Source organism: Ornithorhynchus anatinus, chromosome 3 (genome assembly GCF_004115215.2).
Source record: "Ornithorhynchus anatinus isolate Pmale09 chromosome 3, mOrnAna1.pri.v4, whole genome shotgun sequence".
Taxonomy (NCBI): Eukaryota; Metazoa; Chordata; class Mammalia; order Monotremata; family Ornithorhynchidae; genus Ornithorhynchus; species Ornithorhynchus anatinus.
Window position 1 is genome coordinate 89,255,345 of NC_041730.1, and position 60,948 is coordinate 89,316,292.

At 46.0% G+C, this 60,948-nt stretch overlaps 2 protein-coding genes across 2 annotated transcripts; one reads left to right on the top strand and one right to left on the bottom strand.

Moving 5' to 3' along the window:
- The first annotated feature begins 15,729 nt into the window (after nucleotides 1-15,729).
- SELENOP (selenoprotein P) lies at nucleotides 15,730-29,205 on the top strand. Its single transcript, XM_029061674.1, has 5 exons — nucleotides 15,730-15,816; nucleotides 22,582-22,797; nucleotides 24,865-25,077; nucleotides 26,928-27,045; nucleotides 27,589-29,205. Exons 2-5 carry the CDS (start codon nucleotides 22,595-22,597, stop codon nucleotides 27,898-27,900), a joined length of 846 nt encoding a protein of 281 aa, XP_028917507.1. The 5' UTR covers nucleotides 15,730-15,816; nucleotides 22,582-22,594; the 3' UTR covers nucleotides 27,901-29,205.
- Nucleotides 28,536-60,560, bottom strand: CCDC152 (coiled-coil domain containing 152). The gene is made up of 9 exons (XM_039911527.1): nucleotides 60,495-60,560; nucleotides 58,591-58,681; nucleotides 54,885-54,990; nucleotides 51,619-51,687; nucleotides 48,118-48,182; nucleotides 40,094-40,196; nucleotides 37,907-38,034; nucleotides 34,621-34,707; nucleotides 28,536-29,413 (listed from the first exon to the last, which is right to left on the bottom strand). Exons 2-9 carry the CDS (start codon nucleotides 58,675-58,677, stop codon nucleotides 29,291-29,293), a joined length of 768 nt encoding a protein of 255 aa, XP_039767461.1. The 5' UTR covers nucleotides 58,678-58,681; nucleotides 60,495-60,560; the 3' UTR covers nucleotides 28,536-29,290.
- Nucleotides 60,561-60,948: the final 388 nt, after the last annotated feature.

Genomic DNA, 60,948 nt, shown 5'->3' on the forward strand with positions numbered 1-60,948 from the left:
ATAATTAGTAGTAGTAGTAGTACCAAGGCTACCCTGGTTTGCTACTCTCTGGCCAATGGGATGGGAGCAGTTGGAACTCACTAATCCTGCTGTTTTGGATGGATAACAGGGTTTTCTTTCCCATTCTGATTTCTTTTCTAGGTATTTCTCCCTTACCCTGTGATATGTCAGCTCTTTTCATATTCATTCATTCAGTGATATTTATTGAGCACTTACAGTGTGCAGAGCACTGTAATAAATGCTTGGGAGAGCATAATAAAACATTACAATCCCTTTCCCACATGTGGCTTTCAGTCTTATTCCCCACTTTACAGATGAGGTAACTGAGGTACAGAGAAGTGAAGTGATTTGCCCGAGGTCATGCAGCAGACAAGAGGAGGAGTCAGGATTAGAACCTAGGTTCTTCTGACTCCCAAGCCCCTGCTATATCCACTAAGCCATGTTGCTTCTCTGCTCTGATTTCAATGCTCTTCCTTCCCAACATCTGTCAAAACTGTCTGGTACCTTCACAACAATACAATAGTGAACATTCCCTGCCCACAACCAGTTTAGGGTCTAGAAGTGAGGAGACAGACATTAATATAAATGATAGGAAAAAACTATAAATTCTATTCCTATGGGCAATATTGCCATTTTTATCAGAGAAAATGCTGCACTCAGCTCATTTTGCTCTCTCTAACAGTTCTAGCTGGATAGGGGACTGAGAAAGAGACATACTGTTAAAAAGAAGACAAGCAGTGGGAGAAGCAGCATGGCCTGGTGGAAAAATCCCGGATCTGGGAGTCAGAGGACCTGGGTTCTAATCCTGATGCTGCCATTTGACTGCTGTATAATCTTGGGCAAATCACTTAACTTCCCTGTGCCACAGCTATGTCATCTGTAATAAAGAGATTAAGACTATGAGCCCCAAATGGAACATGGACGGTATTCAACAAGCTTGTATCTACCAGAGTGCTTAGTACAGTGTCTGGCACACAGTAAACATTTAACAAATACTATAAAAAGAATGAATAAATAAATGGCATTGTTGATAAAAAAAGAAGAATATCTTTTCTGTACTGGGTCAGAGCTACCACTCATCGAAAGGCAATTACGAAACATCTTTGATCAGCTGGGTTACTAAACACAGTGTACAAGATGGAGTCTCAGCTGGCAAGAAGAATTGGAGAAGCGGAGAAGAGAGATGCCAGATCATTTGGATTCCCCCCAAATCCTGGGTTTTGTTGAAATTAGATTAATTTGGATTAATACTATAATTCTCTGCTTTTTTATGTCATTTGTTAAGTGCTTACTATGTGCCAGTCTGTACTAAGTGCTGGGACAGATAAAGGTTATCAGGTTGGCACAGAACCTGTTCCACATGGGGCTCTTAGTTTTATTCCCCACTTTACAGATGAAGTAACTGAGGCACAGAGAAGTTAAGTGGTTTGCCCAAAATCACACAGCAGACAATTGGAAGAACCAGGATTAGAACCCAGGTTCTTCTGCCCCCAGGGCCCCTGCTCTGTCTACTAGGCCATGCTGCTTCTCTGCTCTAACTTCAAATTTCTTCCTTCCCAGTTGTGAATGAAGACATCTGTCCAAATGATCCAGTGTCTCCACAAACCAAATGATTTTTGGCAACTTCTGGAGATGAACTATACCATTTCCAGGAAATAAATCACCAATAAGGATGGCCTGTTCTCACTGCAAAACTGACTATAGTACTAGAAGTAACAGCAGAGGCATTTACTGAGTGCCTATTTGGTGCCTAATTTGCCTACTAAGGGCTTAGAAAAGGGCTTAACCCTACTAAGGGTTTACAGTTCTCTCTGCCCAGAAAGCACTCAGGACAGGGCTCCTCAACCAATAGGGTTGAGGAGCAAGAGAAGCAGTGTGGCCTAATGGATAGATGTCCAGCCTGGGAGTCAGAAAGACCTGGGTTCTAATCTTGACTCCACTTGTCTGCTGAGTGACCTTAGGCAAGTCACTTCACTTCTCTGGGACTCAGTTACCTCATCTGTAAATTGGGGATTAATACAGTGAGTCCCATGTGAGATATGGACTGTGTCCAACCTGATTAGCTTGTTTCTACCACATGGCTTATTACAGTGCCTGACATATAGTAAGCGCTTAACAAATACTATAGGAAAAACAGAAAAAAAAGGGTATTAATACCATTGAATGAATGAATGGAATAAACAATTTCAAATTGAGTTGAAGGATTTGAAGTAATTCAGTTGACACAGGACTAAGTGAACCATGTGGCAGTTCTTGGAGAAAGCCTTAGCAATTTATAATAATGATGGCATTTGTTAAGCACTTACTATGTGTCAAGCTCTGTTCTAAGCACTGGGATAGATGCAAGATTATCTGGTTGGCCACAGTCCCTGTCCCAAGTGGGGTTTACAGTCTTAATCCCCATTTTACAGATGAGGTAAGTGAGGCCCAGAGAAGTGAAGTGACTTGCCCAAAGTCACACAGCAGACAAGTTGGTGGAGTTGGGATTAGAACTCTTCCTTTCCAAAATCTTAGAACGAGTCGCCTACAATCGATGCCTAGAATTCCTTAACTCCCATTCTCTCCTAGACCCCCTCCGATCTGGCTTCCGTCCCCTCCACTCTACCGAGACTGCTCTCTCTAAGGTCACCCGTGACCTCCTTCTTGCCAAATCCAATGGCTCCTACTCCATTCTGATCCTCCTTGACCTCTCTGCTGCCTTTGACACTGTCGACCATCCCCTCCTCCTCCATACCTTATCTCACCTTGGCTTCACGGACTCTGTCCTCTCCTGGTTCTCCTCTTACCTCTCTGGCCGATCATTCTCGGTCTCCTACGCTGGAGCCTCCTCCCCCTCCCATCCTTTAACTGTTGGAGTTCCTCAAGGGTCAGTTCTTGGCCCTCTTCTGTTCTCCATTTACACTCACTCCCTCGGTGAACTCATCCGCTCTCACGGCTTTGACTACCATCTCTACGCAGATGACACGCAGATCTACATCTCTGCCCCTGTCCTCTCCTCCTCCCTTCGGGCTCGCATCTCCTCCTGCCTCCGGGACGTCTCCACCTGGATGTCGGCCCGCCACCTAAAACTCAACATGAGCAAGACTGAGCTCCTCATCTTCCCTCCCAAGCCCGGTCCGCTCCCAGACTTCTCCATCACCGTGGATGGCACGACCATCCTTCCCATCCCGCAGGCCCGCAATCTCGGTGTCATCCTTGACTCGTCCCTCTCGTTCACCCCACACATCCTATCCGTTACCAAGACCTGCCGGTTTCACCTCTACAATATCGCCAAGATCCGCCCTTTCCTCTCCACCCAAACGGCTACCTTACTATTACGGGCTCTCGTTATATCCCGGCTAGACTACTGTGTCAGCCTTCTCTCTGACCTCCCTTCCTCCTCTCTCGCCCCGCTCCGGTCTATTCTTCACTCCGCTGCCCGGCTCATCTTCCTGCAGAAACGATCTGGGCATGTCACTCACCTTCTTAAACAACTCCAGTGGTTGCCTATCGACCTCCGCTCCAAACAAAAACTCCTCACTCTAGGCTTCGAGGCTCTCCATCACCTTGCCCCTTCCTACCTCTCCTCCCTTCTCTCTTTCTACCGCCCACCCCGCACGCTCCGCTCCTCTGCCGCCCACCTCCTCGCCGTCCCTCGGTCTCGCCTATCCCGCCGTCGACCCCTGGGTCGCGTCCTCCCGCGGTCCTGGAACGCCCTCCCTCCTCACCTCCGCCAAACTGATTCTCTTTCCCTCTTCAAAACCTTACTTAAAAATCACCTCCTCCAAGAGGCCTTCCCAGACTGAGCTCCTCTTCCCCCTCTACTCCCTCTGCCATCCCCCCTTTACCTCTCCGCAGCTAAAGCCTCATTTTCGCCTTTTCCCTCTGCTCCTCCACCTCTCCCTTCCCATCCCCACAGCACCGTACTCGTCCGCTCAACTGTATATATTTTCGTTACCCTATTTATTTTGTTAATGAATTGTACATCGCCTTGATTCTATTTAGTTGCCATTGTTTTTACGAGATGTTCTTCCCCTTGACTCTGTTTATCGCCATCGTTCTCGTCTGTCCGTCTCCCCCGATTAGACCGTAAGCCCGTCAAACGGCAGGGACTGTCTCTATCTGTTGCCGACTTGTTCATCCCAAGCGCTTAGTACAGTGCTCTGCACATAGTAAGCGCTCAATAAATACTATTGAATGAATGAATGAATGAACTCAGGTCCTCCTCACTCCCAGGCCCCCACTAATCCATGCCGCTTCCCACTAGGACATCAATAGTATTTCTTGGGCTCATGCAGAGCACTGTACTAAGCACTCAGGGGAAGTTGATAGAATAGAATCAGTAGATGCAATCCCTGCCCTCAAGGAATTTGCAATCCCCTGAAATGCTTTTTCAGAAACCCCATCAGCAGTGTAGATTGAGAAGCACCAAGTCTCACAGTCCAGAAAACCAGAACCCACAAGCCCTTTTCAGGAAGAAGATCATACTGAATCTCTGGTTTTAGCAAGAGATACTATGAGACTGTTTCTAACCTACAGGGCAAAACTGTAGTGCAGTCAAAGAACTGCAGTCAGAAAGGTTTTCATTCCACATCTGTTCCTATGAAGATTCCATAAACAGTGAAGCACAGGGAGGATGAATCCATCAATTAATCAGTGGTATTTATTGGACTCTTACTGTGTACTAAGTGCCCGGGAGAGGACAATATGACAGAGTTGGCAGAGCCATTCTCTTCCCAGATGCAATTGCCAAATTCCGGCAGGCAGATGGAGAAAGCCTTGAAACTCTGTCAACTGTGGGGGTGAGGGTGGCACTTAGTCAATCATACTTATTTAGCATCTACTGTGTGCAGAGCACTGTACTAAGCGCTTGGGAGAGAATAATAGCACAATAGGCAGACACATTCCCTGCCCACAATGAGCTTACAGTCTAGGGGAGGAGCTACAGTTTAGGGGCAGTGCAGCTCCCTAAAGCCTCTCCAGGGTAATAATAATAATAATTATAATTATGGTATAAGCACTTACTATGTGCCAAGCACTGTTCTCAGCACTGGGGTAGATACAAGGTAATCAGGTCAGCCCACGTGGGGCTCACAGTCTTAATCCCTATTTTACAGATGAGGTAACTGTGGCACTCAGAAGTGAAGTGGCTTGCCCAAGGTCACACAGCAGACAAGAGGAGGAGCTGGGATTAGAACCACATCCTCTGACTCCCAAACCCGTGCTCTTTCCACTAAGCCATGCTGCTTCTCTTCATAATTATGGTATTTTTAAGGGCTTATTTTGTGCTAGGCACTGTACTAAGGAATGGGATGGATACAAGCAAATCGGGTTGGACACAGTCCCTGTCCCACCAAGCACTCACAGTCTCAATCCCCATTTTCCAGATGAGGTAACTGAGGCACAGATGAGGTAACTGAGGCACAGAGAAGTGAAGTGTCTTACCCAAGGTCACACAGCAGACAAGCGGCAGACTCGGAATTGGAACCCATCACCTTCTGACTCCTAGGTCTGTTTTCTCTCCACTAGGCGACACTGGTAGAATGTGTGGGATCCTGGCTTGGGAATCTATTTGCTGCTTAGAAGGAGAACACAGTGTTAATTTTTTTTTAATGGTTTTTGTTAAGCATTTACTATATTCTTGGCACTGTACTAATTGCTGGGGACACTAAGCCCCACTTTTCCTCATCTCCCATTCCCTTCTGCATTGCCCTCACCTGCTTCCTTTGCTCTTCCCCTCTCCAAGCCCCAAAGCACTTATGTAGATATCTCTAATTTTATTTGTGTATATTGATGTCTATCTCCCCCACTCTAGACTGTGAGCTTGTTGTGAACAGGGAATGTCACTGTTTATTGTTGCATTGTGCTTTCTCAAGTGCTTAGTACAGTGCTTTGCACACAGAAAGGGCTCAATAAATTGAATGAATGAATGGATAAAAGGTAATCAGGATGGACACAGTCCATGTCCCACCTGGGGCTCACGTGCTAATCCCCATTTTACAGAAGAGGGAACTGAGGCACAGAGAAGTTAAGTGACTTTGCCCAAAGTCACCCAGCAGACAAGGGTGAGAAGCAGCATGGCATAGAAAGAGCATGAGCCTGAGAATCATAGAAACTGGGTTCTAATTTCGGGTCTGCCGAGTGCTTGCTGTGTGACCTTGGGCACATCATTAAGTTCTCTGTGCCTCAGTTTCTTCAACTGTACAATGGGAATTCAATGCCTGTTTTTCCTCCTATTCAGACTGTGACCTTCTTGTGAGACAGGGACTGTATCCCACTAAATTAACTGGTACCTGCCTTAGGGCTTAGAACAGTGTTTGACACGTAGTAAGTGCTTAAAAAATACCATAAAAAATGGCAGAGCCACAATTAGAACCCAGGTCCTCTGGCTTCCAGGCCTGTGGTCTTTCTACTAGGCCACACTGCTTCTCGATGCCAACTGAGGCGCCTGGGAGAGGGTCAAAGAAATAGCAGGCCTCTTAAAGCAGAGCTTCAAGACAGAGGGAGACATGGGAAATGCATTGAATAAAGTTTCTTTCCCATGCCAAGTTTTCTCACTCTTGGAACAAAGACTCCCGGGAATGTGGCAATCCCAAACAGCTGGATTTCTTCCAGCTCTGAGGAAAGTATTTCAACATTCCCTTCAAACCAGATCCCAAGGGAAAAACTCCACCTGTTAATTAACTCTGTGCCTGGACCCTGGAGGCAGTTAACCATCAAACAGGTACAGTCACCCCCACCCTTGAATTATTCAGTCATATTTAATAATGTTGGTATTTATTAAGCGCTTACTATGTGCAGAGCACTGTTCTAAGCGCTGGGGTAGACACAGGGGAATCAGGTTGTCCCACGTGGGGCTCACAGTCTTAATCTCCATTTTACAGATGAGGTAACTGAGGCACAGTCACACAGCTGACAAGTGGCAGAGCCAGGATTCGAACCCATGACTTCTTACTCCAAAGCCCATGCTCTTTCCACTGAGCCACGCTGCTTCTCCAGTGTGCACTTTATTTATTTAGTGTGCACTTACTGTGTGCAGAGCACTGTACTGGATGCTTTGCTGAAAGGCGAGAACTGGAGCTCTTTCTCAGTTAAAAGAAGTCATCTGTGAATGAGTTTCAACATTTTCTCCAAAGCTGCTAACTGAATCAATCCATTCATCAATCAATCAGTAGTATTTATTGAGTGCCAAACACTGTACTAAGACCTTGGTAGAGTAATAATAATAATACTAAAAATAATAACGGTGGTATTTATTAATCACTTACTATGTGCCAAGCACTGCTCTAAGTCCTGGGGTAGATATAAGGCAATCAGGCCGGACACAGGCCACAGAGGCCCTGTCCTCACAGTCTTAATCTCCATTTTACAGATGCGATTACTGCTTCAGCACAGAGAAGGGAAGTGACTTGTCCAAGGTCACACAGCAGACATGCGGCAGAGCCAGCATTAGAACCCACACTGTCTGATTCCCAGGATTTTTCATTCATTCATTCAATTGTATTTATTAAGCAATTGATAAGTGTTTGGAAAGTACTATTCAGCAACAGAGACAATCCCTGCCTATAAGGGGCTCACTGTCTAGCAGGGGGCAGCCAAACATCAAAACAAGTAAACAGGCATCAATGGTATCAATATAAATAAAGAAAATTAGAGATATATATACACATCAGAACAAGTAAAATGAGCATCAATATGGGCCCAACCTGATTGGTTTGTTTCTACCACAGTGCTTAGTACAGGGCCCAGCACATAGTAAGTGCCTAATAAGTGCCATTAAAAAAAGGTGCTTATAATATAGAGGGGGTGACAGACATTAAAACAAATTACAGATAGGGGAAACAACAGCATAAAAGGATATATTCATGAGGGCCGTGGGCCAGGAGTGGGGTAAATATCAAATTGCTCAAAAGGTCCAGAGGTACAAGTGCAGAGGAAATGCAGAAGGGAAGGTGAATAGGATGGGGAAATGAAGTTAGTCAGGGAAGGCTTCTTGGAGGAGATTGACTCTTTGTAGGACTTTGAAGATGGAGAGAGTGGTGGTCTGATAGATATTAAGGGGGACAGAGTTCCATTCAAGAGCAGCATGGTTTAGTGGATAAAGCATGGGTCTTGAGGTCAGAGGGGTCATGGGTTCTAATTCCGGCTCCTCCACTTGTCTGATCTGTGACCTTGGGCAAGTCACTTCATTTCTCTGTGCCTCAATTCCCTCATCTGTAAAATGAATATCAAGACTGTGAGCCCCATGTGCGACAGGGACTTTGTCAAACCCGATTCTCTTTTTTCTACCTCAGCGCTTAGGACAGTGCCTGCCACATTGCCTGCCACATGAAGCAGCATGGTTCAGTGGAAAGAGCCCGGGCTTAGGAGTCAGAGGTCATGGGTTCTAATCCCGGCTCCACCACCTGTTAGCTGTGTGACTTTGGGCAAGTCACTTCACTTCTCGGTGCCTCAGTTACCTCATCTGTAAAATGGGGATTGAGACTGTGAGCCTCATGTGGAACAACCTGATTACCTTGTATGTACTCCAGTGCTTAGAACAGTGCTCGGCACATAGTAAGCACTTAACAAATACCAACAGTATTATTATAATTATTATTACATAGTAAGTGCTTAACAAATGCCACAGATAACAATAGTAATAATAATAATAACTGCTTCTGCTGTGGTTCATCCACTCTCTCCTGTTTTATTTATTTTTTACTGCTAGGGAAGAAAAGGAGCAGGTGTCAGTCCTGCCCTCACTCTGGCTAAGTTTTCTTATAACATCCTCTCCAAGATGCATCTGTTCCGTTGCCCTGTTATTTTCTAAGTGAGCTCAGCATCATGTGAAACTTAGTATTCTGGAAAAAAGTCCCCGGTTTATTCATTCATTCAATAGTATTTACTGAGCGCTTACTATGTGGAGAGCATTATACTAAGCACTTGGAATGTACAAATCAGTTTATCTTTTCGGTGTGACAAATCGACCAGCTTTCAGGTAACTGATTCAACAGAAAAAACCAAAAACCGTTCTTTTTTTTCCTAAGAACATTTGGATTTTATTTGCAGCTCAAAGGAAGTTTCCAGCATGCTCTAATCTTAAAGAAATTGTTGTGCCTATCCCCTTCCTCTGGTCATTGTTCTATCTTATCTTCTGCTCTTTTAAATAAATCTTGTTTTTTCCTTAAAGCGAGTGGCTGTAAACATTGATGCTGATTAGGCTGAAGAGAATGGGGACTTGGAAATCTAGCAAAAAATCCCAGTATCCTTAGTTCTCAGGGCTAGAATTCTAGAGGAACTCACCCTGTAGAGTTTATGTGCTGTTCACTTCCAAAGACAATGAGAGGCATTTCAGATACTCATCAATTTTTTATGGCATTTGTTAAGTGCGTTCTTTTAAACTAATTAGGGTTAGGGTTATATACTGTTTACTTCCCAAGCCAGAGGCATTTCAAATGCTCATCAATTTTTTTATGATATTTGTTAAGTGCGTGTTTGTTAACTAATCAGTGTTAGGGTTAGGGTTAGATACAAGCTAATCAGGTTGGACAAAGTCCATGTCCCACATGGGGCTCCCAGTCTTCATTCCCATTTTACAGATGAGGTAACTGAGGCCCAGAGAGGTGAAGTGACTTGCCGAAGGTCCCACAGCAGGTGGAGGTGGGATTAGAATCCAGGTCCTTTTGCCTCCCAGGCCCATACTCTATTTACTCGGCCAGGTCGCTAAAGTATCAAATTCATGACCTCCTCTAGGGAGATGTGCGTGTTATTACCCAGATGAGCAGATTTCCAGTGCTGCAGTGCACAGAATGTAGCAGCTCAACGCGTGACAAGGGCAGGGTCCCGGTCTTCACTAGGTTAATGTTCCTCTGGGAAAGAATTGTGGAAGTGTGTTTATTCTCCAACATCCGTTAGGGTGGGGCAGGGGGGCCAGGAAAGCTACAAAGGGTCCCACATCCTCTGCAGAATTTTTGAACTTCCAGAGGGCTTCACAAAAGGCTTGAAATGCCTAGGCTACTCTGGAAAAAGCAGACTCTCTGCAAAATCAAATTTATCTTTTACATTTTGGGTGGGCCGTAGGACGCTATATTCACAGATAGATTTATCATTGGCCAATTAGAGATACAAAGTCCATTGCAAACCCTTAGTTTTTTAATTTTATATGATTATTACGTAAAAGTATGTTTGCAGCCTGCTTTGAATGCCATCCATCACCAGAGCAGGGGACCTGGGAGTTACAGTAGAAACAGTGAGGCCTAGTGGAAAAAGCACAAGCCTGGTAGCCAGGGGACCTGGGTTCTAATCCTGGCTCTGCCCATCGCTTTCTTGGGTCACTTAACTTCTCTGTGCTTCAGTTACCTCATCTGTAAAGTGAGGAATAGAAGCCTGTTCTCCCTTCTACTGAGATTGTGAATCCTGACAAGGATAGATTAAGTGAAGTGATTTGCCCAAGGTCACACAGCAGACACAAGGTGGAGCCAGGGTTAGAACCCAGGTCCCCTGGCTACCAGGCTTGTGCTTTTTCCACTAGGCCTCACTGTTTCTACTGTAACTCCCAGGTCCCCTGTCCTGGCATACCCTGGACACCACAGGTCAACAGAGTCTAAGCCACTGCTGAGAGCTTCCCTGACCTCTCTCTATCAGACAGAAGAACAAATCCACCATGACAGCCACCTTCTCACTGCAACTTCCATGGTCTTTGGCATTCCCACTGTACTGGATACCAAAGCTGACTTTCCAAGATTCCAAATGGGCTCTCATTCATTCATTCAATAGTATTTACTGAGCGCTTACTATGTGCAGAGCACGGGACCAAACTCTCCTTCATATCATTGAGGAACCTCCATCCCGACTGCCCCTGCATCATCCTGGTGGGACAGAGAAAAGCATCCTCAACCTGGCTCTGCCTTTACAAAACCCCCGGAAGGTTGTGGACACTGCTGCTGCTGTGCAGGCACTGTGGCTGTGGTTATGAATGGAGTCTGAGCTTTCATTCATTCAATAGTATTTATTGAGCGCTTACTATGTGCAGAGCACTGTACTAAGCGCTTGGGATGAACAAGTCGGCAACAGATAGAGACAGTCCCTGCCGTTTGACGGGCTTACGGTCTAATCGGGGGAGACGGACAGACGAGAACGATGGCGATAAACAGAGTCAAGGGGAAGAACATCTCGTAAAAACCGATGGCAACTAAATAGAATCGAGGCGATGTACAATTCATTAACAAAATAAATAGGGTAACGAAAATATATACAGTTGAGCGGACGAGTACGGTGCTGTGGGGATGGGAAGGGAGAGGTGGAGGAGCAGAGGGAAAAGGGGAAAATGAGGGTTTAGGCTGCGGAGAGGTAAAGGGGGGATGGCAGAGGGAGTAGAGGGAGAAGAGGAGCTCAGTCTGGGAACGCCTCTTGGAGGAGGTGAGTTTTAAGTAGGGTTTTGAAGAGGGAAAGAGAATCAGTTTGGCGGAGGTGCGGAGGGAGGGCGTTCCAGGACCGCGGGAGGACGTGACCCGGGGGTCGACGGCGGGATAGGCGAGACCGAGGGACGGCGAGGAGGTGGGCGGCAGAGGAGCGGAGCGTGCGGGGTGGGCGGTGGAAAGAGAGAAGGGAGGAGAGGTAGGAAGGGGCGAGGTGATGGAGAGCCTCGAAGCCTAGAGTGAGGAGTTTTTGTTTGGAGCGGAGGTCGATGGGCAACCACTGGAGTTGTTTAAGAAGGGGAGTGACATGCCCAGATCGTTTCTGCAGGAAGATGAGCCGGGCAGCGGAGTGAAGAATAGACCGGAGCGGGGCGAGAGAGGAGGAAGGGAGGTCAGAGAGAAGGCTGACACGGTAGTCTAGCCGGGATATAACGAGAGCCCGTAACAGTAAGGTAGCAGTTTGGGTGGAGAGGAAAGGGCGGATCTTGGCGATATTGTAGAGGTGAAACCGGCAGGTGTTGATAACGGATAGGATGTGTGGGGTGCGAGGAACCTGAAATTCTGCTCCTCTAGCCCCAGTGTCCTATTTATCTTTGTTATTTGTCTTATTAATAATAATACTAATAATACTAATAATGGTATTTGTTAAGCACTTGCTATGTGCTAGGCATTTTATTTAGTACTGAGGTAGATACGAGCAAATCGGGTTGGACACAGTCCTTGTCCCACATGGGACTCACAGTCTTAATCCCCAATTTACAGATAGGAAAACTGAGGCTCAGAGAAGTGAATTTATTTGTCCAGGGTCAAACGGCAGAAGAGTGGGGGAGCTGAGATTAGAACACAGGTCCTCTGACTCCCAGGCCCAGGCTCTATCCATTAGGCCATGCTCCTTCCCATGTGCTCTCTTAATTTTTTGTTTCATTGCTCCTTTTGTTGCCAGCCCCCTCTGCCCACTTTTAATTTCAGATTGTGAGCCCCTGAGGGCCAGGGACTATTTCTAATTCCCACCTGTGTCTTCTGTCAGTGATTAGTACAGTGTTCTGCATACAGTAATAGCTTAGTAAATACTATTATAAATAGACCCATTTTCTGTCTCAAGGGATTTAGAGTCTAGCGGGGAAGACACAGAGAACAGAGAATATGTCTAGCAGTTCCATTGTATGATAGTCTCCCAATCATTTAGTACAGTGCTCTCTGATCACAGTAAGTGCTCAATAAGCACCAGCGATTGATGGATGTATGAAAGTGCTATGGGGTGGGGGTGAGTGCCTTCGTAAGTGCTTAAGAGATGCATTAGGGAGGAAAAATAGAATGGAAAATACAAACTAGAGAAGTAGCATGGCCTAGTGGAAGAAGCATGGGCCTGGAAGTCAGAGGACCTGAGTTCCAATCCTGCCTCTTTCACCTGCTGTGTGACTTTGGCAAGTCATTTAACTTCCCTGTATCTCAGGCACCTCAGATGTAAATGGGGATTAAGGCTGTGAGCCCCATGTGGGACAGGGACTGTGTCCAACCTCATTATCTTGAATTTACCCCAGAACAGGGCATATAGCTAGCGCTTAACAAATGCCGTTAAAAGAAAGAATAGATGAGGTATTACTCAAGGAAGGCTTCTTTATTCAATCGTATTTATTGAGCGCTTACTCCTTACTTCTCGAAGGAGGTAGGCTTTTTATAGGGCTTTGAAGATGGGGAGTTGGAGTTCTAGGTGGAAGGGAGGTTGTGAGTAAGGAGTCTGATCTCCCTGATGCCTGATGTCTCTAATCTTTTTCCTTTTGAGCATTTATTGTTCTTCACTGCACATCTGCCACTGTTTGCCCAAGGCCAATATGGAAATCCGCCTCTGCTTATCTTCTTCCTCTGGGAGACCATTTCCATAGTCTTTCTCCCTGGATCCAAGGGGACAGAGGAACAAAACCACTCAAAAGGCAAAAGCTATAGCTTTCATGACTGACCCAACCGGGTCCAAGCCCAGAATGGTAATTCACCAGCCCAGAAGTGGCAGTGTGGTCTGCAGACTGTAAGCTTATTGCGGGAAGGGAATGAATCTACCAACTCTGATGCAGCATGGTTTATTAGATAGAGCCCAGGCCTGGGAGTCAGAAGGACCAGGGTTCTAATGCCGGTTCTACCATTTGTCTTCTGTGTGACCTTGAGCAAGTCACTTAATGTCTCTGGGCCTGTTACCCTGTCTTGTAAAATGGGGATTAAGACTGTGAGCCCCAAGTTGGATATGGACTGTGTCTGACCTGATTAGCTTGTATGAACCCCAGCTCTTCCTACGGTACCTGGCACGTAGTAATACCCCAGCTCTTCCTACGGTGCCCGGCACGTAGTAAGCACTTAACAAATACCATAAAAAAGTGCCTGGTATGCTGCTCTGCACACAGTAAGCTCTCAGTAAATAACAGCGATGATAATGATTATGATGATAGTGGGAGGTTATGATGATAGTGGGAGGGCTTGGCGGAATCAGTAGACTTCGGTTCTAGTCCCAGCTCAGCCACTTATCTCCTGTGTGACTACAAGCCACTTAACTTCTCTGTGCCTCATTTTCCTCCACTGTAAAAGGGGTATAAATGGGTATTTTTCTCCCCTGTAAAATGGGCAAGGGCCTGGGAGCCAGAAAGTTGCCAGTTCTACCACTTCTCCACTGATCTGTGCTTCAATTACCTCGTCTGTAAAATGGGGATTAAGACTGTGAGCCCCATGTGGGACAGGAACTGAGTCCAACTCGATTTGCTTGTATACACCCCAGCACTTAGTACAGTGCCTGGCACATAGTAAGTGCTTAACAAATTCCATCATTATTATTATTATTTTTAGGATGAGAGACCCTGTCATATCCATCCCACCCTGGAACTGAATGCAGTGCTTGGCACATAGTAGTGCTTAATAAATACCATCATCATTTCTAAGAGCTGCACGAAGCCTTTTTGCACAGCTGGCTACTGTCCTCGGAAATGGGAGAGCAATAGGAAGAGTTAAAGGAACTGAAAAAGAAAAGAAAAAGAAAAGTTGAGCACAAGATGCACTGGGTCAACAGATTCCTTTCCCCCTGTGGTTGCGAGGTACCTCTCTTCCTCTGGCTTAACTCCCATCCTGGACTGAACTATTTAATCCGAGACCCTCGGGGTGGGGGCTGGAGGGGTTCATTCAGTTAATCTTATTTATTAATAATAATAATTGTGGTATTTGTTGAGTTCTTACTATGTGCCAGGCACTATACTAAGTGCTGGAGTGGAAACAAGCATATCACGTTGGACACAGTCCCTGACCCACATGGGCTCACAGTCTCAATCCCTCTTTTACAGATGAGGTAACTGAGGCCCAGAGAAATGAAGTAAATCCTAATAGTAATTATGGCATTTAAGTGCTTACTATGTTCCAGGCACTTTACTAAGCACTGGGGTGGATACAAGCAAACCGGGTTGGACACAGTCCCTTTCCCTCATGGGGCTCACAATCTCAATCCCCATTTTACAGATGAAGGAACTGAGGCCTAGAGAAATGAAGTGACCTGCCCAAGGTCACACTGCAGACGAGTGGCAGAGCCGGGATTAGAACCCATGACCTTCTGACTCCCAGGTTTGTGCTCTATCCATTAGGACTTACTGTGTGCAGAGCACTATACTAAGTTCTTGGAAAGTACAATTCAGCAACAGATGGAGACAATTCCTACCCAACAAGGGGTTCACAGTCTAGAATGGGGGAGACAGACAACAAAACAAGTAGACAGGCATCAAAAGCATCAATATAAATAGAATTATAGACATATACACATCATTAATAAAATAGAATAATAATTATGTGCATATATGCACAAGTGCTGCGGGGTAGGGGGTGGGATAGAGCAAAGGGAGGGAGTCCGGACGACGGGGAGGGGAGGAGGAGCAGAGGAAAAGGGGGGCTCAGTCTGGGAAGGCCTCCTGGAGGAGATGAGCTTTCAATAGGGCTCTGAAGGGGCGAAGTGAGCTAGTTTGGCAGATGTGAGGAGGGACACATCAATATAAATAAACTGACGGGGATATAAATAAATACAATTATAGATGTATACATGAGTGTGTGTGGGGGGGTGGGATAAGAAAACTTCAGGGAATAAGGAATAAGCAGGGAATACGAAAACTTCCATGTTTTGCAAAGCTCCTGCAGCATGCATGCCCACTTTTTCTTCTTCTTCAAGTTTTTCTTCTATTTCTTCTTTTTCTGCTGCTGCTGCTGGTGGAGATGGTTAAGCTATAAACAAAGCCCCGGGGGCAGGGGATCGCAGGGTCCGCATGCCAAGTCACGTCACGGGAGGGCGGTGACCTTTGGGCCGAATCCGAGAGGGCGGTAAACAAGGGGACTATATATAAGGCGGTGGAGGCGGGGGCTGGGCCTGTCACCCGGAGCAGAGTCAGCCCAAGCACAACGGAGCACAGCTGAGCCTCCTGCTGTAAGTGGGGTTTTCTCTCCAACCCTTCGCCGTTTGCCTCCGGCCTGAGCTTTGGTTGGCAGTCTGTAGGTCAGTGGCATTTACTGAGCGCTCAGGGAGAGGACAAGAGAACAGTGCACGGATGTGAACATCACAGGCCATGTATCCTCTCTCGAGGATGGAAAGTTGCTTTAAGGAAATGAAATCCGGACGGCGGGGAGCGGGACAAGTGATAGCCAGTGGTGGGTGACCAGGGTGGGCTGCAGAATTCCCCCTCCCCTCCAGCTGGACATTTCATTTCCCTCCCCCGGAAGGCTTCCTCGTTGTGGAATGAAGCGGTTTGGGAATGCTGGTCCTGGCTGAGTCTGGAGGATGAAGGCTGGGGAGGAATGCCAGTTTGTCCAAACTGACTCCAGGGCCCTCCATCTCTTGGAGAAAATAACCAGTGGGATCTAGCTGGGGATGGGACATAATAATAATAATAATAATGTTGGTATTTGTTAAGTGCTTACTATGTGCCGAGCACTGTTCTAAGCGCTGGGGTAGACATAGGGGAATCAGGTTGTCCCATGTGGGGCTCACAGTCTTAATCCCCGTTTTACAGATGAGGGAACTGAGGCACCGAGAAGTTAAGTGACTTGCCCACAGTCACACAGCCAACAAGTGGCAGAGCTGGGATTCGAACTCATGAGCCCTGACTCCAAAGCCCATGCCCCCCTGGGGGTGGGGAAAGAGGTCGGGGGCAGGTGGCAGGCCCCAAGTTGGAGAGTGTGTGTGTGGCGGGGGGGGGTCTAGAGGGGTAGGAAAGGAGAATCTTCCCCTCTATTAGTGGATTAATTAATGTATGTATTATTGTAATTAATGTCTGTCTCCTCCCTCTAAGACGGTAAACTCGCTGTGGGCAGGGAATGGGTTTGTTACATTGTTTGTTGTACTCGCCCAAGGGCTTAGTATAGTGTCCTGCATATACTAAGCGCTCATTAAATCCGATTGATTGATTGGAAAGTGGAGGAGGAGGAGGGGGAGAAGGAGGGGAAGGGGAAAAGGAGGATGAGGTGGGAGAAGACCAGCATTTTGGGGCAGGAGTCGGGCCAGTTGAGAAGCAAAGTTAGGAGAAGGGAAGCTTTCATTTCCATTGCTTTTATCCTGAGGTTTCTAGCCCAGTCAGTGCAAAGTCTGGACAATGGGATTGGGAGTGAGAGGCCAAAGAAGGGAAGAATGTGCTTTTCTGTTCCTGGTGCAAAGACTCCGGGCCTGCCCAAACTTGGTATTTTTCTCTCCATAGGCCCCCTTGAAACATGAGAACCATTAACAACTTTGCAGTGTTCCCATTGCCATGCCGCTAGGAGGAATTAGTGGTTACTGTGCGTCTTTCAGGGTGCAAAACCATCATTACCAGTGGTATTTTTTGAGCACTTAACTGCATGCAGAGCACTGTACTAAGTACTTGGGGGAGAACAATACAGACGAGTTGGTAGACTCATTCCCGGCACAAAAGGAGCTTACAGACTAGAGGAGTCAATCAATCGATCAGGCATAGATCAGTCATATTTATTGAGCCCTCACTCTGTGCAGTGAGCATTTGGGTAAGTACGATATAACAATAAACAGACACATTCCCTGACCAAAACGACCTTACAGTCCAGAGGGGGAGATAGACTGAATAGAAATAATTAAATTACGGATATATACATCACTGCTGTGGGGCTGGGAGCGGGGGTTGAATGAAGGGAGCAAGGCAATATGATCTGACCACGTTGAAGGTACTAAAATCACTTTTGTAACGATCAATGATATTTATTGAGTGCCGACAGTGTGCATAGCATACCGTGCTTAGTGGGGAAGAACTGTAGGTGTTTTCATCTAAAATAGAATGGCTCGACATTTCTGGAACTCTTTGGGATGATACACAATTCCCTGAGATGGGACTTTTTGCATTTTTATGGAATCCAAGAAACAGTGAGGTCACAAAAGAGCATTGTTTGGGGGCGGTTTGCCAATCAATAGCGCCTTATGTTCTCATAGTCAACTCTGCCTTGGAGAGCAGCCAGGCGGAGGACCATCTATCTGTATTACCAAACTCTCTGTTTTTGTGTACTCTCCCAACCGTTTAGTACACAGTGTACGGTGTCCGGACCATATTAAGTGCTTAGTAAATAACCACTGATTGATTCTGGGAATGAAGAGTTGGCAGGGCTTTGAGTGGGTCAGTTCGTCCATGTTTTGGGGCTGCTCTTGATTAACGTAATTAGATTGTATCTACCCCAGGGCTTAGTACAGTTCCTGGTACATAGTAAGTGCTTAACAAATATAAAATTTAAATAAATATTTTGGGCTGTTCACACAGTAGCTGGTTTGCAGTCAATCATATTTATTGAGTCCTTACTGTGTGCACAGCATTGTACTGAGTGCTTGGGAGAGTATAAAATAACCATGACCTTCCAGTCTAGAGGGGCTGTTGCAAAGGTGCTGGGCCCCTTAATGTACTGAGGAAGTACAAGTAAGAGAAGCAGCGTGGCTCAGTGGAAAGAGCCCGGGCTTGGGAGTCAGAGGTCATGGGTTCAAATCCCAGCTCTGCTGCTTGTCAGCTGTGTGACTTTGGGCAAGTCATTTAACTTTTCTGTGCTTCAGTTACCCCATCTGTAAATGGGGATTAAGACTGTGAGCCCCACGTGGGACAACCTGATCCCCTTGCATCCTCCCCAGCGCTTAGAACAGTGCTTTGCACATAGTAAGTGTTTAACAAATGCCATCATCATTATTATTATTATTTGCTGGGTTCAGCCAACAGCATCCAGTGCCAGAAAGGCTGGGGAGGAACTCCAGAAAAGAGCTTGCATTCCCAGTGGGGTCTCAACTCTCACCCCTCCTTTGCCCCGCTTCAGGCTCCCAGCTGCTCCACTTGTCTGCTCTGTGACTTTGGGAAAGTCACTTCACTTCTCTGTGCCTCAGTTACCTCCTCTGAAAGTGGGGATTAAGACTATGAGCCCCATGTGGGACACGGATGGTCTCTGACCTGATTGTCTTGTATCTACTCCAGCGCTTAGTACAGTGTCTGGCAGAAAGTGCTTAAAAAATGCCATAAAAAAGCTCCACTCCACGGGTTCTCTTAGCCCATGTCACTATTAGCCATCACTTCTACCTCTCCTAACCAACCCTGCCGCTGTTAACTGCTTGGGGCTGCTTCTGGATGAGACACCAGGTGCTCAGGGGAATCCGAAGCTTCCCCTCACCTCCGACTACCTGATCCTACTTTCTTTCCTTTGCTGGACTCCTCCCAAGTCCCAGGATTAGGTACCCATTGCTGTCACTTCACCGGCATCCTGACAAGGTACCAGACCCTGTCTGGAGATTGTCTCTATCTGTTGCCGAATTGTACATTCCAAGTACTTAGTGCAGTGCTCTGCACATAGTTAGCGCTCAATAAATACTATTGAATGAATGGAGAACCACACTTTGGAGTTGGCAGCCTTTGCAATTCTGGTTTACTGTTGTGCTTCCTCCCTTTCATCATCAGTCACTCAATGGTATTTACTGAGCACTAACCTTGTGCAGAGCGCTGTACTGAGCGCTTGGGAGAGTCCAACAGAACACAGCTGGTAGATGTATTCCGTGCCCATGATGAGTTTACAGTCGAGATGGGGAGAAGAAAGAAAGGCTGCCCTCCCCTGGCCCCTCTTCAGCTGGGCGTTGGCTCCCTGGACCTTGTTTATCAGGGAAGGGCTGTGCCTTGGCTAATTGGTGTCTGGTGTGTAGGGTCCTTAATAATCAGCAGCAGTGTGACCTAGTGGCAAGAGCACGGGCCTGGGAGTCAAAGACCTGGGTTCTAACCCCGGCTCTGCCCTTCGTCTGCTATGTGACCTTGGGCAAGTCACTTCACTTCTCTGTGCCTCAGTTACCTCATCTGTAAAGAGGGGATTAAGACTGTGAACCCCATGTGGGACAACCTGATTACCTTGTATCTATCCTAGTGTTTAGAAGTGCTTGGCACATAGCACTTAAATACCATTGTTATTATTAACTGATTTTTTTTTTAAGTGCTTACTGTGTGCCAGTCACTGTACTAAGCAGTGGGGAGGGTACAAGCAGATCGGGTTGGATGCAGTCCCTGTCTCACATGGGGCTCACAGTTTTAACCCCCATTTTACCCCTGATTAGACTGTAAGCCTGTCAATGGGCAGGGACTGTCTCTCTGTTGCTGATTTGTACATTCCAAGCGCTTAGTACAGTGCTCTGCACATAATAAGCGCTCAATAAATACTATTGAATGAATGAATTTTACAGATGAGATAACGGAGACAGAGGAAGTAAAGCAACTTGCCCAAGGTCACACCACAGACACGTGGAGGAGATGGGATTAGAAGCCGGGTCCTTCTGACTCCTTGGTCCATGCACTATCCACGAGACTATGCTGGATCCTTGGCTCTGCCTCCTCGGCTCCATATTTACAGTGGCTGCGGGGGGTTTCAAGGTCTAACTGTTCTGCTGTGGGCTGTCCATTGGGCATATGTGGGCAGGTCCCTTCAGGGTGGCAGTCTGAGACCCCCTGGGGGGTCAGGAAACAGATGGGCTTTGCGAGAGTAGGTTGTGGACCGAGGGTTAGAGTCGAGTGGGTTGTGGGCAGAGGGTTAGAGTTGGTGATAGGGTTTGGCTCCTGCTAGGACTCCATCCCTCCCATCCCCACTCTCTGCCACAGACAGTCCCTGATCCGCACCACCCATTGGCCTAATGGATTGAGCACGGACCTGGGAGTCAGCCGGACCTGAGTTCTAATCCTGCCACTCGTCTGAGGTGTGGCCTTGGGCAAGTTGCTTCACTTCTCTCTGCCATAGTTACCTCATCTCTAAAATGAGGATGAGAACTGTGAGCCCCATGTGGGACATGGATTAGGTCCAACCCTATAAGCTTGTATCTACCCCAGAGCTTAATGCAGTGGCTGGCGCATAGTAAGTGCTCAACACACTCCATGACAACAACCCTAACAACAACACCTTTTGGCCCCCTTCGGTCCAGAGGGTTAGGGAGGAGGCTGACAGGCTGATTAACCGGGACCTGGAGGATTCGGTGAGAAGTCGATCGCAAGGAGTTCTGAGAGTTGCTCAGTAAGTCCCTCACCTGCTTTAAGCTCGAGTCACGTGACACTGCTCCCCTAGGGTCTCAGTCTCAGCTAGACTTGCTTCCCAGTAGAACCAGGACCCTGGACCCAGGACACTTAATGATGGTTGTGGGCAGGGGATGTGTTTACCAACTCTGTTGTATTTGACTCTCCCAAGCGCTACTCTCCCCCACTTCAGAGCCTTAATGAAGGCACATATCCTCCAGGAGGCCTTCCTTGACTAAGCTCCCCCTTTCTTCTCCCTCTCCCTTCTGCCCAGACTTGCTCCCTTTGTTTTTCCCCACTTCCACTGTAATTTATATAGTTATATTATTGTCTATCTCTCCCCACCACTCCCCACCATTGTAAGCTCATTGTGGGCTTGTAAAGTGTCTGTTTATTGTTGCATTGTACTCTCCCAAACGCTTAGTACAGTGCTCTGCACACAGTAAGTGCTCAATAGATACAAGTGATTGAGTTGGGTGTGTGGCTCCTCCTTCAGCTTAGACGAGTGCTTGGCACATAGTGAGCGCTTAACGAATACCATAATTATTATTATTATTCACCTCTCCACTGCTGCTGGGGCTGCTGCTGCTGGGGCAACCATCGGTGCAGTCCAGCTGGCCACTTTGATCCTCTAAGCAGTGGGCCAAAGCAGACTGCCAGGGGCAGAAAAAGCCTTTGATCCTCTAAGCAATGGGCCAAAGCAGACTGCCAGGGGCAGAAAAGGCCCGGTGATGAGCCACAGTCCGTCCCTCCTGGGGAGTATCCTGCTGGTTGGAGTTGTTGGGTAGGAATTGTCTCTATTTGTTGCTGAATTGTACTTTCCAAGTGCTTAGTACAGTGTTCTGCACATAGTAAGTGCTCAATAAATACGATTGAATGAAGTTCAGGGTCCATGTCCCTATTGCCCCATGGTAACTCGGCCTCAAATCTAAGCTTGTTGTGGGCAGAGAATGTGTCTGTTTATTGTTATATTGTACTTTCCCAAGTGCTTAGTACAATGGTCTGCACAGAGTAAAGCCTCAGTAAATACAATTTATTGAAATCTATCTTCTTGGGTGGGACTGAAAAAGCATCTCCAGCAGAAAAGGGCACACCCAGACATCATCATCATCATCAATGGAATCTATTGAATGCTTGTTGTATGCACTGATCCAGCCATCACTGAATGTCCAATACTATTCCCCTCTGAAGTTGTACCCGCCCCAACGCTTAGAACAGTGCTTGATACATAAGTGCTTAACAAATACTGTATTTATTATTATTATAATTATTATATATGTATTATCTGTCTTACCACCAACCCTTCACCTACGTCCTCCCTCTGGCCTGGAACACCCTCCCTCCTCAAATCCGACAGACAATTACTCTCCCCGCCTTCAAAACCTTATTGAAGCCACATCTCCTCTAAGTGGCTTTCCCCAGCCCTCCTTTCGTCTTCTCCCGCTCTCTTCCTCATCGCCCTGACTTGCTCCCTTTATTCATCACCCCCCCCCCCTCCAGCCCCACAGCATTACATTTCATTGATTTCTATTAACGTCTGTCTCCCCCTCTAGACTGTAAGCCCATGGTGGGCAGGGATTGTGTCTGTTTATTGTTCTACTGTACTCTCCCAGGTGCTTAGTACAATGCTCCGTACACAGTAAGAATTCAGTAAATATGAATGAATGGATTTTCTCTTTTCACAGGAAAAGCCCAGCCATGTGGCAAGGCCTGGGGCTTGCCCTGGCTCTCTGCCTCCTCCCAGGTGGGGGGGCAGAGAGCCAGAGTGCAAGTTCCCACTGCAAGGAAGCCCCAAGGTGGCAAATCAGGGACCAGGATCCCATGCTGAACTCTCTGGGAACGGTGACCGTGGTGGCCCTCCTCCAAGCCAGCTGATATCTGTGCATCCTGCAGGCTTCCAGGTGAGCTGGGCCCCTCTCCAAGCGGAAAACTGGGACTTGGGAGGGGAGCTCTCCTCGGGTGAACTGTGGGCCTGGGGAATCTGGGCTTCCTTTCCTTGGGCCCATTCAAACCACAGTTTTCAGTAATGCCATTTTAGCAACTGGAATTCACTGCTATCGGATAAAAAGGAAGACCTTGGAAGGGTGATACACACAGTTCCCTGACATAGAAAAAACATTTAGTGCAGGCATTAAGTCACCATGGTTCTTGTTTTGAAAACAGATGCCTAACTACACTCAAGACAGTGTGCCTGAGGGCATTTATGGACACCTTCTGTCCAAGTAACTCCCTGGGAGTAATAAATCACTAGTATTTATCGGGCTCTTACTGTGTTCATTCATTTAATGGTATTTATTGAGCACTTACTGTGTGCTGAGCACTGTACTGAGTGCTTATGTTCAGATAGCCCTGCCGCTAGTCCAGTGGATAGAACACTTCTCTGGGTTCTAATCATAATCATAATTCATAATTATACTATTTGCTAAGTCCTTACTATGTGCCAAGCCCTGTATTAAGCACTGGGGAAGATACAAGTTAATTGAGTTGGACACAGTCCCTGTCCCACATGGGACTCACAGTCTGGAGGAATGGGAGAACAGGTGTTGAATCTCCATTTTAGAGATGAGGAAGCTGAGGCACCGACTAGTTGAGTGACTTGTCCAAGTTCCCAAAGCAGAAGGGGGATTGGAATCCAGGTCCTTTTGACTCCCACACCCATGGTCTATTCACTAGGTGCTTGTTAGACTGTAAGCCCAAGTGTAAGTGCTTAACAAAAACCGTAAAAAAGGATAACATGCATTTTGCAGTCAATATACTGCCTTGTTCTCCATTCTGGATGGGGAGCCGGGGTGGAGGAGAGGGATCCAGAGAGTGGGAGTGCAAGCTACTAGCACTAGAATTAATTGCTTCACACTGGTTCTAGGTCTGGAGTGTTCAGGTACGAGATCCTTCCGGCCATTACTTCATTCAGTGGTATTTATTGAGCGCTTACTGTGTGCAGAGCATGGTACTAAGAGCTTGGAATGTACAATTCGGCAACAGAAAGAGACAATCCCTGCCCAACAATGGGCTCATCATTTCTGATGGGTGGCTCCACCTGCTCTAAACAGGTGCCTGGGAGCTTACAAGAAAATAAGACCTCATACCTGCCGGGCACTACATACAGCGGGTGAGCCGCCCATCAGAAATGATGGATGGATCTCGGGGCTGAGTGCTGTACAGCACTAGGGGACTACTTGGTGCCATTAAAATGATTTCACAACATGGCGTGATTTTCTTTTTTTAGAAATGATATTTAAGTGTTTTTTATGTGCTAATAATAATGTTGGTATTTAAGTGCTTACTATGTGCCGAGCACTGTTCTAAGCGCTGGGGTAGATACAAGGTAATCAGGTTGTCCCACGTGAGGCTCACAGTCTTCATCCCCATTTTACAGATGAGGTCACTGAGGCCCAGAGAAGTTAAGTGACTTGCCCACAGTCACACAGCTGCCAAGTGGCAGAGCTGGGATTCAAACCCATGACCTCTGACTCCCAAGCCCAAGCTCTTTCCACTGAGACACGCTGCTTCTCCTGCTAGGCACTGTACTGAGTGCTGGGGTAGATACAAGCTAATCAGGTTGGACACAGTCCATATCCCACACGGGGTTCATCGTCTTAGTTCCTATTTTACAGATGAGGGAACAGAGGCACAGAGAAGTGAAGTAACTTGCCCAAAGAGACTCAGCAGACAAATGGTAGAGCTGAGATTACAGCCTTGGTCCTTCAGATGCCCAGACCCGTGCTCTAACCACTAGACCTCTCTGCTTCTTGCTTGTGAGAGTTGAATAAATACAGTTATATGCAATGATATAGAACAGCACCCCAAAATGCAGTCTTTCTGTGAAACATCTGATATTCAAGAACTTATACAAAGAATGAATCAAGAATTATCCATTAACTGGGAAATGTTCTTTTTGTGATCTTATTAAAAATGTAAGATACTTATGTGAGCATTATATGCATTTTTTTTCTCCTTAAACCTTTTAGATTGGAAGATCTGCGAGTGAAATTGGAGAATGAAGGCTATTCGAACATCTCTTACATTATTGTCAACCATCAAGGAATGCCATCCCAGCTAAACCACAAAACTCTGAAAGAGAAAGTCTCTGAGCATATTCCTGTTTATCAACAGGATGAAAAGCAAACAGATGTCTGGTCTACCTTAAAAGGAAACAAGGATGATTTTCTGATATACGACAGGTCTGTGCGCATATATATATAATAATGGGGCAGGAACCAAGGTTTACATCTTGTAATTAAAGAACTCCAAATTCCTTCTTAGGGCTTACAAAATGCAACCACACTGCATTTTGTAAGCCCTAAGAAGAAATTTGGAGTTCTTTAATTACAAGAAGCTATTTACCACACGGTTTGTTAAAGCTGATCTTTGAAATGCTGGTGTAAGTGGCTTTCTAGAAACTAAAACATTTAATCAGATCAGAGAGTTTCACCTTTCTAGTAGGAAAAATTTTCCCCTATTAATTAGGTCATAAAACTGTAGACTCTTTTTGTGGTACATTCCTGGGGGAGTATGTGATGTCTGACGGCTTATACCCTGGAGGCCTAGCCAAAGTCTTTTGTAATGCTGAACTGAGACTGGAATTGGGGCCTGCCTTGGTCCCCTGCAGTTTAAGGTGAGTTTTAATCACTGGGGCAAGTTAGCACCGGATTTAATTTACAATAAAAGCCAAGAGCCTGTGAAACAAACTTCAGTGACTGCCTTTCTTGATTAGCCAATGGAAAGTTCCATCTTGGAAACCCAAAGAGAGGGTTACCTGGTAAGGATTCAAAGCGGTGACCTCGATTCTTCCCAGAAGGCCCAGGTTGAATTTCCCATCTTTGTCTGTGGAAGGAAATCCTTCTGACCTTTCTACATCCTTCTCTTAACGAAAGCTCCTTGTGGCCAGGGAACTAATCTACCAACCTTATTGTATTGTACTTTGCAAGTGCTTAGTACAGGGCTCTGCACAAAGTAAGCACTTAATAAATACCACTGGTTGATTACACCCAGTTCAGGTTCTTCCTTCCTCCCAAAGTAACTTACCTCCTTTATGCCGCTCTGTCTTGTTCCCTCGACTCTGACCCATTGCTCCCGTGCTCCACCTCTACGTAGAACTCCCTCCTTCCCTTCTTCAAATTCATCAAGCCTAGTCTCTCCCTATCTTCAAAGTCTCCTGAAATCCCACCTCCTCCAGAAGATATCCCCCATTCCCGGTCATGCCATTCCAACAGCCATTCTTAACACTTTTTTCTATTTACTTCCTCCATTTATTAGTTTTTCCATACTCTTGCTATTACCGATTGTAGTCATGCTTTCACTCCTCCTCAAACTGTTATACATTTTTTATGTTACTTGTTAAGTGCTTACTTTGTGCCAGGTTCTGTATTAAGGGCTGGGGCAGATACAAGCTATTCAAGTAGGACGTAGCCCATGTCCTACATGGGGCTCACAGTCTTTATCCCCCATTTTACAGATGAGGGAACCGAGGCCCAGAGGAGCGAAGTGACTTGCTCTAGGTTACGCAGCAGACAAGTGGCGGAGCTGGAATTAGAATCCAGGTCCTTCTGACTCCCAGGTCCATGCTCTGTTCACTAGGCAGCTTCTCTTATTTCTGTCTCCCCCTGGGAGTGGGAATGTTTTTCTTTTTTTTTTTTGTTTTCTCAAGCACCTAATTGAGTGCTCTGCACTATAGGTGAATAGGTGCTTAATAGATAAGGATGGTGGTGATGCTGGTGAGTGGCACTCTAGAGGGCCAAATTCATTTATTCAATCATTTATTGAGCGCTTAAGGGGCTTGGGAGAGTACAATATAACAAACAGACACGGTCCTCTGGTTCTCTCAGTACCCTGAAGGAAGTCGAGCCTCTGTCAGAAGTCGGCTCCATATTACAGAACTTTACTTGGTTTAGCTAGTTTCTGAAATACTCTGATCCAATTAAGGTTGTAATAGTCTCTCACTTGGCCTCACTGATGAGCTTTCCGGACTACTTTAATGAATGCTTTCACAGTTCTGCAAAATGATGCCCGACTGTGATTCTTCCACATCTAGGTGTGGCCGCCTTGTGTATCACCTCAGCTTGCCTTACACTTTCCTAAGTTTTTCCTACGTTGAAGACTCTATCAAGACAACCTACTGTGAACAGAACTGTGGAAACTGCTCGTACACGGTATCTTCCTTATTTAATGATTTTGGCTAGTAGAAAAGGGGTAGGAATCTAGAGAAGCCCTGAATTTTGCCTAATAATAATAATAATGACTATGGTATTTGTTAAGCACTTACTGTGTGCCAGGCACTGTAACTAAGTGCTGGGGTGGATACAAGCTAATCGGGTTGACACAGTCCCTGTCCCACATGGGGCTCACAGTTTCAATACCCATTTTACAGATGAGGTAACCGAGGCACAGAGAAGTGAATTCCCCAAAGTCATACCGCTCAGACAAATGGCTGAGCTGGGATTAGAACCCATAACCTTCTGACTCCCAGGCCCATGCTCTATTCCTGACGCCATGCAGCTCTAAATAAACAGCATTGTTTTTATTTAAAAATGAATTCAGGTAGTGGAAAGAGCATGGGCCTGGGAGTCAGAAGACCCGTGTTTTAATTCTGCTTTGCCAGTTGCTTCCTGTGTGGCGTTGGGTAACTCGTTCCGGCCAAGTTAGCGGAGAGCAGGGCCCAGTTGGGGAAATGAAACGTGATGACTGTGTTTCAGATGCCCGAGGCTGAAGAGTTCTGTACCAACACCTCATCGGCTGCCAAAGAGAAAGCGACGGAGGCGCCCCTGCCCCACAACGACCGCCCGCACCACCATCACCACCACCACCATCACCACGGGCACAAGCCTCACCCCTCGGGGACGGAGCAGGCGCCGGCAGATCCCGACGGTCCTCTGAGATCCCCCGCCCCTCAGGGCCTCCACAAGCGGCTGAGACCTGCGGGCCAGCCCAGGCAGGGTCAGGGCGGGAGTCGGGAAGCGGCGGAGGGGCGAGGAGAGGAGCTCCCGAGCCCGAGGAAGAAGGCCTGACGCAAGGGCAACGCGAGCTGTCAGAATCAGTTACTCTGAGATTGGCACAAGCGCTCCGGGCCTGCTCCGAGTAGCTGATGCTGACACTGTCGCCACCTGCTCTTCGGGAGCAAGGCGACAGCCACGGCCCTCTGACAGTGCAGAGACGCCCTCCCGGCTCTGTGCAGCTGACAGGGCCGGCAGTCAGGGGAAGACGTCATTGAATCTTGACAGTGACGTTCCCCACTGCCGGCCTGACCGCCAGCGGCCCAGTTGCCCTCGCCCTCACCCACAGACCCCAACGCAGCCTGAAAATGAGAAAATACGGCCGGAATGTGAAAGTGACCCACACGTTAAACATTTTTAAACCGAGTATACCACCCCCTCATGCTCCTCTGCACTAGGGTCAATCCCGGTGCTGAGAGGGACGTGAGATTTATTTTTTAAACCAACTATAAAGGCCCTTAATTAATCCAAGCTACCGGAGGGGCCAAATGAATTTGACCAAAGGTAATTGGCGAGAAAATTATATACTAATTTGGCCTGCAAAGTGGGAATCTCCTACCCTGGAGTTTTGAACCGAGCCGTATTTGATCATTTCAGAGCCTGGTGAAGGGCGATAGTGTGTCTGGGAAATCTGTCTTTCTTGCTTGCCTCCTGCCGTTCTGCTTGCATTTATGAGAACAGAAACATAAACTATAAACCTAGGGGTTTCTGTTGGATAGTTAGCAATCAAGAATGGGAGACAATCGAAAAAGACGGGTTTGCCTTCCTTTTTTTACTATTACTTATCTCCTCTGAGGAAACTAGCCAGTAGTTTTTTTTAAATGGCTTCTTTTCTTAAACTGATCCCAAAATCACGGAGGACGGTTACACCTCGTTGTAGCTTGAGATGCAGAAATAGGGAACTGACTGAGGTTTTTGCCCCAGGAGAATGTGCCATCCTGAAGACATGGGGCTATACCATTATCTGTATTGCTTCAAAATTAATAGTTTTTCTATACTTGGACGTTTTTATAGTTTCAGATTCCTACATTAGTTTTAGAATATTACACACTAATGAAACATTTGACAAGTTTTACTTTTATTTTCAAGAAAAACATTTGAGATTGTCTATTTGAAAATGTGTTGAGGGGAGAGGAACTGATGCTGTTTATGTGGGAATGGCTTAGAAAGTATTTGCCATAGTTAATGACGGTTCAGTAGGGAAATCCAATCCTATGAACCTGAGCTCTTCTATGGTTAATGCTAATAAGCCCCGGGGGTGAGCAGAGATAAAAGATGGGGCACATTTGGAATTTTAGATAAACTCAATTAAAAAAAAAAGAATCTAAAGTTGTCATTTTTGCAGAACGGGAGAGTTCAAAGCTCGTTAGATGTTTTGGACAGAAATACGTGTTTATGATTATATTTACAATCGTCTAAATTTGTGCCGGGGCTCCTGGTAAACCTTGAGACGTTGCTCCAGCTCTCGGATGGTGTTACGGAGCATTTCGATTTCTTTGTTCTTTTCTTCCTGCAGGTGTTGAAGCTTCTACATGAAAGAGAGAAACGTTTTGTAAAAAGTGTTTAGATTTTAAAGATCTCGCAGGTTTGAGAAACCAAAGCGCACTGCTTTCTTAGAGAAGTGCAGCCATGGCTCATGGTCGTGACTTAGGGGGAGTCACTCGTCAAGTTGAACCAAGGGGGAGGAATGTTGACGGAGTCCTGCTTGTTTTTTAGAGGTGCTAGTTTTGGGAAAGGTGGATGGGGAATGGTAGCTGTTCTTACCAGGCGGCAGGAAAGGAAGGGGAAAGGTCAGGTTGGGTTTGTTCAGTCAGAAAGGATGAATTAGGTTCTCAGGCCTTTGATCTGACTCCTCACACCCACAATTGACAGTAGCTGTCTCGGATCTGGTTGCCCTTCTTGCTGCGCTAACAGATTCGTCCCAAGTAAGCTCCCACTAGACTGTAAACTCCTCGAAGGCAGGGATTGGTCTACCAACTCTATTTTAGTGGACTCTCGAGTGCTTAGTACAATGCTCAGCACCCAGTAAGCAGGCAATAAAAAAATATCGATCGACCGACTGATGAAGGCTGATCTTGGTTTCCTAGCCTTTCTCATAGGTTGAGTTAGCAAGAGGTGGGATTAGAAGCAAAGAATGGACTTACTTGAGCCAAATTTGTCTGTGCGGTATTTCCTTATGTACTCACGAGGAGGGCGGTTGGGGAGAGTGTCAGTCCCCCCGGTATATTCAACCACACTCATATATACATACACACACACACACACACACACACACACGTAAGGCTCACCACCAGTAACATTTTCAAAGAGGAAGGACCGCTGGGATCCTACAATCAATCATTGGTATTTATTGAGCTCTGTGTGCAGAGCACTGTACTAAGCACTTGGGAGAGGACAATACAGCAGAGTTGGTAGTCCCATTCCCTGCCCACAGGGAATCTTGCAGTTTAGAGGAGACACACACACACACACACACACACACACACACACACACACACACACACAGAGGTACATGCTCACCCAGAGTAGGGAATGTGCCTCTTGTACTCTCCCAAGTGCCTAGCACAGCACTGCACACAGAGTAAGCCCTCAATAAATATGATGGGACTGAGACTAGTGGATACGGACTGGGCCCCCTCTGCCCGAGGCCTCCCCCCCCCCCCCTTTGGCTGCAAATGAGAGACAGAAAATTGAATGAAGATGCTCAAAATGGCAGTTGGCATGGGGATTTTGTACAAGGTAAGGAATGACTACCTTTGTGGGCTGCTGCGAGGGGGATTGGGGGATCCCAGGCTGTTTTAAAAGGGCAATGTAAAAGCAAGTTACAAGAACTGAAAGACAGAATGTAGGAACCCACGAGTTAATTTTCCATAGCCTTGTCTTCAGTCTGGACCCCATAGCAGACTGCCCTGTTGCTGACTGAAGACATAGCAAAATTATGAAATTACAGACACGTGATGGTGTCTTAAATTTTGAAGGTGCCTCTTCTTGTGTGTTAGGCTGGTTGGTAATGTGAAGTTGTTCAAAGAAGAGTGACTTTACTCCATGGACAGCAGCATAATGCAATGCTGATCCTCCATGCAATATATCAACACAGGTTTCCCTCACTCTCTGCAGAAGTCACCTTCCTGGAGAATGGGAGGAAGTTGTGAATGGAAATGTTATCATTATTATGGTATTTGTTAAGCGCTTGCTGTGGGTCGAGCACTATTGTAAGCACTGGAGGAGATGCAAGTTAATCAGGTTGGACACAGTCCCTGTCCCACTTGGGGCTCAAAGTCTAAGTAAATCAAATCTATTCTTTAGCAGTGCAGCCCTTTGAGCTGCTGGGTTTTAGGGTAAAATCACAGATTCAGGCTCTTTCGTCTTGTCTGGTCAGGACAAGATGGGATTCCAGCCACTGAATAGAAAAATGCCCTCCAAGGCCCATGGAGACCCAACAGGAGACTCCTGGTGGATTTGAGAATTTGGAGAAAGTAGAGGCAGGAAGAAATTTAGGGGAATCTGGTGTATGGGTCAAAAGAAGAGTGGGAAATCTCCTGTATGGGTCAAAAGAAGAGTGGGAAATCTCCCCCTTTCCTTGTAAACATAAACCATATCACAGAAGGCTATTGGGACTAAGAGAGACTGCCAATAGTGAGATAAATCTGTACTATTGATTTATTGAGTTCTAACTGTATGCACAGCCCTGTTTTAAGAACTTTGGAGAGTTCGTCAGTTGAGTTGATAGTCAAGATTTCTGCCCTTAAGAAGCTTACAATCTAGCGAACACATAGAAGCAACCAAACTGTCAAGACCCATTTCTGTCCCAGTAGAATTTGTGGAATATGGAATAGGTGGAAAACAAGATAATTATATGTAAACTAGATCTTTTTTTCCCCTTGTGGGATTGCTGCAATCAGTCTCTCTGCCTCTGATCTCTACCCTCCTCAGTCCATCCTACATTCTGCTGTCTAGATCATCTTTCTAAAATGTCCGGCAGAATACATTCTTCTCTTCCTCTGCAACCAGTAAGTGCTCAATAAATACCACTGGTTGATTCCTCCAAAACTAACCAATACTTTCTGTAGGAAACAAACTACTGACTAGCTCTCTTCTCCCTTTTACTCCCCAGTGCTCACACTTCCCTCTTTCCAACAGGATCTGATTCTTGGCCCACCCGTCTCTGCCTCATGGGTCATGACTTCTCCCTGGCTGGAGCTCCCTCCCCAACTCAAATTTGCTAAACCAGCAGATGTGAGTCTTTTGCCTGGGAAGCAACTTGCCCTAGTAGAAAGAGCAGGTGCCTGGGAGTCAGAGGACTGGCTCTAATGCTGGTTTTGCCACTTATCTGCTGTGAGACCTTAACAAGTTCCTTAATTTCTCTGTGCCTCAGCTTCCTCAATTTTAAAATGGGGAGTGAATCCCTGTTCTCCCTCCTACTTAGACTGTAAGCCTCATGTAGGACAGACACTTACCCCAATACTTACAACAGTGTTTGACACAAAGTGAGCACTTAACAAATATCATAAAAAACAAAACCAAAAAGAACCCTTGTCCCTCACCTTTCAACCCCCCCTGAAAAACCATTTTCTCCAAGAGGTTTGCCTGGATTAATCCCTATCTCGCACGTTACATCAACCCATCGGCCACTCTTAGGGCTTAATGTGTACACTGAGAAGCAGCTTGGCCTCACGGAAAGAGCATGGGCCTGGGAGTCAGAGGACCTGGGTTCTAACCCCAGCTCTGCTACTTGTCTGCTGGGTGACCTTGGGCAAGTCATTTCACTTCTCTGTTCCTCAGTTACCTCAGCTATAAAATAAAGATTAACTCCCACTCCCTTCTACTTAGACTGAAAACCCCATGTGGACAGGGGCCATCTGTCCAACCTGATGATCTTGTATTTACTACAGTGTTAAGCACACCATAAGGGCTTAAAAAATACCACCAATATTATTATTATTCGGTATCTGTGTTTTGGGTATATTTTGCAAGGTATTGCATCCCTGCTCACCTATTTGCTGTCACATCCACTCTCCCAGCAAGAAAGTGAGTGGCAGAGATGACTGTCTGTGGCTCTGGCCAAGCCACTATCAATTAATCAATGGTATTTATTGAGCACTTAGTGTGTGCAGTGCACTAAACTAAACTCTTGGGAGAGGACAATACAATAAAGGACAATACTCTATAGTGCACTATACTAAACTCTTGGGAGAGGACAATACTATTAGGCTTGATCTAATAGTAACAACTAATGGTATTTCAGTGCTTACTAAGTGTCCAGCACTGTTCTGAGCAGAGGGGTGAATATATGATAATCATGTCAGACACAGTCCCCGTCCCACAGGGGGCTCGCGGTCTAAGTAGGAGGGAGAACCAGTATTGAATGCCTATTTTAGAGAGGAGGCCCAGAAAAGTTAAGGGGGCTGCCCAAGGTCACATAGCAGGCAAGTGGTGGAGGTGGTATTAAAAGCCAGTTCCCATCTTCCAGGCCTCTGCTCTTTCCACTAGGACATGCTGCTTCCCTTCCCATAAATGGCTTGCAGAATAGAGGGGGGAGATATAGGGAAGCAGCATGGCTCAGTGGAAAGAGGGAGTCAGAGGTCATGGGTTCAATCCTGGCTCCACCACTTGTCAGCTGTGTGACTGTGAGCAAATCACTTCTCTGTGCCTCAGTTACCTCATCTGGAAAATGGGGATTAAGACTGAGCCCCACATGAGACAACCTAATTACCTTGTATCTACCCCAGTGCTTAGAAATTTGCTCTGCACATAGTAAATGCTTAACAAATACCAACATTATTATTATTAATAAAATTCAGTTGAGCTATGAACACAAGTGCTGTGGGACGGTGGGGGAGGTAAATATCAAAGTATTTAAGGGGCACGGAACCAAGTGCATAGATGTTGCAGAAGGGCGCTCTTAGGGTAATCAGGGGTTAGTCAGGGAAGGTACTGTGGAGGAGATATGATTTTAATAGGACTTTGAAGGTGGGGAGAGTGATGTTTAGTTGGGTGTGCTGGGGGAAGGAGATACAGGCCAGGGGGAAGACGTCATTTCCTTTGAACAGGTTCAATGTCCTGAAGTCTACATGGCCAGACTAAAGCTCATCAACTGCCTACGATTTATTGACTTAGCTATTCATCATAATTCTTTTATTCATATTTGGTCCACTTTTGTTTTGGGTCATTTGAATCTCTGCCATCAAACAAAAATAGCTTCAAGGGTCTCTACCAACTCTGTCTAGTTTACACAGTGGCTCACCACACTGGCTCCCCATCTCCCTTATCTCCCTCCCAAGCCCATGTCCTAACTGACTCCAGCAGCGTGGCTGAGTGGATGGATGGATGGGTGGATACAGGGTAATCAGGTTGTCCCCTTGGGGGACTTGCCCACAGTCACACAGCTGACAAGTGGCCGAGCCGGGATTTGAACTCATGACCTCTGACTCCCAAGCCCATGCTCTTTCCAGTGAGCCACGCTGCTTCTACAATAAATACTAATGATATTTTTCAAGAAAGTCCCCTTAAAATATCATTCACTTAGACTGTGAGCCTCCTGTGAGACAGGAGCTGTGTCCAACCTGATATTTTTGTGTCTATGCCAGCGCTTAGAATAGTTCTTGACTCATAGTAGGAGCTTAACAAATACAATAATCATGATGATAATTCATAAATATCAAATATGCAAATCATAAACCACTAAGGTAGCACAGGTATATTTGCAGGAAGTAGTAAAGAAAAAACACAACTTACCCGTCTGTAGATATTCTGAGGAAATATACTGAAATCAGGAAACAATTTTGTTGATTTATTCTGCGCTCTTGCTAGTTTGGCACTAAACTGGAACAAATATAACAACATAATATAGTTGAGAATGTTGTAATAATACAGAAAGGAAATTATTTTCATATTTATTCTCAGTATGCTTTGTAAATCAGATTCAATCTTCTCTAGACTATAAACTCATTGTGTGCAGGGAAAGTATCTACTAATTCTGCTGTACTGTACTTTCCCAAGCACTTAGAACAGTGCTCTGCATACAGTAAGTGCTTAATAAATACCACTGATGGTGATGCTCTGCACACAGTAAAACAATAAATACCATCGATTGATGGAATGTTTCAGTTAAACTACTCTCTGGTGGGACATGGATGGGGGAACCATTTTTCCTTTATGAAATCCTAAAGTAGAACTCTGATTCTTTAAATAGGGCTGACCTAAAGGCCATGTTGTTTTAACTGCAAAATTGGACCTGCAGTGGCAGTGGTGAGGTCTATGCATTTTCAAAAATGAGGCTTTATATAGCTAGTGCATTTCTTTCAGAGTACTGCTTCAAAGAAAGGGTAAAAAATGCAGACTCTATCTTCCTAGCCCACATTCCGTGCAAACCTTTCCTCCAGGCGCACTTTCCTATTGGAAATAATGAAAACAACTGCTTTACATTATTTATCTCTGATTTTTCACACCATAACGATGAAAATAATAATCACTGTGGTGTGTGTAAAGTGCTTACTACATGCCAAGTACTGAACTAAGTGTTGAGGTAGGTACATGATAATCAGGTCGGACACAGTCCTTTGTTCCGTATGGAGCTCACAGTCTAAGTAGGTGGGAGGACAGTGGTTGAATCCTCATTTTACAAATGAGGAAACTGAGTTGTGAAGAATCGAAATGATCTGTCTAAAGTCACACAACAGGCAGGTGGTGGAGCTGAGATTAGAACCCACGTTCCCTGACTCCCAGGCCTGTGCTTTTTTTCTTTAAAAGAAAAAGGTATTTATTATTATTATTATAGTTGTTAAGTGTTTACTATGTGTCAAGCACCCTTCTAAGCACTGAGGTAGACACAAGTTAATCGGATTAGGTGCAGTCCCTGTCCCACATGGGCCTCACAGTCTAAGAAGGCGGGAGTAGGATTGAATACTCATTTTACAGTTGAGGAAATTGAGGCACAGGGAAGTGACTCGGCCAACGTTAAGCACTTACTATGTGCCAGGCACTGGGGTAGATGCAAGCTAATCAGGTTGCATACAGTCTGTGTCCCACATGGGGCTCACAGTCTTAATCCACATTTTACAGGTGAAGGAACTGAGAGCCATAGAAATCAAGTGACTTGTCCAAGGTCACAAAGCAGACAAGTGGTTGAGACAGGACTAGAACCCAGGTCCTCTGACTCCCAGGCCTGTGCTCTATCCACTAGGCCTACCTCTCCTCCCTTCTCTCTTTCTACCGCCCACCCCGCACGCTCCGCTCCTCCGCCGCCCACCTCCTCACCGTCCCTCGGTCTCGCCTATCCCGCCGTCGACCCCTGGGTCACGTCCTCCCGCGGTCCTGGAACGCCCTCCCTCCTCACCTCCGCCAAACTGATTCTCTTTCCCTCTTCAAAACCCTACTTAAAAATCACCTCCTCCAAGAGGCGTTCCCAGACTGAGCTCCTCTTCCCCCTCTACTCCCTCTGCCATCCCCCCTTTACCTCTCCGCAGCTAAAGCCTCATTTTCCCCTTTTCCCTCTGCTCCTCCACCTCTCCCTTCCCATCCCCACAGCACCGTACTCGTCCGCTCAACTGTATATATTTTCATTACCCTATTTATTTTGTTAATGAATTGTACATCGCCTTGATTCTATTTAGTTGCCATTGTTTTTACGAGATGTTCTTCCCCTTGACGCTGTTTAGTGCCATTGTTCTTGTCTGTCCGTCTCCCCCGATTAGACTGTAAGCCGGTCAAACGGCAGGGACCGTCTCTATCTGTTGCCGACTTGTTCATCCCAAGCGCTTAGTACAGTGCTCTGCACATAGTAAGCGCTCAATAAATACTATTGAATACTGTTCCTTTTTTATGGTATCTGTTAAGTGCTTACTATATGCCAGGCACTATACTAAGTGCTGGGGTAGTTACCAAATAATAAGGTTGGCCTCAGTCCATGTCCCACATGGGGCTCACAAGTCTTTTACAAATGAGGTAACTGAGGCAGAGAGAAGTGAAGTGACTTGCCTAAAGTTACAAAGCAGACAAGTGGTGGACCCTGGATTAGAACCCACATCCTTTGGATTCCTAGGCCCATACTCTAATAATAATGTTGGTATTTGTTAAGTGCTTACTATGTGTAGAGCACTGTTCTAAGCGCTGGGGTAGATACAGGGTAATCAGGTTGTCCCACTTGAGGCTCACAGTCTTCATCCCCATTTTACAGATGAGGGAACTGAGGTCCAGAGAAGTGAAGTGACTTGCCCACAGTCACCCAGGTAACAAGTGGCAGAGCCAGGATTCAAACCCATGATCTCTGACTCCCAAGTCTGGGCTCTTTCCACTGAGCCACGTTGCTTCTCATGCTCCTTCTACTAGGCCTCACTGCCTCCCAGTAAACAATTTCCCCAGCTGATCCTGAACATAATGGGCCATGCCAGATTCCTGGGATGCATTATCTTAGTCAATTTCCTCTTCCTATCTGGACTTTCGAAGAAAGCTTGTCTAAAGGACTGTAAGCCCGTCAATGGGTAGGGACTGTCTCTATTTGTTGCCCATTTGTACTTTCCAAGTGCTTAGTACAGTGCTCTGCACATAGTAAGTGCTCAATAAATACTATTGAATGAATGAAGAAAGAGCCCTTCTGCTGAGGAGCTCACTTCTTCTCTAGACTTGTCTTGAGCTTGCAAAAAGTTTTCTTGACCCACCACCCTTTTACCAGCTCCTGCCGCACTTCTCACCATTTAAAGAGCATGTAAGTGCTATTGAATGAATGAATCCATTTGTTGGCAGTGAGCTTCAGCAGCTTGAAAAGAATACTCTACCAAATGAACTGGGAGGTGTGGGCATTTTCCAATACAAGCCTCACTTCCTGAAAGCCCATTTCTTAAAGGTTTTGCCCAAGCTCTCTTAATCCAAGTGCTTAGTATAGTGCTCTGCACACAGTAAGCACACAATAAATACGATTGATTGATTGATTTATCTTTTCAGGGTCTGAGTGTGTGGAACTGTATTCATTCGACTCCCTGGTCTTCCCGTCCAGGGTCTTTAGCGTGATTTTCCTTGGCCTTACCTCGAGCTGCAATTTGATGATTTCATTCTGTTTCTCCTCATCGAGGCTCCTCAGCTGTTTAGTTAATTCTAAAGCCTCCATATCCTTTTTTTCCATCAGCTCTCTATGTTCTTCTTCTTTTAATTCAACTGATGAAAACATAAAAGTAATAGTTGGAAAATTCCCTTTTAAAAAAGGGGCAAATTTCAAATCCCCACTAAATATTTTACATAAAAATGATATGGAGAAGAAATCAGAACCTAAACCCAAACTCAGTATATCAGATTGATAAGAAAAATTCATGTAAAGTTTTGCTTCAGCTGTACAGGTTTTACCTCATTTGCAAAACAGGGATTAACACTGTGAGCCCCATGTGAGGCACGGACTGCTTCCAATCTGATTGTCTTCTATCTACCCCTGTGCTTAGCATGGTGCCTGGCACACAGTAAGTGCTTAACAAATACCATAAAAAGTATAATAATGCTGGGTAGTCCTTTTGTTCTAAGTACTAATGGGATAAAAACCATTCAAAATAGGCATATATCCCAAATTTACTTCTGCCTGTCTTCCCCTTTCAGACTGTGGCCTCTTGAGGGTAGAAGAGTATCTCATACTTTTATTGTACTCTCCCAAGTGTCTGGTAATAATAATGAGGAGGATAATAATTGTGGTATTTGTTAAGAACTTATTATATGCTAAGTGCTGGGGTAATAATAATATTAATAAAGATGGTATTTGTTAAGCACTTACTATGTGCCAAACACTGTTCTGAGCGCTGAATACCATCAAATTAGTCTGAGTCCCTGTTCTCAGGGGGACTCACAGTCTAAGCAGGAGGGAGTACAGTTATTTCATCCTCATCTATAAAATGAAGAAGTTGAATGACTTGCCTGAGGTCCCACTGGAGGCAGAGTTGGGATTTGAATTCAGGTCCCCTAACTCCCAGGCCTGTGTGCTTTCTATTAGGCCACACTCCTTCCCTAGAGTACAGGGCTCTACATAATAATGTTGGTATTTATTAAGCACTTACTATGTGCTTATTTATTAAGCACTTACTATGAACACTACACTGTTCTAAGCGCTGGGGTAGATACAGGGCAATCAGGTTGTCCCACGTGAAGCTCACAGTCTTAATTTCCATTTTACAGACGAGGTAACTGAGGCACAGAGAAGTTAAGTGACTTGGCCACAGTCACACAGCTACATGGCAGAGCTGGGATTCAAACCCCTGACCTCTGACTTCCAAGCCCAGGCTCTTTCCACTGAGCCACGCTGTGAGTACCAGTAGTAGAGTACTCTGCTCATAGTAGGCACTCAGTACAGTGCTCTGTACACAGTAAACACTCTTCCTCTGGCTGTGGGGAATCTGGAAGTTAATTCGGGTAAGGACTGAGCTAGGACTTGTCTGCTCACCCTCCACTTCAGTTAAAGGAAAACTGAATTGCAAAGGACTATTGTGGCCTCACTACCTCTCCCTGAATAGTGGGATTTCAAAAGAACCCTGTTTCTTCCACCACACTATTTCCACGGAAAAAGAGAAAAAGACCTATTTTCTAATTTGCTTACTTCAAGAGTTGCTATCTTGTTGACATTAGGGTTCCTTGGTCAGGGGCTGTTTTATAAGACCCCAGAGATGGGAAGCAGCATTATCTAGTAGAAAGAGCACGGGCCTGGGAGTTAGAAGACCTGGGTTCCAATTCCCATTCTTCCACTAGCCTGCTGTGTCAATTAACTTCTCTATACCTTAGTTTCTTCATCTGTAAAACAGGGATTCGATACTTGTTCTCATTCCGACTTGGACTCAGCCTCTTCTATCCCAGAACTTAGGATAGTGCTTGAAACATAGTAAGCGCTTAACAAATACCACAATTAGGGATGTTATCCTCATCTGCAGTGCTGTCCCTGTAAACCCTGATTAGATATTGTGATTGAGATGACTCCCTTTCAGATTCAAAAGTCACTGAGACAAATTACCTAGCAAATTCCTTTCCTGCAGGCACAGCATTGATACTGCGAGGTGTAGGCAGCACTGCATAATAATGATATTGGTATTTAAGCGCTTACTATGTGTACTGTACTAAGCACTGGAGTTTCTATACTAAGCGCTGGAGGCAAACATGAATCCAGGTGGGACCCTGAATTCTGATCTTCTATGGCTTAGCCTTGCTCTCCCTCCCTTAACTGCTACAGTGAAACTACTGGACTGACCTTTCTTCTGCAAGTCGGATTGAATTTTCAGCATTTCCATTTTGTGTGCCTCCTCCTTGCTTTGCATTTCAACCACAAATTGGTCAAACTGCTTCTTATACTCCTGGGTAAGAAAAGGAGAGTTTTTATTTGGTGGATTGAACCTATCTTTAATATTACAAAGGAACACAGTTCACAAAACCTGTTCTGCCGGACTGGGGCGGGCAGAAGCTGGAGCTTTTCATTCACTCAATCGTATTTATTGAGTGTTTTCTGTGTGCAAAGCACTGTATTAAGGGCTTGCAGCCATACACGCCTTGAGCGCCTCAATATCAGGGCTTTGGAATACAGAGGGCACCTCTACCTCCCTTTATTCATCCCCCTCCCAGCCCCATAGCACTTATGTACATCTCTGTGATTTATTTATATCTATTAATGTCTGTCTCTCCCTCTAGACTGTAAGGTCATTGTGTGCAGGAAATGTGTCATATTGCACTCTCCCAAGCACTTAGTACAGTGTTCTGCACGCAGTAAGTGCTCAGTAAATATTCTTGACTGACTGACTTGAGTTGGCACTGCATCCCCGACCCATGGCTGAGGATAGAAATGTGGGCTGTCCAATGATTAGCTAGAACATTGTTAGAGTGTAAGCTTCCTGAGGACTAGAATCTTGTCTGCATACTCTAATTTACTGTCCCAGGAGCTCGGGTCATAGTAAGCACTCAATAGATAATACTGATTGATTGATTAGCAATTCAAGAAATGGCTACGAGCCTTGAAGACAGTCTTTTAAAAACTTCTGGAAATGACGACACTTCGAAATCTTTCATTTGTCCTTCAAAAACCCATTGCTCCCTTCTCATTATTCAGTGTCACGCCAGCCACTCCTGTCCATCCTGGGGTAAATTCTCCACAGTCAAGCGGCTTGAAACTCCCGTAAATGCTAGGAGAAATCCTATCATGTGGAAACATGAGTGAGTTGGCACAACTGACTCCTCCAACCCGGGAGAGGGTCCTGCTCTGAAGGGGGAGGAACTGGAGAACTATTGCCTCTGGAAGGGATGGATGCTGCTTCTCTCTTGAATTTGTTTTTCACTGAATTTTCCTGATTATTTCCTCTCCCACTGTGTCTAGCCTCTTTCCATTTTAGATGGGGAGTCTCCCTGTGGGGCAGGGATCAAGTCTGGTTCAGCATCCTCATACCTGTCACCAGATCACCTGTTCAGTGCTTGGCACAGACTAAGTGCTCAACAAATGTGAGGAACGGTGACGCTGATGGTGGGTAAAACTTAGGTCTTGAAAGAGTCAGTAAGTTGGGACTCAGGTTGTCGCAACCAGACATTAAACTCCCTTCTCAAATCTGTTCCCCTCACCCCCCCCATCTCTTTCCCTTAATGGTCTGGGCCACATACTTTATTAACAAAATTGAAACCATCAGATGAGATCTCCCTAAAATCTCCCCTACCCCTCTCCAGTCCCCCCAGCTCCTCCACACTCTATGACTCTCCCAACATGCCCAGCAGTAACTCAAGAAGAGATCTCTCACCTGCTCTCAAAATCCATCCCCTCCACCTGTGCTTCTGACCCATCCCTTCAAATTCTATTAGAAGACTCGCCCACCTTCTCACTGCCATCTTCAACCGTTTACTCTCCCATGGCTTTTTCCTCTCTTCTTTCAAACATGCGCATGTCTCCCCTATCCTAAAAAAGCCCTCCTTTAACCTCATGTCTCCTTCCCTGCCCCAGTTAACACTCCATCTCTCTCTGACCATTCCTCTCCAAACTCCTGGAGAGAATTGTTTACACCCTTCTCTCCTCCAATTCTCTCCTTGATCCTCTCCAATCTGGTTTCCACCCCTTTCACTCCACAGAAACAGCTCTCTCTAAGGAAACCAATGACCTTCTCACCAAATCTGACAGTGGTAACCAATGATCCTTCTTGCTAAATCCTACAGCCTCTACTCCATTCTAATTCCCCTGGACTTGTCAGCTGCCTTCAACACTGTAGACCACCCTCTTCTCCTAGAAACCTTAGTTTCACTGAAACTGCCCTTTCCCGATTCTCCTATCTCTCTGACCACTCTTTCTCAGTCCCTTTGGCAAGCTCCTCCTCTACTTCCCACTCCCTGAGAGTGGGGGTCCCTCAAGACTCAGTTCTGGGCCCCCTTCTATTCTCCATCTATAACCTGTTGCTTGGAGAACTCATCTGCTCCCATGGCTTCAATTACCATCTCCATGCAGATGGTCTCAAATCTACATCTCCAACCTTGACCTCTCGACTTCTCTGCAGTCTTGTACTTCCTCCTGCCTTCAAAACATCTCTACCTGGATGCCCCAGTGACATCTCAAACCAAACATGTCCAAAAGAGAACTCCGTATCCTCCCACTTAAACCCTGTCCTCCCCATCTTTCACATTACTGTAGACGATACTACTCTCTTCCCTATCTTCCGAGCCCATAATGTTGGCATTGTCCTTGAATCGCCTCTCTCATTCAATTCACATATTCAGTCTGTCACCAAATCCTGTCCTTCTTACCTTCTCCACACCACTAAAGCCTGCCCTTTCCTCTCTATGCAACTGCTACTGTGCTGATCCAAGGTGACTACTACATCTGCCTCCTTGCTGGCCTCCCTGCCTTCTCTCTTTCCCTACTCCAGGAAATACTTCACTCTGCTGCCTGGATCATTTTTCTAAGTTCAGGCCATGTCTCCCCACTCCTCAAGAACCTCCAGGGGTTGCCTGTCCACCTCTCCTACCACCGATTCTCAAGCAATCAATCAGTCGTCCTCTCCTTCCTTATCCTCTCCTTCCTTACCTTGCTGAACTTCCACTACAGCCCAGCTTGCACGCTTAACTCTACTGCCAACTTGCTCACTTTGCCCCGATCTCACCTATCTCGCTGCCGATCCCTTTCCCACATCCTCCATATATGCCAGACCACCACTCTCCTGACCTTTAAAGCCTCATTAAAGTCACATCTCCTTCAAGAGACCTTTTCCAATTTAGACCTCTTTTCCCTGGCTCCCTCTCATTTATTCATTCCTTCAATAGTATTTATTGAGCACTTACTATGTGCAGAGCACTGTACTAAGCGCTTGGAATGTACAAATCGGCAACAGAGACCATCCCTGACCAATGATGGGCTTACAGTCTAATCGGGGGAGACAGACAGACAAAAACAATAGCAATAGAGTCAAGGGGATGTACATCTCATTAAAGCAATAACAATAAATAGAATCAAGGTGATGTACATCTCATTAACAAAATAAATATGGTAATAAAAATATATACAAATGAACAGTGCTGAGGGGAGGGGGAGAGGGGAAGGAGCAGAGGGAAAGGGGGGGAAGGGGGCTTAGCTGAGGGGAGGTGAAGGGGGGGGGGTAGAGAGGCAGCAGAGGGAGCAGAGGAAAAAGGGGAAGCTCAGTCGGGAAGGCCTCTTGGAGGAGGTGAGCTCTCAGTAGGAGGGCTACTCTCAGCTCTCCCTTCTCCATTGCCTGCACTTGAATCTATGACCTTTGGGCATTTGGTATTAGCCCCACCCTCAATCCCGCATCACCTATTTACATATCCATAAGTTTTTATTTCTATTAATGTCTGTCTCCGTCACTAGAATGTAAGCTCGGCATGCACTGGAAATCTGTCTACCAGCGCCATTGTACTGCACTCTCCCAACCACTTAGTATACAGGACTCTGCACAGACTAAGCACTCAATAAGTACCACTGATGAATAAATACCCCTGATTGTTTGGACATTTTGTAGGCTGAATCAATCAATCATATTTATTGAACGCATACTGCGTGCAGAGCACTGTACTAAGTGCTTTCTTCTTCTTCAAATGCCATCGAATCCTTTCCGACCCGTAACGTCTCCATGTACACACCCTCTTCAGAACATCCCATCTTCTGTCATAAAATCGTTCGGATATGTGTATTCACGGAGTTTTTTTGGTAAAGATACGGAAGTGGTTTACCTTAGCTTCCGTGCAGTAAAAACCTGAGTCTCTGCTGCACTTGATCATTCGTCTTTAACTCTTTCCCATGACGCTGCTGACCAGCACAGGTGAATCGACTCTGAAGCTTTGGCTTACAAATTTCCATTCTGGATAGCCCCATATGGCTTAGCTCTAAACTTTATCAGCGTAGGGAAACTCTCCTGCCACAGTAAGGTGTCGATTCATAGGAGAGACTAAATGCTTGGGGGAGTACAATTTAACAATGTAACAGAAACGTTCCCTCTCCACAGCGAGCTTACAGTCTAGAAGGGGAGACTGAAGCAGCGGGGCGTAGTGGATACAGCATGGGCCTGAGAGTCAGAAGGTCATGGATTCTAATTCCGCCTCTGCCACTTGTCTGCTGTGTGACTTGGGCAAGTCACTTCTCTGTGCCTCAGTTACCTCATCTGTAAAATGGGGATTGAGACTGTGAACCCCACTTGGGATGGGGACTGGGTCCAAATCGACTTGCTTGTATCCTCCCCAGCGCTTATTATAGTGTCTGGCACATAGTAAGTGCTTAATAAATACCACCATCGTTATTATCATTATTAATAATTAATTATGATAATAATGGTGATCATTAGTATCATTATTATTAATTAATAATGTTAATAACGATGGTGGTATTTGTTAAGCGCTTACTATGTGCAAAGCACTGTTCTAAGCGCTGGGGGAGATACAGGGTCATCAGGCTGTCGTCCCACGTGAGGCTCACAGTCTTCATCCCCATTTTACAGATGAGGGAACTGAGGCACAGAGAAGTGAAGTGACTTGCCCACAGTCACACAGCTGACAAGTGCAGAGCCGGAATTTGAACTCATGACCCCTGACTCCCAAGCCCGGGCTCTTTCCACTGAGCCATGCTGCTTCTCTAATGTCTTATTACAGACATTAATACAAATGAATAAATTACGGATATGCCTATAAGTACTGTGGGACCGAGGGAGGGATGAAGGGAGGAAATCAGGGTGATCCAGAAGGGAGTGGGAGAAAAGGAAATGAGGGCTCAGTGAGGGAAGGCTCCAAGAGGCTTGGGGTAGCTAGAGATAATGTGGGTGTCGGTCGTTTTTCCAGCTGAACAGCCACACCACCTGGAGGTGAGGCCTTGATGCTCTTTGGCCTCTGCCATGAGGGTCTCGATTGATTTCAGGGTTCAGTTTGGGCTGGTCCGAGGACCATGGTGGGACCACTTAACTTTGACCCATGCAGGACTCTAGACTCCATCTCATCTATCTGGCCACCGACCTCTCGCCCACATTCTACCTCTGGCCTGGAACACCCTCCCTCCTCCTATCAGACAGATAATTGCTCTTCCATACCTTATAGAAGGCCCATCTCCTCCAAGAAGCTTTCCCTGACTAAGCCCTCCTCTCCTCTCTCCCATTCCCTTCTGCACCGCTCTTACTTGCTCCTTCATTCATTCTCCCTCCCATCCCCACAGCACCTATGTATATAGCTGTATATCTATTTAATTATAATAATAATAATGATGGCATTTGTTAAGCGCTTACTATGTGCAAAGCACTGTTCTAACCACTGGGAACGATACAAGGTGATCAGGTTGTCCCCTGTGGGGCTCACAGTCTTAATCCCCATTTTACATTCCAAGCACTTGGTACAGTGCTCTGCACATAGTAAGCGCTCAATAAATACTATTGAATGAATGAATGAATTTTAAAGATGGGGTAATTGAGGCCCAGAGAAGTGAAGTGACTTGCCCAAAGTCACACAGCTGACAAGTGGCTGAGCCGGGATTTGAACCCATAACCTCTGACTCCAAGGCCGGGCTCTTTCCACTGAGCCACGCTGCTTCTCTATAGTAATATCTGCCTCCCCCTCTAATAATAATAATAATAATATTGGTATTTGTTAAGCGCTTACTACATGCCGAGCACTGTTCTAAGCACTGGGGTAGATATAGGGTAATCAGGATGTCCCACGTGAGGCTCACAGTTAATCTCCATTTTACAGATGAGGTAACTGAGGCACAGAGAAGTGAAGTGACTTGCCCACAGTCACACAGCTGACAAGTGGCAGAGCTGGGATTCGAACTCATGACCTCTGACTCCCAAGCCCAGGCTCTTTCCACTGAGCCATGCTGCTTCTCTGGACCGTAAACTCGTTGTGCGTGGGGAATGTGTCCTTCTGTTGTTATATCGCACTCTCCCAAGAGCTTAGTAGCGTGGCTCAGTGGAAAGAGCACGGGCTTGGGAGTCAGAGGTCATGGGTTTGAATCCTGGATCTGCCACTTGTCAGCTGTGTGACTGTGGGCAAGTCACCTCACTTCTCTGTGCCTCAGTTACCTCATCTGTAAAATGGGGATTAAGACTGTGAGCCTCCCGTGGGACAACCTGATGACCCTGTAAATCTCCCCCAGCGCTTAGAACAGTGTTCTACACATAGTAAGCGCTTAACAAATACCAACATTATTATTATTAGTAGTAGTACAGCGGTTCACACACAGTAAACGCTCAATAAATACGATCGAATGAATGCGTGGCTCAGTGGAAAGAGCCCAGGCTAGGGAGTCAGAGATCTTGGGTTCGAATCCCAGATCTTCCACTTGTCAGCTGTGTGACTGTGGGCAAGTCACTTCACTTCTCTGGGCCTCAGTTACCTCACCTGGAAAACGGGGATGAAAACTGGGAGCCTCACGTGGGATAACCTGATCACCCTGTATCTTCCCCAGAGCTTAGAATAGTGCTCTGAACATAGTAAGCGCTTAACAAATACCAACATTATGATTATTAATAGTAATACAGCACTTGGTGCACAGTAAACGTTCAATAAATACGATCGAATGAATGCGTGGCTCAGTGGAAAGAGCCCGGGCCTGGGAGTCAGAGGTCATGGGTTCGAATCCCGGCTCTTCCACTTGTCAGCTGTGTGACTGTGGGCAAGTCACTTCACTTCTCTGGGCCTCAGTTACCTCATCTGTAAAACGGGGATGAAAACTGGGAGCCCCACGTGGGACGACCTGATGACCCTGTATCTCCCCCAGCGCTTAGAACAGTGTTCTGCACATAGTAAGCGCATTAGAGATAGCAAGATTATTATTAGTAGTAGTAGTACAGCGCTTCGCACACAATAAACGCTCAATAAATACGATCGAATGAATAAATGAAGAAGGGACATCCCGGCACAAGCCAATACTTGGCTGACGGGACGGAGGGGCAGTCCCACCCTGTCGCCACCAGAGGGCGGTGCGCCCCCAGAAAGTAAACCAAAGTTAATAATGTTGGTATTTGTTAAGCGCTTACTATGTGCAGAGCACTGTTCTAAGCGCTGGGGGAAATACAGGGTCATCAGGTTGTCCCACGTGGGGCTCACACTCTTCATCCCCATTTTAAAGATGAGGGAACTGAGGCACCGAGAAGTGAAGTGACTTGTCCCCAGTCACACAGCTGCCAAGTGGCAGAGCCGGCATTCGAACCCATGACCTCTGACTCCCAAGGCCTGGCTCTTTCCACTGAGCCACGCTGCTTCTCTAACGTTGGCCAAAGGCCAGTCCAGCCATAAATGTGGCAACCAGGTTGGTGGCCACAGCGACCCCATTGGGTTTGCAGAATCACAGTCTCTTGGCGTCCGTCTCCAGCTGCATGAATTGGGCCAGAAAGTACGAATTCCTAACCCCTTTCCTTCATTCAATCGTATTTACTGAGCGCTTACTTTGGGCAGAGCACTAAGCGCTTGGAATGTACAATTCGGCAACAGGTAGAGACGATCCCTGCCCAACAACGGGCTCACAGTCTAATAATAATAATAATGTTGGTATTTGTTAAGCGCTTACTATGTGCAGAGCACCGTTCTAAGCGCTGGGGAAGATACAGGATCATCAGGTTGCCCCACGTGGGGCTCACAGTCTTCATCCCCATTTTACAGATGAGGTCACTGAGGCCCAGAGAAGTGAAGTGACTTGTCCACAGTCACACAGCTGACAAATGGCAGAGCTGGGATGTCTACCCGTGGGCGAATTCTGTAAAGATTTTGGCGTGTCCCCGGGCCAGATCCGATCACTGAAGGGTAAACCAGGCCGGACCTCACCTGCTCCTGAGCTCTCAGCTTGTCTTTCAGAACATCAGTGCCTTTCTTTAGCCGTTCATTTTCATCTGGGTAAAAAAACAACACCACAAGTATATACGATGCCATCACAGTTTATTTCCATTCATTTTCTTTTCGTAGTCATTCATTCAATCATATTTATTGAGCCCTTATTGTGGGCAGACCACTGTACTAAGCGCTTGGAAAGTACAATTCAGCCACAGATAGTATTTGTTAAGTACCTACTCTGTGTCAGGCACTGTTCCTAAGTGCGGGGGTACTAACATGCTAAGTACTAACACGCTAATCGGGTTGGACACAGTCCCTGTTCCCCCCTTCTAGACTGTGAGCCCATTGCGGGCAGGGATTGTCTCTATTTGTTGTTGAATTGTACTTTCCAAGCGCTTAGTATAGTGCCCTGCACAGAGTAAGCTCTCAATAAATACAACTGAATGAATGAATGGGGCTCACAGCCACACCTGTAATTTATTTTATATTAATATCTGCCTCCCCTTCTAGTCTGAAAGTTCGTTGTGAGCAGGGAATACGTCTGTTCTGTTGAAGTCTTCCAAGTGCTCAGTACAGTGTTCTGCACACAGTAAGTGCTCAATAAATATGATTGACTGACAGAAAGCTAATTGAGGGAGGCTTCTTGCAGGAAGTGATTTTTAGTAGGGTTTTGAAAGATGGGAATTAGTGTACTATTTATTGAGTGTCTTCTGTGTGCAGAGCACTGTACCGGGCATCTGCTGGGTGCACAGCACTAGACTAGGTATTGGCGTTAGGTTATGGATTGATGAAGAAGAATGGAGAATATCTTCAAAGAGATGAAGAACATTGTGTGCTCTGTGCAGGGGAAAGGAGAGTTCTATATAAAAGACAATTAGCAGAGTTGGCAATTTTATTTGGCATTTAAGCGCTTACTATGTGTCAGACACTAAGTGCTGGGGTAGATACAAGTCAAAAGCGGGACACAATCCCTGTCTCACATGGGGCTTCCAATCCAGGCAGGAGGGAGACCAGGTATTCAATCCCCATTTTACAGATGAAGCAAGTGAGGTACTTAGAAGTTTATTAATAATAATATTAATGATGGTATTTGTTAAATGTCTACTATGTGCCGAGCACTGTTCTAAGCACTGGGGTAGATACAAGGTAATCAGGTCGTCCCACATGGGGCTCACAGTCTTCACCCCCATTTTACAGATAAGGTAACTGAGGCACAGAGAGGTTAAATTTAGTGATTTGCCTGAGGCTACAGAGCAGGCAGTTGGAGGAGTGGGATTCAAACCCAGAACTCAAGTCCTCTGACTCCCAGGCCTGTGCTCTTTCCACTAGGCCATGCTATTTTTAATGGCAATTGTGGCCGAGGAAGGCAGCTAAGTAAAAAAGGGCTAGTTGCGGGAGAGCCATATGCTCAGCGTGGCTAGAGAAGCAGCGTGGCTCAGTGGAAAGAGCCCGGGCTTGGGAGTCAGAGGTCATGGGTTCGAATCCCAGCTCTGCCACTTGTCAGCTGTGTGACTGTGGGCAAGTCGCTTAACCTCTCTGTGTCTCACCTCATCTGTAAAATGGGGATGAAGACTGTGAACCTCACGTGGGACACCCTGATTCCCCTCTATCTACCCCAGCACTTAGAACAGTGCTCTGCACATAGTAAGTGCTTAACAAATACCAACATTATTATTATTATTCTAATAAGGCAATAAGGTACTTCCATAGGCTTCTGAGGAGGAGAGATGTGATCAGGTCCTTATTTCCTCTTCTCCCACTCCCTTCTGTGTCGCTCTTGCACTAGGATTTGCTCCCTTTATTCACCCCTCCCTCAGCCCCTTAGCACTTATGTACGTATCCATAATTTATTTAGATTAATGTCTGTCTCCCCCTCTAGACTGTAAGCTCACTGTGGACAGGGAATGTGTCCACCAACTCTGTTATACTGCACTCTCCCAAGAGCTTAGTAAGCTCGCTGTGGGCAGGGAATGTGTCTGTTATAATGCTATACTATACTCTCCCAAATGCTTAGTACAGTGCTCTGCAAATAGTAAGTGCTCACTAAATACAATTGACTGTCTTAATACAGTGTTCTGCACACAGTAAGTGCTCAATAAATACAATTGATTGATTGGTCAGAATCTGTGTGTCCCATGTGGGACCAGAACTGTGTCCAACCTGATTAACCTGTATCTACCCCAGTGCTTAGAACAGTGTTTGACACTCAATACATGCTTAACAAATATAATAATAATAATAACAATGACAATGATAATGATGACACTTGAGAACCCTGGGTCCTACCCCTGGCCTGCTGTGTGACTTCAGGTAATCACTTGACCTTTCTGGGCTTTTGTTTCCTTGTCCGTGAAACAGTCATTACATTTACGATGCATTAAGGCTGTGAGCCCCATTAGGGACGGGACTGTGTCCGGCCTGATTATCTACCCTTAGTGCTCAGAACAGGGCCTAGCACAAAAATGGTTAAAAAAATCCCATTAAAAAAATGCTTGCCTCTTCCTACTTTGCAAGGAAGTTGTGAGGTTGAAAATCAATCAACCAAGAATACTTACCGAGCACCTACTACACTGTATGCAGAGCACAGAACTAAATGTTTGAGAGAGTAGAATGGAATTAGATGTGTAGTCTAGCAGGGGGACAGACACTAAAATGAATTACAAAAGTGCTTCAGGGATTTGTATGTACTTCAGGGATTTGTATGCATCCAAGTTAGTCAATAGTATCTATTGAGCGCTTATTGTCTGCAGAACACTGTACTAAGCCCTTAGGAGAGTATAATAAAAGAATATAACAGACAAATTCCCTGCCCACAAGGAGTTTACAGCTTAGAAAGGGAGACCAACTGCTTAGGTGGCGTGGAATTGCAGAAGTGACAGATGGGAGAGATAGAAATCAGGTGGGAAGATGAGCAATTAATTGGGGATGGCTTTCTGGAGGGGGTATGATTTCCAAAGGGGTTTGAACATGGGGAGATCAGTGATCTGCCTGATCTCCCCATTTTATATCCCTCTGCCAAATGCCCTTTCAGTATTTCCACAGTACCTTAATCATCTGGATACATCCATGTTCCACGATACATCACATATTGTGGATTTAGCAATATAATCTATTACTCCCTCCTGTCTGTAATTTATTTTATCAACCATCACTTTCGCTAGATTTTAAGGACTTTGAGGGAGGGATCATCTCTATTAATTCTATTATGTTCTCCCATGTTCTTAGTATTATGTTCTGCACAGAGTAGGTGCCCAATATATACTATTGATCGATGACTAATTTTTGTCCTCACAAAACCCTGGTGAAACCCCCATTTTACAGACAAAAAAATTTTAAGTGCCTTGATTTAGGTCAAGGAGCAGGTCAGAGGAAGCACTCAAGGTCTACTGACTCCTCGTCTTTTCCACTACTTCTAAAATATCTCTAAGCATACAAGATCAAATAATATCACTAATGGAACGATTTAGAGCACATTAGTACTTGCTTCTCATTTACCTTTCAAGTTGCACTGATATTCTATAGTTTGCTCCAGGCCTTTTATCACATTCTGGAAGGAAGCACATTCTAAAAATGGAAAAGGAACCAATTCACAAGAACTGAAGTAGTTAAGAAGGCATAAGATAAGAAGGAAATATAAATCATTAATTAAAAAAGGCTATTTCAGAGAAAACTCTCCTAGATTTCACAAAGTGATAAAATTCACAACTTGATCATATCAGTTTTAGTAGTCAGGAATGTACTTTTTGAGGCACATATAAACTTTGTTTACTTTGACAGTGGTATGTTTCTGAATCCGAAAGCAGTAGAAGATAGCTTTAAAAGCTGTAAAAGCTATTTCAAAATTTAGGATTAATTTCCCCTTCATATTCCTGCGTCGGCACCCAATACATTTAGGGCAATCTGAAGAAGAAACTTTGAAGAACTTTGAAGAAACACGTCCTCTTCAGATACGGTCAGTTTTAAAACATAAAGGTTCGGTACCCAGAGAAGTTCACATTCACAAAACTCTGGTTATTAGACTTACACCTTGATCAACATCCTTCATATGCACAAAATGTACAACATATGCTAATCAGATTGCTGTGCAATATGTGATGAATATTCCCTATTTCCTCGACGGCATCAATCCAAAAGGCACGTGGAAAACGTATTATGGTGGACTGAATCACTCTTTTTGAAGTGTTCAAGTACCAACGCAATCGTGGGTTTTAGACTCAGAAGCCCATTCATTCATTCAATAGTATTTATTGAGCACTTACTTTGTGCAGAGCACTGTACTAAACACTTGGAATGTACAATTCGGCAACAGATAGAGCAATCCCGGCCCAATGACGGGCTCACAGAAAGGCTTTGTGAGATCGGGGCTGATTGACATTGAAAAAAAATAAAAAATAAAAAATATTCATTGCACTCCAGAGGAAAAGAGGGGGCAGGGAGGTCAGCCAAGACCTGTCGGCTATCTCTATGACAGACCCAGTAATCATGGATGAACCAGGTTCCCAAGCAGACAACTGGCCAAAGCCAAGATTTAATAAGTATTATAAGGAGGGAAAAAATACCAACAGAGAGATACAAAGGCTGAGGTTTACCCCTATCTGTCTCCCAATGGGAGGTTAGACTGACAGAGAACGAGGCACAGGAGGAAGCAGGAGCAGAAGCACTAGGGCTGGATATCCTGCAAGCTAGATAATTAGCTCCTGAAGAGTCCTGAAAGGAAAGTTTAGGTTTTGTCTAGCAGAACAATTTTAATAAGGAACTTGTTAGTGCAATGTAATTTTAACTTGTGAACACAAGATGGGCTCCTTGCAATATGTTTCAATATTAAATGGGACTCCTTCTTTCCCTATATACTTTTTTTCTTCCCCCAAAATATTAAAAAAGCCAGACCTCAGGCTTTATAGGATACTTTAGGATCTGACAGTGATCTGCTTTAACAGACCTTTGTTCTGGACCATCAAACTCCACTATTTCCTTTGATTTGAACCTCCTAGCGGTTCTTATTCTAGATCAAAAAAGACCACAAGAATACAGCTCATTTTGTGCCCTGTACATTAGTTGCAGTAGCTTTCTGACTGGGGAGGTGCATGGACTTCAATTCCAAAACTTTTTAAGTTTCTTGCATTTTAAATCAAGGTTCGCTAACCAGAATCTGTCCAACTTCATCACTATTCTGACATCTGCACTTTGGCTGTACCCTCTCTACCGAACTCTTGGATGGTGAGTGCTTGGGTGGAGTGGCACTCTGAAGCAGTAACGGCCTAAAATATAAAGATGAAAAACTTAAAAAAGGGAGTATTATTCTTACGATTTTTGGCATTGGGTGAGGACTTACCCTGTGCCAGGCATGGTTCAGAGCAAGAGGGAAGCGATGACGAACATTTGATAATAATAATAATAATAATCATGGCATTTGTTAAGCGCTTACTATGTGCAAAGCACTGTTCTAAGCGCTGGGGGGATGCAAGGTAATCACATTGTCCCACGTGGGGCTCACAGTCTTCATCCCCATTTTACAGATGAGGTAACTGAGGCCCAGAGAAGTGAAGTGACTTGCCCAAAGTCACACAGCTGACAAGTGGCAGAGCCGGGATTAGAACCCGTGACTTCTGACTCCCAAGCCCGTGCTCTTTCCACTGAGCCACGCTGCTTCTGAATGTTTGATCAGAATGTTTGATCTGAAATATTCTGACCCCAAGGGGGCTAACAATCTCAAAGAGGTATTCATTCATCCTTTCATTCAATCATATTTATTGAGGGCTTACTGCGTGCAGAGCACTGTACTAAGCGCTTGGAAAGTACAATTCGGCAAGAGATAGAGACAATCCCTACCCAACAATGGGCTCGCAGTCTAGATGGGGGAGACGGACAACAAAACAATACAAGTAATCACGCATCAACAGCATACAGGCATCAATAGCAAGGTAGAGGGTGGAAGACAGTGGTAGGACATACGTAGTGGGAAAGAAATAACATTATAAAGCATAACAAATACTGAGAGAGCTAGCACTCCAATAGTATTTATTGTACTTTCCAAGAGCTTAGTACAGTGCTCTGCACAGAGTAAGCGCTCAATAAATACGATTGAATGAATTGAGAACCGACTGGATGTAGAGCACTGTTGGGAGACTACAACAGTTAGCAGACATGGTCCCGGCTGACAAGGATAATCAAGGAGGAAGACGCGAAAATAAATTACGGCTAGAAGATAGTAATGACGGAAATAATCGGGTAAATGTGAGCACACCAGTACTTAGCTGGAGAAGCAGTGTGGCTTAGTAGATACAGCATGGGGTGGGGAGTGAGAAGTACCTGGATTCTGCAAAATGGGGATTAAGGCTGTGAGCCCCACAGGACGTGAGCCGTGTTCAATTTGATTCTTTTTTAAAAATGCTATTTGGCAATCCCTTACTATGTGCCAGACACTATACTAAGCCATGGGACAGATACAAGATAAACAGGTTGGTCTTACATGGGGCTCACGGTTTTAATCTCCATTTTACAGATGTGGAAACTGAGGCACAAAGAAGTTGAGTGACTTGCCCAAGGGTCACAGACTAGTCAACTGGTAGAACCAGAATTAGAACCTAGGTTCTTTGAATCCCAGGGCCATGCTCTATCCAGTAGGCCATGCTGCTTATCTTCTATCTACCTCAGGGCTTAGTACAGTCCCTGGAACAGAGTAAGTGCTTAACAAATATCCTAAAAAAAACCCAGATATGGCAAAATAGAATACTATTTAAGGCAGCAACTGATTTTCTTACCTTCTTTAAGATAATTCTCTCTTGTTTGGGTCAATTTCAACAATGAGTTAGACTTGTCCAGCTGAATATTCAGGATATTATTCTTTCCACTGACTTCTAACACTTTCTGTGGGAAGAGTTATTTAGTTCAGTGCCAAATTAAAATGAAAACATTCAGAAGTCAGAAAAAAACATTTCCAGCCCATTTACCCACCGCTGTCCTCCCACTTTCACTGCGGAAGAGAGGCCTTGGGGCCTAGTGGAAAGAATACAGGTCTGAGAATCAGAGGACCTGGATGTCCGTTAAAGCTCTGCCATTTCTGTGTGACCTAAAGCAAGTCACTTAGCCTTTCAGGGCCTACTTTTCATCCTCTGTAAAATGGCGAAGATAATCGTTATCTCACGGATGTTCTGAGATACCTGCTTAATACCTGTTCTCCCTCCTACTTAAAATGTGAGCTCCATCAATAAACCAATCAATCATTGATATTTATTGGGTGCTTACTGTTTGTAGAGGACTGTACTGAGCACATGGGAGAGCACTATACAGCAGAGTGGGAAGACATATTCCCTGCCCACGATGAGCTGACAGTCTAGAGGGGGACAGGGACTATGTCCAGGCTGATTAACTCGAATCTATGTAAGCACTTAAATATAATAACAATAACAACAATAATAATAATGATAATAATACTGTGAAGACAAGAGTTACATTCAGTTCTTCTACAGCCCAGTGGTTGCGTTCTTACAAAAGCCCAGGTTACAGAAAACTAGTACCATTTTCCAGAAGCACACACCTGTCACTTAGTACAGTGTTTTGCACACAGTAAGCACCAATAAATACAATTGAATGAATTCCTTCTGACCTGGACTATTGGATGAACATTCCCTATTCCCTAACAACACTCTAGCCAATAAGGGCCGTGAAAACGCATGTTGAAGCAGGAGTAAGGGGAAATGATAATAATAATAATAATTACTATGTGTCAAGTAGTGTTTTGAGTGCTGGGGTAAATACAATGTTGGTATTTGTTAAGCACTTACTATGTGTCAAGCACTGTTCTAAGCGCTGGGGTAGATACAAGGTAATCAGGTTGTCCCACGTAGGGCTCACAGTCTTCATCCCCATTTTACAGATGAGGGAACTGAGGCCCAGAGAAGTTAAGTGACTTGCCCAAGGTCACACAGCTGACAAGGGGAGAGCCAGGACCTCCGACTCCCAAGCCTGTGGTCTTTCCACTGAGCCCTGATGGGATGGTGCTTTGGAAAATAAAAGAGCTGTGGACATTGTGAAAACACAAACTCATGTCTTGAGCTTAACTGCCTGAGAAGGCCACCTCTAACCCAAATTTTCATTTTGGCCTAAAAAAAAAGACATCAATGATGGGGGAAGAGGGATGAAGGAAAGGGAGGAGAGGTGAAAAACTGGTAAATATGAAATCCTGAGAGGTTACTAGCAATTTGTATTTGCACAGAGATTTTATTTTCCTCAAGTGCTTTCATATTACACTGAGTTCTCCGACGTGACGGGGTGGTGCTCTTGCAAAACCCTGCAGTAAGGAAAGTTCGGGTTGTGGTACTCCATGTCCAATGCCATGTTTATGTGCCGACTGTTTCTTCTGACAGTGAGTCCTTTGTTTCACCTTGTCATAAAAATGTTCCCTAATTCCCCAACACTGTTCCAGCCAAAATGCACCACGTAAACATATGTTATGGCAGAACTAAATGTAACTCTTTTTGTCCTCACCACTCATCCCTGCGAGGAGAGGAGAGACAGGTTCTGAGAAGCAGCATGGCCTATTGGAAAGAGCACGGGGCTGGAAGTCAAGAGGACCTGGGTTCTAATCCTGACTTGGCCACTTGTCTGCTAGGTGACTTTGGGCAAGTCACTTCACTTCTCTGAGCCTTAGTTTCCTCATCTGTCAAAATGGCGATTAAGACTGTGAGCCCTACGTGGGACAGGGACTGCGGCCGACAAGACTGTCTTGTATCTACCCCAGCACTTAGTACCGAGCCTGGCACATAGTAAAAGCTTAACAAAGACCATTAAGAAATTTACCCTCATTTTACGGAGGAGAAAACTGAGGCACAGAAAGGTTAAGTGAATTGTGTGAGGTCACACAGCAGGCTAGTGGAGGAGCCAGGACTAGAGTTCAGGCCTCCTGGCTTCCCAATGCACCTTCTTTCCACTAAAGCACATTGTAAGGAGAAAATCAGTGGGGAGGAAAGAGAAAAAGGAATGGGAAAGAAAAGAGAGCCAGTTGAGGCAGGGAGAAGACTGAGTTTACAGAACTTCTCCCTGGTCTTCTGCCTGCTTTTACGCTAGCTCTGCCTAACTAATTTCATTCAGATTCCAGACTTGTGAGCTTATTTCCTTCCCCTTCAACTCTCTGGGCCCTGCTTCCTTTTGTTTTTGCTCCTCTTCTTTCTCCTCTCCCCATACTCCACTTCATATGATTATTATTGGTAATAATAATAATATTAATGATATTTGGTAAATGCTTACTATGTGTCAAGTAGTGTTTTGAGTGCTGGGGTAAATACAAGTTCATCAGGTTGGATGCAGTCCTTGTCCCATATGGGACTCACAGCCTAAGTAGGAGTGAGAACAGGTATTCTACTCTCTAATGTACCTTTGCTGTTTGATCATGGAAGAGTTTGAAAGAGCAAAAGTCACTTCCATGGCAATTAGTTGGGCTTCCCAAGTGTGAAGCAGCCTGGCCTAGTGGATAAAGCTTGGCCCTGGAGAGAGAGGACCTGAGTTCTAACCGCGGGCTCTGCCACCTGCCTGCTGTATGACCTTGGATAAATCACTCGACTTCTCTGGGCCTCAATTTCCTCAAATGCAAAATGGAGATTCAATACCTGTTTCCCCTCCTACTTGACTGTAAGCCCCATGTGGGACAGGGATTGCATCTGGCCTGACTCACTTGTATCTACCTCTGTGCTGAGAACAGTGTTTGACACATAGTAAGTGCTTACCAAAAAACAAACTGTGCCCTCTTCCACAGCTGCTTCTTCAGACCCTGGCTCCCAGAGAAATTTCTGAGCTGCCATGTGGTGGTGTGCTGTGGGGTGCCTATAGAAATACCACCTAACACCCTAAACTATTCCCATTATTTCACTATAACCCCTTAAAATGAAAGAATCACACATGCATGGTAGCACATTAATATCTGTGAGCTGCTCCAGAACCCAGCGGGGGATGCCGGCTGTGCATAGGACCCCAGCGCTCTCTCTCAACCACCACTGCACGGGCACTAATAATAGCAGAACTGGGAGAAAAGCATTAGACAGGGGAAAATCCATATGAAGGGAGAATTAGTCACAGCCTTTAAGCTGTAACTCTCCTTCCCCCAGGTTAGAGCACTGCTCCTTTGTACCTCAGCTGATTGCTGCAGGAAAAGGAGACCAGAAACTGTGGAGAGGAAGGAGAAACAAAGAGAGGGCCCTGCTGCTAAGACACGGCTCTGCCTCTCCTTCAAACTGGTGGATTCCTTTTAGAGACAACCCTCCCTGTCTTGCATTTTTCTCCCCGTTCAATCAATCAATGAGTGGTTTTTAGTGCGCATCTACTGAGTGTAGGGCACTGTATTAAGTGTGTGGGAAATTACATCATAAAAAACAACATTCTTTCCATGACCTCAATGGATCAAAATGACCAGAGATCAGGACAAACATCACGTGCGCCGGTAAAGCATCTGCTAGCCCCACAGGTTGGCTTTACCTTTTCGATCTCAGAAAAGTCATCTATCAGTTTGTCCAGGTCCACCCGGTGTCTGCTCTCCGGACCTGCATGCCCGAGGTCACTCATGGCTCTGGAAAATGAACAAAGGTCCACACATGAAAAAGAATGGACACGGTGGCCTCGGAATTTGTGATTCCCAATGGCTGCAAAAGCCTCCTTTCTGCCCTGCCTTTCCTGCTCCACTTCAAAGGGTACTGAACTTTGGGTCTGCAGAGCTACATGAGCAGAACGTAGGGAAATGAGGACCAACCTCTTGTTTTTAGTTTGTGCCTCATTTGTTCAAAGCAGTCCCTTAGAAATAGCTGCATGAAAAATGCAGTGCCTGAGAGTCACCAGATCAAAGAGGTAGGAATATCTTTGGTCTGCTGGGTGACCTTGGACAAGTCACTTAACTCATCTGTGCCTCAGTTTCCTCAACTAGAAAATAGGGACAAGATACCAGTTCTCCCTACCTCAGAGATAGGGACTGTGCCTGATCAGATTAATCTAAACCACGCTGACTCGATGACGGGATGCGGAACCTGCCTGTTCCACCCAAGGAGGAACGTGTACCCCGGATGGCCAGGGGCAGGGGTGTGGTGGGGTACACAGGTGGTGGAGCTTTCAGTGACATGGGGTGTGCGTCCAAGGCCACCTGGGGAAAGGCTGGGGAAGACTGATACCCTCCATTCTTAATGTGCAGGCCTGGACCTTGTAATCTGGGGGAGAGGCCCAGCAACTCCCCAGTGCAGCTGACCCCTGCCTTTGGCCTCTCTGTCCCTTCCCCTCAGCCTCCCCTTCGCCTCTCCGTCCCTTAGCTTCTCTTTCCCTTAACTACCCCTTCCTGTCGGCCCTACTCCCCTGTCCTTTCCCTCTGCCTCCCCCTCGCCTCAGCACCCCCCTCTTCCCTTCAGTCTCCCCCTCGCTTCAGCACCCCTTCTCCTTCCCTTCAGCTTTCCCCTAACCTTGATTCCTCTCCCTTTCCCTTCTTCTAAGCCTCTCCTTCTCCTCAGTGTCAAGTGCTTTCCCCTTGGCCTCCCCCTCTGCCTCTTCCCTTCAGCCTCCCCCTCGCTTCAGCACCTCCTCTCCTTGCCTTCGGCCTTCCCCACCTCAACTCCTCTCTCCTTCCCTTCCCCTCAGCCTCCCCCTTGCCCCAGTGTCCCCTGCTTTTCCCTCGGCCTTCCTCTCAACCTCTTCCCTTCAGCCTCACCTTCAGCTTCATGGCCCCTTCTCCTTCCCTTCAGCCTTCCCCAACCTCCCCTCCTTCCCTTCAGCCTCCCCTCCCCTCCGCCTCTCCCCTTCCTTCACCTACTAGTCCTTTCCCTTCCCCTCAGCCTCCCCCATGAGCCTCAGCGTCCTTTCCCTTCACCTCAGCCTCTTCCCTCTCCCTTCCTCTCAGCCTCCCCATAGCCTCAGCCTCTTCCCTCTCCCTTGCCCTCAGCCTCCCCCTCGCCTTAGTCTCTTCCCTCTCCCCTGCCCTCAGCCTCCCCCTTGCCTCAGCCTCTTCCCTCTCCCTTGCCCTCAGCCTCCTCCCCCTCCCTTCTCCTCAGCTTTCCCCTCACCTCAGCCTCTTCCCTTCAGCCTCCTCCATGAGCCTCAACGTCCTTTCCTTTCCCCTCAGCGTCCTTTCCCTTCCCCATGAGCCTCTTCCCTCTCCCTTGCCCTCGGCCTCCTCACCTCAGCCTCTTCCCTCTCCCTTCCCCCTCACCTCAGCCTCTTCCCTTTCCCTTCCCCTCAGCCTCCTCCATTAACCTCAACGTCCTTTCCCTTCCCCTCAGCATCTTTTCCCTTCCCCATGATCCCCTTCCCTCTCCCTTGCCCTCAGCCTCCCCCATGAGCCTCAGCGTCCTCTCCCTTGCCCCCAGAGGCTCCGCCATAAGCCTCCTGGCCAGGCCCGGGCCCACCTTCCTGTGGGTCCCCGGGGGCGGCCTCAGGAGCCAGCCCTCCTCCTCCTCTTTTTCCTCCTCCTCTTTTTCCTCCTCCTCTTTTTCCTCCTCCTCTTTTTCCTCCTCCTCTTTTTCCTCCTCCTCCTCCTCCTCCCACACCCCCTAGCGGCCCCGGCCGGAAACCTCAACCCCCCCCACCTAATAATAATAATGTTGGTATTTGTTAAACGCTTACTATGTGCAGAGCACTGTTCTAAGCGCTGGGGGAGATGCAAGGTAATCAGGTTGTCCCACGTGAGGCTCACAGTTAATCCCCATTTTACAGATGAGGTAACTGAGGCACAGAGAAGTTAAGTGACTTGTCCACAGTCACACAGCTGTCAAGTGTCACCTGCCTTCTCCCCATTGACCACTCCCCCCCCATAATAAGAATTCATTCACTCAATAGTATTTACTGAGTGCTTATTCTGTG

Excerpts from the sequence above, each read along its gene's own strand:
- CCDC152 (XM_039911527.1), bottom strand. The coding sequence starts at position 58,677 with ATGAGTGACCTCGGGCATGCAGGTCCGGAGAGCAGACACCGGGTGGAC. Across the intron at positions 54,991-58,590 it reads ACTTTTCTGAGATCGAAAAG|AAAGTGTTAGAAGTCAGTGG; the intron begins GTAAAGCCAACC and ends CTCTTCCCACAG. Across the intron at positions 38,035-40,093 it reads ATCCGACTTGCAGAAGAAAG|TTGAATTAAAAGAAGAAGAA; the intron begins GTCAGTCCAGTA and ends TGTTTTCATCAG.